This window comes from Scyliorhinus canicula, chromosome 13 (genome assembly GCF_902713615.1).
Source record: "Scyliorhinus canicula chromosome 13, sScyCan1.1, whole genome shotgun sequence".
Classification (NCBI taxonomy): domain Eukaryota; kingdom Metazoa; phylum Chordata; class Chondrichthyes; order Carcharhiniformes; family Scyliorhinidae; genus Scyliorhinus; species Scyliorhinus canicula.
In genome coordinates this window covers 3,149,415-3,216,394 of record NC_052158.1, presented here as the reverse complement: position 1 = coordinate 3,216,394, position 66,980 = coordinate 3,149,415, and the positions used below count along the sequence as shown (strand labels likewise).

General features: G+C 49.3%; 1 protein-coding gene across 1 annotated transcript; it reads right to left on the bottom strand.

The window, feature by feature from the left end:
- Window positions 1–11,993: 11,993 nt before the first annotated feature.
- Window positions 11,994–57,226, bottom strand: LOC119976080 (guanylate-binding protein 1-like). Its single transcript, XM_038816229.1, has 10 exons — window positions 57,131–57,226; window positions 55,114–55,315; window positions 45,626–45,753; window positions 37,047–37,156; window positions 30,021–30,223; window positions 26,070–26,312; window positions 24,296–24,573; window positions 21,247–21,459; window positions 14,837–14,939; window positions 11,994–13,109 (listed from the first exon to the last, which is right to left on the bottom strand). The coding sequence occupies exons 2-10, from the start codon at window positions 55,304–55,306 to the stop codon at window positions 12,721–12,723; spliced, it is 1,860 nt and encodes a 619-aa protein (XP_038672157.1). The 5' UTR covers window positions 55,307–55,315; window positions 57,131–57,226; the 3' UTR covers window positions 11,994–12,720.
- Between the last annotated feature and the right edge of the window lie 9,754 nt (window positions 57,227–66,980).

The following is a 66,980-nucleotide window of genomic DNA, read 5'->3' as shown; positions in this document are numbered from 1 at the left end:
CCACAAGTCCTGAAAGACGTGCTTGTTCGGTGAATTGGACATTCTGAATTCTCCCTCTGTGACCCAAACAGACGCCGGAATGTGGCGACTAGGGGCTTTTCACAGCATCTTCATTGCAGTGTTAATGTAGTCTTTTGCTGGTCGTGGGATAGCACCCCCTCTTTCCCCTCCCCGCGCTCTCCCTGAAATCTTTACCCTCACTGCTCACTACAAAGGGGGTAATGTAGAGACACTACAACTAAATAAACACTAGAGGGAGCACCAGAGACATTATGACACACAGACATTCAACCAATCGGTCAGTAAGATAGGACACGACCAATGGGCAGTCAAGAGATCCCAGAGGTGACACTACCACAAGGGGGCTACCCATGTAAAAGGACAGGGCACACAGGCTCTTTCTCTTTCCAGAGGCAACACTCAGAGAGACAGGGGCAGATCAGGAAGCATCACACCCACCGCATGGCTTAGAGCAGACTGGTTAGTTGCATTGAGTTACTATGGTTAGATTAACAGGAGAGTCGAACTCAAGTAGGAGAATCGTTAGTTGTTCAATAAATGTGTTAAACCTATCTCCAAGTCTGAACCTTCCTTTGTCAGAGTATACATCAAGGAAGTAGCTTATGCTACATGAGGAAATACCAGCACTGGTATAGCCGCGACAGATGGAGCTGCCGGACAATTGGATCAGCCGGCAGTTCCAGAGGGCAAGATGTCCATCCCAGTGAGGGCTCTCCCTCCTTGTTAGTGAGCCTCGCAGTGCATTGTTTCTACAGAACTGTTCAGAGTGGAACACAGCAGCTCCACTCCAACTTGATTTCCAGGTAGGTGTTTGCCATCTGTGCCCCACCCCCATATTATTCCACCCAAGAATTCAATAATGGAACATTCCCAACCCTCTGGGGTAGAACACTCCATTGATTCCCAACTCTCCGAGTGAAGTCACTGCTCCTCGTCTCAGTCCCTAAACAATCAATGTCTCATTGTGCGGCCGCAGACCCGTGTTTTACATTCCCCAGCCAGGGGAAACATTCACAATGACTTCATAATCCAGCAAGATAGTGGTGGAGAAGCTGGGTAAATAGTTCACATCAACTTGCACTTCCTTCAGTACAGAAGACCGAGGTGTTACAAGTGTTTATGGGATTCAATAGGGTAGAGGCAAAAAGAATATTTCCTCTGTAATGAACATAGAACAGTACAGCACAGTACAGGCCCTTCAGCCCACGATGTTGTGCCGACCATTTATCCTAATCTAAGATCAACCTAACCTACACCCCTTCAATTTACTGCTGTCCGTGTGCCTGTCCAAGAGTTGCTTAAATGTCCCTAATGACTCTGACTCCACCACCTCTGCTGGCAGTGCTTTCCACACACCCACCACTCTCTGTGTAAACCTACCTCTGACATCTCCCCTACACCTTCCTCCAATCACCTTAAAATTATGTCCCCTCATGACAGCCATTTCCACCCTGGGGAAAAGTCTCTGGCTGTCCACTCTATCCATGCCTCTCATCACCGTGTACACCTCTATCAAGCCACCTCTCTTCCTTCTTCTCAAGAACTACTAATGAAGGGCAAGTGGACATGATCTTAAATTGTAGCCAAATCGGTCAGGAGTGAAAGCAGGAAATATTGTTACACCCAGAAATGGCAGAAGTTGAAGGTTTTCCTCCCCTGATCGAGGCAAGGTTCAGGTGGAGCTTTCACGACTAGGATTGATAGGTTTTGCTGATGATGATTTCAGGGAAGGTGGAGCAAAGCTGTGTAAATGACTTCAGGTCAGCTGTGACGTAATTGAATGGTGGGGATGGGATGAGGAAACATTCCATGTATAGTTTAAACAGCCCTGAAATAAACAATCCTTTTCATAGATTTATTAATTCAACTATAATACGCATTGTATTCTTTATACACAAGATTCCAGAGAAACTATCTGTGGAGTCAATTTCTGATGAAGGATTTTCAATGTGAAGATTAACTTGTCCTTTCTGCCAGAGATGGTATTTGAATTGTTGAGTATTTTGCAAGAATCCATTCCCAGTAACATGGAGTTACTCAGGGGGATAACCATACTCATTACCGAGTGATCGCCGAAGAATATTTCTGGCATTTACTGTTTTTGTTTCCGATTTCTGAGTTTTTCGTTTAAGGTTTGTCTGTTTGAAAACGACATTTGGCATTTCCATCAGAAACATTTGGAAAGATAATGTTACCGTGACTGTCGTTCACTATCTGGTCCAAAGATCTGCTCAAAGGATCTCCTGGAGAAAGAGATCACTCCCAGAGAATGCCAGTCACCATCAACGTTCATCATATTCCCGGATTCCCCTGAATATCCGAATCCATCTCCTAGTGCCAACCATGAACAAGGCTGGGATCTCCCAATCCATCTCCTCATTCCCACCCTGAACCAGGCTGGGATCTCCAAATCCATCTCCTCATACCCACCCTGAACCAGCCTGGGATCTCCAAATCCATCTCCTCATTCCCACCCTGAACCAGCCTGGGAATTCCGAATCCATCTCCTCATTCCCACCCTGAACCAGCCTGGGATCTCCGACTCCATCTCCTCATACCCACCCTGAACCAGGCTGGGATCTCTGAATCCATCTCCTCATACCCACCCTGAACCAACCTGGGATCTCCTAATCCATCTCCTCATACCCACCCTGAACCAGGCTGGGATCTCCCAATCCATCTCCTAGTGCCAACCCTGAACCAGGCTGGGATCTCCCAATCCATCTCCTCATTCCCACCCTGAACCAGGCTGGGAACTCCAAATCCATCTCCTCATACCCACCCTGAACCAGCCTGGGAATTCCGAATCCATCTCCTCATTCCCACCCTGAACCAAGCTGGGATCTCCCAATCCATCTCCTCATACCCACCCTGAACCAGGCTGGGATCTCCCACTCCATCTCCTCATTCCCACCCTGAACCAGGCTGGGATCTCCCAATCCATCTCCTCATACCCACCCTGAACCAGGCTGGGAATTCCGAATCTATCTCCTGGTGCCAACCCTGAACCAAGCTGGGATCTCCCAACCCATCCCCTCATTCCCACCCTGAACCAGGCTGGGATCTCCAAATCCATCTCCTCATACCCACCCTGAACCAGGCTGGGATCTCCCAATCCATCTCCTGGTGCCAACCCTGAACCAAGCTGGGATCTCCCAACCCATCCCCTCATACCCACCCTGAACCAGGCTGGGATCTCCAAATCCATCTCCTGGTGCCAACCCTGAACCAAGCTGGGATCTCCCAATCCATCTCCTCATACCCACCCTGAACCAGGCTGGGATCTCCCAATCCATCTCCTCATTCCCACCCTGAACCAGGCTGGGATCTCCCAATCCATCTCCTCATTCCCACCCTGAACCAGCCTGGGAATTCCGAATCCATCTCCTCATTCCCACCCTGAACCAGGCTGGGATTTCCCAATCCATCTCCTGGTGACAACCCTGAACCAACCTGGGATCTCCCAATCCATCTCCTCATTCCCACCCTGAACCAGGCTGGGATTTCCCAATCCATCTCCTCATACCCACCCTGAACCAGGCTGGGATCTCCCAATCCATCTCCTGGTGACAACCCTGAACCAACCTGGGATCTCCCAATCCATCTCCTCATTCCCACCCTGAACCAGGCTGGGATTTCCCAATCCATCTCCTCATTCCCACCCTGAACCAGCCAGGGATCTCCCAATCCATCTCCTTATTCCCACCCTGAACCAGGCTAGGATCTCCCAATCCATCTCCTCATTCCAACCCTGAACCAGGCTGGGATCTCCCAATCCATCTCCTCATTCCAACCCTGAACCAGGCTGGGATCTCCCAATCCATCTCCTCATTTCCACCCTGAACCAGCCTGGGAATTCCGAATCCACCTCCTCATTCACACCCTGAACCAGGCTGGGATCTCCAAATCCATCTCCTCATACCCACCCTGAACCAGGCTGGGATCTCCCAATCCATCTCCTCATTCCCACCCTGAACCAGCCTGGGATCTCCCAATCCATCTCCTCATTCCCACCCTGAACCAGCCTGGGAATTCCGAATCCATCCCCTCATTCCCACCCTGCACCAGTCTGGGATGTCTGAATCCATCTCCTCATACCCACCCTGAACCAGCCAGGGATCTCCCAATCCATCTCCTTATTCCCACCCTGAACCAGGCTAGGATCTCCCAATCCATCTCCTCATTCCAACCCTGAACCAGGCTGGGATCTCCCAATCCATCTCCTCATTTCCACCCTGAACCAGCCTGGGAATTCCGAATCCATCTCCTCATTCCCACCCTGAACCAGCCTGGGATCTCTGAATCCATCTCCTCATTCCCACTCTGATCCAGGCTGGGATCTCCCAATCCATCTCCTCATACCCACCCTGAACCAGGCTGGGATTTCCAAATCCATCTCCTGGTGACAACCCTGAACCAACCTGGGATCTCCCAATCCATCTCCTCATACCCACCCTGAACCAGGCTGGGAATTCCCAATCCATCTCCTCATACCCACCCTGAACCAGGATGGGATCTCTGAATCCATCTCCTGGTGCCAACCCTGAACCAGGCTGGGATCTCCCAACCCATCTCCTCATTCCCACCCTGAACCAGGCTGGGATCTCCCAATCCATCTCCTCATTCCCACCCTGAACCAGGCTGGGATCTCCCAATCCATCTCCTCATTCCCACCCTGAACCAGCCTGGGATCTCCCAATCCATCTCCTCATTCCCACCCTGAACCAGCCTGGGATCTCCCAATCCATCTCCTCATACCCACCCTGAACCAGGCGGGATCTCCCAATCCATCTCCTCATTCCCACCCTGAACCAGGCTGGGATCTCCGAATCCATCTCCTCATTCCCACCCTGAACCAGGCTGGGATCTCCCAATCCATCCCCTCATTCCCACCCTGAACCAGGCTGGGATCTCTGAATCCATCTCCTGGTGCCAACCCTGAACCAGACTGGGATCTCCCAATCCATTTCCTCATTCCCACCCTGAACCAGGCTGGGATCCCCCAATCCATCTCCTCATTCCCACCCTGAACCAGGCTGGGATCTCTGAATCCATCTCCTGGTGCCAACCCTGAACCAGGCTGGGATCTCCCAATCCATCTCCTCATTCCCACCCTGAACCAGGCTGGGATTTCCCAATCCATCCCCTCATTCCCACCCTGAACCAGGCTGGGATCTCCGAATCCATCTCCTCATTCCCATCCTAAACCAGGTTGGGATTCTCCAATCCATCTCCTCATTCCCACCCTGAACCAGCCTGGGATCTCCCAATCCATCTCCTGGTACCAATCCTGAACCAGGTTGGGAATTCTGAGATACAGATACAGAGATACAGGCTGGGATCTCTGTATCCATCTCCTCATTCCCACCCTGAACCAGACTGGGAGTTCCGAATCCATCTCCTGGTGCCCACCCTGAACCAGGCTGGGATCTCCCAATCCATCTCCTCATTGCCACCCTGAACCAGCCTGGGAATTCCGAATCCATCTCCTCATTCCCACCCTGAACCAGGCTGTGATCTCCCAATCCATCTCCTCATACCCACCCTGAACCAGGCTGGGATCTCCCAATCCATCTCCTCATACCCACCCTGAACCAGGCTCGGATCTCCCAATCCATCTCCTAGTGCCCACCTCTGTCAGATCACATCTCCCGTTGAAGCCTCCACTTCAATCCTATGACGTTGAGAGGTGAACGTCCTCACTCCAGTCATTCCACCCACACTCCTGCAACAGAGAGGCCCGGGATGTGGGTCCTCAAAACCTCAGCCAGAAGTTCTCTGCTTGCCCAGTGTGTTGTATTCTCTATTCTGCTTTACCTGGATGGGCCAGATGTGTAGTGTTGAATAAAGAACAGGAAGTTTTGTTAATGAACAAAACTATTAAATTATTACACTACTAACTAAGACTCATTCACATTCCTAAAGTAGAAGATTATTATAATAAAACTATGCTATTTCTAACGTACAGAACGCTCAAACATCCAACTACTCGCTATGCCTGATCCTCTTCCAGCTCTCTCCTAACTCTTACCTCCGAATCATTTTCTAATCTAATCCCAGAATCCCCAAATCCATGATGTTTGTGAGACTGTTCTGTGGTTCCGTCTCGTCGTAAGAATCATTATCATTCACTTGTTAACTCTTTACATCCCAGTCAATATACATATCGTTACACAGTCGACTCCTGTACATTGATTCAGAATAAAGCAACTGGAGCTAAAAACAAAATGGACTCCGGTCAGAAACTCCCCCCCTCCTCCCCCCCGCCTCCCCTCACAGCAGACAGATTCACTGGGATCATTTTAGCCCTACCCATCCATCAGTAAACTGACGGGAGAGAACGTGATGCTGCTGGTAGTCTGCGCTCAATTGTAATTTTCATTGGGACAAGTGTAAAATTAACTTTCCCACCAATCCCACAGACTTCCCACCAACGGTGGCGCAGTGGGGTAGCCCCGAGGTCCCAGGTTCGATCCCGGCTCTGGGTTACTGGAGTTAGTGGAGTTTGCACGTTCTCCCCGTGTCTGCGTGGGTTTCGCCCCCACAACCCAAAGATGTGCAGGCTGGGTGGATTGGCCACGCTAAATTGCCCTTTATTTGGAAAAAATTAATTGGTTACTTTAAATTTAAAAAACAACAAGAATTCCCACCAACAGTTTTGGTTATAACCTCCCAAAGTATCAGATCTGATAAATGGGGAAGATGAACAGATGGGAGAAAACACACTGGCAATAATGTTAACCAGTCAGAAATAAAACATAATGTGAAGATGCCGGCGTTGGACTGGGGTGAGCACAGTAAGAAGTCTTCCAACACCAGGTTACAGTCCAACAGGTTTGTTTCAAACACGAGCTTTCGGAGCGCAGCTCCTTCCTCAGGTGAATGGTGAGGTATGATCCAGAAACATTTATATAGACAAAGTCAGAGATGCCAGACAATGCTTGGAATGCGAGCATTTGCAGGTAATCAAATCATTACAGATCCAGAGAGAGGGATAATCACAGGTTAAAGAGGTGTGAATTGTCTCAAGCCAGAACAGTTGGTGGGATTTTGCAAGTCCAGGCCAGATGGTGGGGAGTGGATGTAATGCGACATGAATCCAAGATCCCTGTTGAGGCCGCACTCATGCGTGCGGAACTTAGCTATAAGTTTTTGCTCGGCAATTCTGCGTTGTCGCGTGTCCTGAAGGCTGCCTTGGAGAACGCTTACCCGGAGATCAGAGGCTGAATGCCCTTGACTGCTGAAGTGTTCCCCACTGGAAGGGAACATTCCTGCCTGGTGATTGTCGCACGATGCCCGTTCATTCTTTGTCGCAGTGTCTGCATGGTCTCGCCAATGTACCACGCTTCGGGGCATCCTTTCCTGCAGCGTAGGAGGTAGACTACATTGAGGTAGACACTGCGACAACGAATGAACGGGCATCGTGCGACAATCACCAGGCAGGAATGTTCCCTTCCAGTCGGGGAACACTTCAGCAGTCAAGGGCATTCAGCCTCGGATCTCCGGGAGTTTGCACATTCTCCCCGTGCCTGCGTGGGTTTCACCCCCACAACTCTTGGATGTGCAGGGTAGGTGGATTGGCCACGCTAAATTGCCCCTTAATTAGAAATATAAAAAATTGGGTCTTCTAAATTTAAAAAAAAAGAAAAGACCTTTGACAGAGTTAAATGGAAGGACCTCGTCGAGGTACAGGAGCGGTTTGGGCTGGGGGCAGGATTCACTTTGTGAGTGAAACTCTTGACAATGCAACTGTGCTAACCACTATACCACCATGCTGCAATCGAACCGCTGGCGATCGTACAGCGAGACGTGAAAAGCTGGAAGGGTATACAAGGAGGAGGCAGCGAGCACGGAGTACCGCTGTATACGGATGACCTGCTGCTCTACATCGGACCCACAGAACGGCCTGAAAGCAATCGTGCAACTTCTGAGAGAGTGCGGGGCCTTCTCGGGCTACAAACCCAACGAGAGCCAAACATGGAATGGGTGAGGCTGGAGCAGTCCTCCTGCAAGGGAACAACCCTCCGAGCCCCCGCCACACCCAGCGCTCTCATCCACCCCATCAAAATACACATCCAGCCCAGCGGTAGTCGCCACATTGAAGACGTGGAGCCACATGAGGCAACATTTCGGTCGACCCGAGATGTCCTCCACGGCCCCCAACTGCGGTCACCTCAAATTCCCGCCCCCCCGGGCTTGACGCCATCTTTAAAAAATGGAGACGGGATGGGAGGACGCGAGCGTTCCGGGACCTTTGCACAGGGAACAGACTGGCGAACCTTGGACGAGCTGACGGAGGACTTAGGCCATTGGGACAGGAGCCCAGGCCCCTCCAAATTAAAATCAAAGCAAATTACTGCGGATGCTGGAATCGGAAACCAAAAGAGAAAATGCTGGAAAATCTCAGCAGGTCTGGCAGCATCTGTAGGGAGAGAAAAGAGCTAACGTTTCGAGTCCAGATGACCCTTTGTCAAAGCCAAATGAAAAAAACCTCCAAATTGAACACTTTCTCTGCAAGGAGATGGCAAAGTACCCCAGGACCCTGAGGAACCTCTGTACTAGAGGGACTGATCAACACAGACAGTAAGGAGGGAGGGGGACTGTGGGAACAAATATGGACGGTTGCTGGACAGGACAGGGCAAGACTACCACTGGAAGGAGCCAGACAGGAATGGGAGGACGGATTGGGGACTGAAGTGAGTTGTGGACTCTGGTACGAAGCACTAAGTAGGGCCAACTCCACCTCCTCCTGTGCTAGGCTAAGCTTCGTGCAGTTTAAAGTGGTGCACAGAGCTTACCTAGACCATAAGACATAGGAGCAGAATTAGACCATTCGGCCCATCGAGTCTGCTCCGCCATTCAATCATGGCTGATAATTTTCTCATCCCCATTCTCCTGCCTTCTCCCCATAACCCCTGAGCCCCTTATTAATCAAGAACCTATCTATCTCTGTCCTCAAGACCTGACCAGAACCTGAATGAGCAGGTTCTTCCCCAAGGTGGAGGATAAATGTGAATGGTGCCAGGGAGGCCCGGCCAACCACACCCACAGGTTCTGGGCATGTCCCAGACCTGTAGGGTTTGAGACAGCCTTCTCCGAGGCAATGCCCAAGGTTGTGGGGGGGGGTGAGGGTGGAGCCGTGCCCGAGAGCGGCAGCCTCCTGGGTATCGGAGCAGCCAGCTACATGGGGTAGAGGGCCGATGCCCTCGCTTTCGTCTCCCTAATCGCCCGCCGGAGAATCCTGCTCGGCTGGCGATCGGCAGCACCATCCACAGCTGCTGACCGCCTGGCAGACCCATCGGAATTTCTCTACCTGGAGAAGGTCAGGTTCACCATCCGAGGGTCAGAGGAAGGATTTTCACGAAGCATGGCGGAAACACATCAGCCTGTTCCTGTTATAACCTGCCTGCTGACCACTGGCTGGGGACTAACTCTGGCAGCACGGCAGCATTGTGGATAGCACAATCGCTTCACAGCTCCAGGGTCCCAGGTTCGATTCCGGCTTGGGTCACTGTCTGTGCGGAGTCTGCACATCCTCCCTGTGTGTGCGTGGGTTTCCTCCGGGTGCTCCGGTTTCCTCCCACAGTCCAAAGATGTGCAGGTTAGGTGGATTGGCCATGATAAATTGCCCCTAGTGTCCAAAATTGCCCTTAGTGTTGGGTGGGGTCATTGGGTTATGGGGATAGGGTGGAGGTGTTAACCTTGGGTAGGGTGCTCTTTCCAGGAGCCGGTGCAGACTCGATGGGCCGAATGGCCTCCTTCTACACTGTAAATTCTATGTAATCCCACAATCCTTCGGGAGTATGAGCTTCCCCAATGAGGGGGGGGGGGGGGGGCGGAGAAATTTGGACAGCCACTCCCTGCTGGTAAGGAGAGGAGGGGAAGGGCCACACAACCCCCCCCCCCCCCCCCCCCCCCCGAGCCCAACACCAATCAATAAACACTAAAAGCCCTGAGGGAACCATCAATTCTACGGACACGTGCTTGTAGGATTAGAATAGCGGTGTTAATATACTTACAACAGAGCCAGCCTGTTCGCCGTTGAACTTTCGATGAACTGGCCGGCTGGCTCTGTGGCACGGATCTTTATACAGCAGCTCCAGGGGGGAGGAGTTCTGGGCGGAGCCAAGGGGGGGAGCCCAGTACAAACTCTCGAGTACTCCCAGAGCTACTCCCCCTGGTGGTCAGGTAGTGCAACTGCACTTACAATATCGGTACATATATACAATGGGAACAGAGTGACATTGGTAACTTATAATACCGTGTGAATCTCATTCACCACAAACCCCAACAGAACAGGAGCACAATAGATGGAACCCTGGGGAGACGGCAGCGCTAAGAGGGGAACTAAACTACCAACGTTGGGGGAGAACAGACCTCATGTAAAAATCGCTGTAAATAAGACACAAACTTGTTTGTAACTACCTGATACACTTGAGCTGCCACTCTGTAAAAACTGGCAGTACCAATAAAAATATCTTTTTTTCAAGTGAAATAAAACAGACAAAGATTCAATCTTTTTTTTTTTAATTTTAATACTAATGGAATTCATTCCAGATTAGATGCATCGCGAGCAGAACAGGAGGGGTACAATAAAGCGAGATTCAAAGACAAGCTGCTGCTAAACTTTTACAGAACGTGGGGGAAAGCCAAATATATTGGCAGCAGAGAATCCTGCGACAATTAACAGCCAAACACAGACGTTTCAAAATGGACATTATGGGCTGTGGATTTGCGACACGAAGCCCAGATGTTCTGAGGTTCAATCCCATCACTTTCATGCTTGTCACATTCACCCACCACATCGCGTGCACATGTTCAGTATTCACCATTGCTTCAATTGCCAAGGCATAGCATACAACCTGAAAACTGCACCGACTATTTTCTGCAGTTCATTAAATACTTTGCACCTCATTAATTCCCCCAGTTTTTACCAATTTACAAAACTCTACTGTATTCAGTCAAAGACAAGCCAACAACAAATCTGCATCGAGTCTGCACCGGCTCTTGAAAGAGCACTCTACCCAAGGTCAACACCTCCACCCTATCCCCACAACCCAGTAACCCCACCCAACACTAAGGGCAATTTTGGACACTAAGGGCAATTTATCATGGCCAATCCACCTAACCTGCACATCTTTGGACTGTGGGAGGAAACAGGAGCACCGGGAGAAACCCACACAGACACGGGGAGGATGTGCAGACTCCGCACAGACAGTGACCCAAGCCGGAATCGAACCTGGGACCCTGGAGCTGTGAAGCATTTGTGCTATCCACACTGCTACCGTGCTACCAGATAGTCACGAAGAAATCCAATACGAAATTCAGAATCATAGAATTATAGAACCATAGAATTTACAGTGCAGAAGGAGGCCATTCGGCCCATCGAGTCTGCACTGGCTCTTGGAAAGAGCACCCTACCCAAGCACACACCTCCACCCTATCCCCATAACCCAGTAACCCCACCCAACAATGTTCTATATCTTATGAGGAAAGGCTGAAGGACATGAGGCTGTTTTTGTTAGAGAGAAGAAGGTTAAGAGGTGACTTAATTGAGGCATACAAGATGATCAGAGGATTAGATAGGGTGGACAGTGAGAGCCTTTTTCCTCGGATGGTGATATCCAGCACGAGGGGACATAGCTTTAAATTGAGGGGAGATAGATATAGGACAGATGTCAGAGGTAGGTTCTTTACTCAGAGAGTAATAAGGGCGGGGAATGCCCTGCCTGCAACAGTAGTGGACTCGCCAACACTAAACGCATTCAAATGGTCATTGGGTAGACATATGGACGATAAGGGAATAGTGTTGATGGGCTTTAGAGGGGTTTCACAGGTCGGCGCAACATCGAGGGCCGAAGGGCCTGTACTGTGCTGTAATGTTCTATGTTCTAACACTAAGGGCAATTTTGGACACTAAGGGCAATTTATCATGACCAATCCACCTAACGTGCACATCTTCCCAGAGGAAACCCACACACACACGGGGAGAACGTGCAGACTCCGCACAGACGGTGACCCAAGCCGGGAATCGAACCTGGGACCCTGGAGCTGTGAAGCAATTGTGCTAACCACAATGCTACCGTGCTGCCCAGAGAGTGGAGAGAAGATGGAACCCCGCTACCACAGAGAGTGAAGAATGTAGATGTATTTAAGGGGAATGTAGATGAGGATATGAAGGGAATAGAGGGTTACAATGATAGATTTGGATGGCAAATCTATGATTGCAGCATAAACACTGGGCTGGAGTGATTGAGCCAAATTGTCTGTTGCTGGGCTGTGTATATTTTAAGTAATTGTCAGTAAAATATAGATCATTCCTCAGCCTTTCAATCCTTTCCTCATACCCACGGGTTACTGGCATAACCTTGCAAATCTGTACTGCACCCTCTCCTCTGCCTCGATCTCCTTTCAATAATCAGGTCACCAGAACTTCAGTACTCTTAACCAAGGTTTGACGCAGGTTTAGCAAAACTACCCCTCTACAAATATCGCCAAGTGCTCAGTTTGTTTTCCAATTCCAGCAGAATGAAGATTAAGCGGGTTCTATTAAAGCCTTGTGATTCGGATCACACTCAACACAATGCCCCCCTCCCCACAAGCCAATCAGCAGATAATTACCACCCAGCCTGTGAAAACTAAAACCTACACCAGTAAATCCTGTGAGCATTGTCTGACACGCTGGTGTTCTGTTCTGGATTATTTCCGAGCCAACAACTTCATGGTTCTGTTCGTTGTGTAAGCACCAATCGCAGTTTCCAGGAGATCTTGAGTCACCTTCGCAATCTTTTCCCAATTGCTTGCAGAATCCTGTTGCTTCTTCAGTAACTCGATCTGTTCCTCCATCATCTGAGCTTTATTGGCAAACCCCTTCTCCAGTAATTCCTCCTGCTCTTTCAATTTGCTGTCCAGTGCTAACTTCTGCTCTCTCTGCAAGTCCTCTCTCTCTTCCTCCATCTTCAGCTTTAGGTATTTGACATTTTCTTCGTGGATTATCTTCTCGTCTTCCCTCAGCTTTTCCAAGGACTTCATTGCCTCTTCCTGTGCCTTTGCCTCTTGTTCGGCTTCAGCAGCTCTCTGCCTCTCTGCTGCAAAAGTAGGAACGAAGCTAATTGTCAGTGACATTTGCACATCATTGCAAATATGCACACTCATAGCCACACACAAAGTCGTAGACACGCAGCACACACACACGCCAACGTACACACACACACACATGCTCACACACACCGACACACACACAGACACACACAAACCACAGATATACACACACAGACAGACACACACACACCACCGAAACACACGCACACAGATACACACAGACAGACACATATACACATGCACATGCACACGGACGCACACACATGCATTTACACACACATACGCGCTGTCAAGGTGATGCAAATTGTGACTAAGTAATATCAATCAATAATTTCATCAGCTGACCAAAACACACTGGTCTGTTTAAAAAGAGCACGGTAAGAAGCCTTACAACACCAGGTTAAATTCCAACAGGTTTGTTTCAAACACGAGCTTTCAGAGCACTGCTCCTTCCTCACCTGAATGTGGCGACTAGGGGCTTTTTACAGTAACTTCATCGCAGTGTTAATGTAAGCCTACCTGTGACAATGAAGATTATTATACGATACTTTGCTTTCTGAAGTCAATGACCAGCTCTTTAGTTTTGCTGACATCGAGTGAGAGATCCATTTTCCCTAATCCTGAAACCAGGGCCTACCCAAAATGGCGCCCATTTCAACCCAACAGATGGGACAAAGAAACCCCCCCCCCAGTCAGCGTCAGCAACTACACCCCCTCCTATCCTAGAAACCACCTTACCACTTCCTCTTGAACCAATACCCACCCCTCTGCTCCACCCCCATTCCCCCTCCATTCACACCTTCTAGGATCACCGAAAGCCACCGAAACAGGTTGAGAAAGCCGAAGCCCCTCCCTCCACTTGCGAGTGAGGTAGCCCCCCTACCCCCCACCTCTTCACACAAATTAACATCAAAAGAATGGACCCAATCCACCAAAGCTCAGGAGCTGACACTCCCCTTCCTCCTCCTTCAACCCTGAAACCGCCCATCGCCCCTGTCATGATATGCAGCATGCACATAATGAGATACAGACAGGCAGCGAATGAACACAGAGAACAGGACATAGCCAATCAGCACGCAGAACACTTGGGGGTGGTTTCCGACTATAAAAGGCACGAGGCACTCACACTCCGCCTCCTTCCACTTCTGACATCTACAGTGTGAGTCAGGGTGTACAGATCATTTAACCCCTACAGCACGTGGCTAAGAGCTAGCCTGGTTCAGTCAGACAGAGTAATCGCACGAGGTTAGCAGAGAGTCGAACTCACATAGAACTGTGCTAACTGTGTGACAGGTCCAATAAATCAGATTGAACCAACTTCAATGTCTGGAGTATCTCTCAGGTAAAGCTGCATCCAGTTGCAGCCCGTGTTATCTCAGTGTGCTTAACATGACATCCCCCTCCCACCTCACCCCTCCAAAAACCAAAAGAAAAAAAACGACAGATTTCAATCACTAACAGATATATACAAAATATAAAGGCAGAGAGAGAGAGACATCAGGTCAAACACACAATTCGACAACCACACCCCCTTACAAACAAACCCCTCCCAAACATCAACAAAGTCCCATTCAAACCCCCTCAGTTCAGCCCATGAACTTGAGGCCACAATCAGAGCAGCCATGATCCAATCGAATAGTAGAGTCAGCCGAGGGGCTGAATGGCCTACTACTGTTCCTATTCACCGCCAGCAACATCACTCTGACCTCCTTACCCGCCAGCTTTTTGTCCGTGTCTGTCAGCAGCTTGTCAGCCTGTAGCACAGAATCAGCTTCCGGAGTTTTCTGTTGCATGAACCTGCTCAAGGCCTCCTCGGCCTGCGGGAGGTAGGGATTTAAATGTAGAGGAATGTTAGGATGGGGCAAATTCATTTGTGCAGAACTTCATACTAATTTATCACTAATGTTTACAGCCTGGAAACAGGCCCTTCAGCCCAGCCTGTCCATGCTGCCCAGTTGTTACCACTAAGCTAGTCCCACTTGTCTGCATTTGGCCCATAACCCTCTATACCCAGCATGTATCTGTCTAAATGCTTTTTAAAACACAAAATTGTACCCGCCTCTACTACTGCCTCTGGCAGCTCGTTTCAGACTCTCACCACCCTCTGTGTGAAACAATTGCCCCTCTGGACCCTTATGTATCTCTCCCCTCTCACCTTTAACCTATGCCCTCTAGTTTTAGACTCTCCTTCCTGTGGGAAAAGATGTTGACTCTCTACCTCATCTATAGTCCTCATTATTTTATAGGCCTCGACAAGATCACCCCTAAGCCTCCTACCCTCCAGGGAAAAAGTCCCAGTCTCTCCTTGTAACTCAAACCATCAAGTAGCATCCGAGTAAATCTTTACCGCACTCTTTCGAGTTTAATAACATCCTTTGTATAATAAGGTGACCAGAACTGAACACAGTATTCCAAGTGTGGCTTTACTAATGTCTTGTACAACTTCAGCAAGACGTCCCATCTCCAATGTTCTGACCAATAAAACCCAGCCTGCTGAATGCCTCCTTCACCACCCTGCCCACCTGCCACTCCACCTTCAAAGGGCTATGAACCTGTCCCCCTCGATCTCTTTGTTGTGTAACTCTCCTCAACTCCCTACCATTAACTGAGTAGGTCCTGCCCCAATTTGATCCACTAAAATGCATCACCTCACATTTATCCAAATTTTTTTTTTTATAAATTTAGATTACCCAATTATTTTTTCTATTAAGGGGCAATTTAGCATGGCCAATCCACCTACTCTGCACATTTTTTGGGTTGTGGGGGCGAAACCCACACAGACACGGGGAGAATGTGCAAACTCCACACGGATAGTGACCCAGAGCCGGGATCGAACCTGGGACCTCAGCGCCGTGAGGCGGTTGTGCTAACCACTAGGCCACCGTGCTGCCCCGCATTTATCCAAATTAAACTCCATCTGCCATTCATCGGCCCACTGGCCCAATTGGTCAAGATCCTGTCGCAATCTTTATATAACCTTCTTCACTGTCCACTATGCCACCAATCTTGGTGTCATCTACAAACTTGCTAACCATGCCTCCTACATTCTCATCCAAATCATTAATATATATCACAAATAACAGTGGACCCAGCACCGATCCCTGAGGCACACAGGCCTCCAGTTTGAAAAATAACCCTCCCCATCCACCGTTTGTCTTCTGTCGTCAAGCCAATTTTGTATCCAATTGGCTACCTCTCCCTGGATCCTGTGAGATGTTTTAACATTTTTGTTTTATAAATTTAGAGTACCCAATTATTTTTTCTCCAATTAAGGGGCAATTTAGCGTGGCCAATCCACCTACCCTGCACATCTTTGGGTTGTGGGGGTGAAGCCCACGCGGGGAGAATGTGCAAACTCCACATGGACAGTAAACCAGGGCTGGGATTCGAACCCGGGTCCTCAGCGCTGCAGTCCCAGTGCTAATCACTGCCGCCCTTAAATCCTGTGAGATTTAACCTTATGCAACAATCTACCATGCGGTACCTTGTCAAAGGCCTTGCTAAAGTCCATGTAGACAACGTCAACTATACTGCCCTCGTCTACCTTCTTGGTCACCCCTCAATGAAATTGGTGAGACGTGATTTTCCACTCACAAAGCCATGCTTACTTTCTCTAATCAGTCCTTGCCTCTCTAAATGCCTGTAGATCCTGTCTCTCAGAATACCTTCTAACAACTTACCCACCTCATCCGTGAGGCTCACCCGTCTGTAGTTCCCACACTATTCCCTTAAACAAAGGCACAACATTTGCTACCCTCCAATCTTCAGGCCCCTCTCCTGTTGCTGCCGACGATTCAAATATCTTTGCTATGGGACCCGCAGTTTCCTTCCTAACCTCACACAATGTCCTGGGATACGTTTCAGCAGGGATTTATCTACCTTGATGCGCTTTAAGACTTCCAGCACCTCCTTCTCTGAAATATGTACACTTGTAAAGACATCACTATTTATTTCCCCAATTTCCCCGAAATCCATGCCTATCTCTACAGTAAATACCAATGAGAAATATTCATTTAGGGGCAGCACGGTGGCGCAGTGGGTTAGCCCTGTTGCCTCACGGCGCCGAGGTCCCAGGTTCGAATCCCGTCTCTGGGTCACTGTCTGTGTGGAGTTTGCACATTCTCCCCGTGTCTGCCTGGGTTTCGCCCCCACAACCCAAAGATGTGCAGAGTAGGTGGATTGGCCTCACTAAATTGCCCCTTAATTGGAAAAATGAATTGGGTATTCTAAATTTATTAAAAAAAAAGAAAGAAATATTCATTTAGGATCTCACCCACCCCTTGTGGATCCGCACGTAGACGGCCTTGTAGATCCTGAAGGGGCCTCTCCCTCATTACTCTTTTACCCTTTATGTAAAAGCTCTTTGGATTCTCCTTTGCCTTATCTGTCAAGGCAATCGCATATCCCTTTTTGTCCTCCTGGTTTCTCTGTTACCTCTACTCCGACAAGCCCGATACTCTTCAAGGGATTCGCTTGATCCCAGCTGCCTATGTATGTCATATGCCTCCTTCTTCCTTTTGACCCTGGCCTCAATATCCCGAGTCATCCAGGGTTCCCGACTTCTACCAGCCTTACCCTTCACTCTGAGGAATGTACTCACCCTGGACCCTGGTTAACACACTTTTGAAAGCTCCCCACTTACCAGCTGTCCCCTTGCCTGTAAATAGACACCCCCAATCAACTTTTGAAAGTTCCTGCCTAACACCATCAAAATTGGCCTTGCCCCAATTCGCAGGCCAGGAGAATAGCCAATGTTGTTCCTTTGTTTAAGAAGGGGAGCAAGGATAATCCAGGGAACTACAGGCCGGTGAGCCTTACGTCAGTGGTAGGGAAATTACTGGAGAGAATTCTTCGAGACAGGATCTACTCCCATTTGGAAGCAAATGGACGTATTAGTGAGAGGCAGCACGGTTTTGTGAAGGGGGAGGTCGTGTCTCACTAACTTGATAAGAGTTTTTTGAGGAGGTCACAAAGATGATTGATGCAGGTACGGCAGTGGATGTTGTGCATATGGACTTCAGTAAAGCCTTTGTCAAGGTCCCTCATGGTAGACTGGTACAAAAGGTGAAGTCACACAGGATCAGAGGTGAGTTGGCAAGATGGATACAGAACTGGCTAGGTCATAGAAGGCAGAGAGTAGCAATGGAAGGGTGCTTTTCTAATTGTAGGGCTGTGACTAGTGGTGTTCCGCAGGGATCAGTGCTGGGACCTTTGCTGTTCGTAGTATATATAAATGATTTGGAGGAAAATGTAACTGGTCTGATTAGTAAGTTTGCAGATGACACAAAGGTTGGTGGAATTGCGGATAGCGATGAGGACTGTCAGAGGATACAACAGGATTTAGATCGTTTGGAGACTTGGGCGGAGAGATGGCAGATGGAGTTTAATCCGGACAAATGTGAGGTAATGCATTTTGGAAGGTCTAATGCAGGTCGGCAATATCAAGTGAATGGTCGAACCCTCAAGAGTATTGAAAGTCAGAGAGATCTTGGTGTACAGGTCCACAGGAAGGGGCAACACAGGTGGAGAAGGTAGTCAAGAAGGCATATGGCATACTTGCCTTCATTGGCCGGGGCATTGAGTATAAAAATTGGCAAGTCATGTTGCAGCTGTATAGAACCTTAGTTAGGCCACACTTGGAGTATAGTGTTCAATTCTGGTTGCCACAGTACCGGAAGGATGTGGAAGCTTTAGAGAGGGTGCAGAAGAGATTTACCAGGATGTTGCCTGGTATGGAGGGCATTAGCTATGAGGAGAGGTTGAATAAACTCGGTTTGTTCTCACTGTAATGATGGAGGGTGAGGGGCGACCTGATCTGAGGTCTACAAAATTATGAGGGGCATAGACAGAGTGGATAGTCAGAGGCTTTTCCCCAGGGTAGAGGGGTCAATTACTAGGGGGCATAGGTTTAAGGTGCGAGGGGCAAGGTTTAGAGGAGATGTACGAGGCAAGTTTTTTACACAGAGGGTAGTGGGTGCCTGGAACTCGCTGCCGGAGGAGGTGGTGGAAGCAGGGACGATAGTGACATTTAAGGGGCATCTTGACAAATACACGAATCGGATGGGAATAGAGGGATACGGACCCCGGAAATGTAGAAGATTTTAGTTTAGACGGGCAGCATGGTCGGCACGGACTTGGAGGGCCGAAGGGCCTGTTCCTGTGCTGTACTTTTCTTTGTTCTTTGTTCTTTCATTCTAATTTTTGGGCCAGAACTATCGTTCTCCATAGCTATCTTAAAACTAATGGAATTATGGTCACTGGTCCCAAAGTAATCTCTCACTAACATTTTTGTCACCTGCCCTTCCTTATTTCCCAAGAGGAGGTCAAGTTTTGCCCCCTCTCTGGTCGGGCCATGGACATACTGAATGAGAAATTCCTCCTGAATACACGCAACACATTTCTCTCCATCCAAACCCCTAATGCTATGTCTGTCCCAGTTAATGTTGGGAAAGTTAAAGTCCCCAAATATTACCACCCTATTTTTCCAGCAGCTATCTGTAATGTCCTTACACATTTGCTCCTCAATTTCCCGCTGACTATTTGGTGACCTGCAGTACAATCCTATCAAACTGATCTCTCCCTTCTTATTTTTCAGTTCCTCCCAGATAGACTCAGTGGGCGAACCCTCGGATATATCCCCTCTCAGTACTGCCGTGATATTCTCCCTAATTAAAAACGCAATGCCCCTCCCCCCCCCCTCCTCTCTTACCTCCTGTTCTATCTTTCCTACAGCATCCGTACCCTGGAATATTGAGCTGCCCCTTCCTTCGCCATGTTTCAGTAATAGCTATAAAAGCCCAGTACCATGTAGCCAGCCATGCCCTGAGTTCATCCGCCTTGCCCGTCTGGCCTCTTGCATTGAAATAAATGCAGTTTAATCCAGACTTCCCTTTCTCTCTGCCCTGCTTTCTCAGGCTATCTGGTCATGCTTTGTGCAATCTCCCTGTGTATTGTTCTCTTAGCCGTACTGGACGCATTCACCGAGTTCTCCACAGTCTCTGTACTGTGGCTCTTTTTGATTTTTGTCTTTGGTTTCTCTGCCTTTCACTTTCCCCCTGACTGCCTTTTGTTTCTGTCCCCACTTTACTTCCCTCCGACTTCCTGCATCGGTTCCCATCCCCCTGCCACATTATTTAAACCCTCCCCAACAGCACGAGCAAACATTCCCCTAGAACATCGGTACCAGCCCTGCCCCAGGTGTAACCTGTCCAGTTTGTGCTGGTCCCACCTTCCCCAGAACCGGTTCCAATGCCCCAGGAATTTGAATCCCTCCCTCTTGCATCACCTCTCAAACCACGCCTTCATCTTTTCTATCCTGACATTCCTACTGTGACTAGCTCATGGCACTGGTAGTAATCCCGAGATTACTATCTTTGAGGTCCTACTTTCTAGTTTAACTCCTAACTCCCAAAATTGAGCTTGTCGGACCTCATCTTGTTGTTTACCTATATCGTTGGTGCCTGTTGTGTTATTCTGCTTCGTGTAGCATAAGCTGCTTCCTTGAGGTATGCTTTGACAAAGGAAACCCCAGACTATGAAATGAGTTCAACGTGTTTATTGAACTATTAACACAGTTCTTAAATGAGTTTGACTCTCTGCTAATCTAACTGTAGTAACTCAGCCCATCTTTATCAGCCTGCTCTAAGCCACATGCTGGGTGTGATGCTGCTGATCAACCCTGTATCACTCTATAGATGTCGGTCTGTGGAAAGAGACAGAGCATGTGTGCCCTGTCCTTTTATATGGATTGTGAAGTGCCCCCTTGTGGTAATGCCACCTCTGGGTGTCCTGGTTACCCATTGGTTGTGTCCTGGTGTAATGACCCATTGTCTGTATGTCATGGCTTCTCTGGTGCTCCCTCTAGTGGTTCCTTAGTGGTAGTGTATTTATATTAACCCCTTATGTATTTACAGTGATGCGTATCACCACAGTGCCTATATGCACCATGACCACTAGCTGCTCACCCTCCCCCTCCAGAATCTCCTGTAACCACTCCAAGACATCCTTGACCCTTGTACCGGGGAGGCAACATACCATCCTGGAGTCTCATTTGCATCCACAGTAACCCTTGTCTATTCCCCTTACAATCGAGTCCCCTGTCACTATAACTCTTTTTTTTTTTACCTTATTCCCTTTTCCAGGGGTGGAGTGGAATTGCCGAATCACCTCCTGGCGATCCTGTTTGTACACTTCATAGCCACCGGGCTTGGTGTAAAATCCCTCCCGCAGTTTCTTCCCAATCTCAGTGGACAGGGTCTCCAGCAGCTTTGTGCACATCTCCATGGAAACAGCTTCATTCTTGTCACAAAGTTCCAAATAATGTCGTTGTACTTTGACCTGGCAATGTCAGAAAATCGTGTTACCAGATCTAACAACAACACTGGTGCAAATATCTGACTGGCTGTGAGGTAGCTCGAAAATACTAATCACATTGTTACAAGCTGTGAATGCTGGGAAATACATGGTCAACATCTGCTGGGATCAGATGAAGGCGTGGCTTGAGAGATGATGCAAGAGGGAGGAGTTCAGATTCCTGGGGCATTGGAACCGGTTCTGGGGCAGGTGGGACCAGCACAATCTGGACGGGTTACACAATGGGCAGATCATTACCACAGGTCTCTGAATTACTAATGTGTTATTTCAGACATCAATATTCAAGGTGAGCAAAGGGAGGATACGTTGGCTGTGGGAAAAGAGTGTGGCGGACCCGCAGGGTAGAACGTGCAGACTCCGCACAGACAGTGACCCAAGCCGGGAATCGAACCTGGGACCCTGGAGCTGTGAAGCCACAGTGCTACCCACTGTGCCACCTTGCCGCCCGGGTGCTGTCACCAGTTTGGCTAAGATTGAAAATACAGCCGCTCTCACAGAGGGCATTCATTGCCAATCACTGAGGGGCAGTTAAGAGTTAACCACATTGCTGTGGGTCTGGAGTCACATGTAGGCCAGACCAGGCAGCTCTTCGCTGCCTCCCTGCTAGCCCCCAGCAAAGTCGGTGGCCATTTGGAGCCGGTTTTCCTGTCGTTCCCACGCCAACGTGAGGACATAGTCTCCAAATTGGAGAATCCAGCCCCAGAATTCTCTCATTGAGCAAATTCTTTATTTTTTATAAATATTTTCATTGGGTTTTTGAATAAAGTATATTTACCGTTATGTACACAAAATAGAATACATATATATATAAAAATATATAGAAGAGAAGGGAACACACACAAACAAACAAACAAACAACAACAACAACAACAAAAAGTTAGAATGAAATAACTGGTAGGATATTATGTGCGACCTCAGCAACAGTTATTTTGTTTTTGTTTTCTTTTGTAAATTTAGAGTACCCAATTCAATTTTTCCAATTAAGGGGCAATTTAACGTGTTCAATCCACCTACCCTGCACATCTTTGGGTTGTGGGGGCGAAACCCACGCAGACACGGGGAGAATGTGCAAACTCCACACGGACAGTGACCCAGAGCCGGGATCGAACCTGGGACCTCGGCGCCGTGAGACTGCAGTGCTAACCACTGCGCCACCGTGCTGCCCTCAACAACAGTTATTGAGCAAATTTTAATTCCCCATCAGCCGTAATGTGCCTTGAATTTAACTCTCCAGATCACAGGCCTCTGGATTACTAATCCAGTAACATAGGCTGGGATTTTCCAGGTCCCTCCAGCGGGGGGCAGTAGAGGCGCTTCGCCATTGACCGTCAGATGGATCGACCAGTCCTGTCGAAGTCAGTGGCCATTCGCGTTGCTCGCCCGTCGCGCCGCGGGGAATTCCGCCTCAGGGATTACCTACAACGGGATCAGGAGATCCTACCACCAGGAAGGATCATGGGATAAATCCATTGGCTTTTGATGGGACAATAAGATGCAGCGGGGTACAGAGGTGGAAAGTCTCAGCCATAATCAGGACGTGGCTGTGCAATTTAGGTGTCCTGATCTGAGGAAGGATGTTCTGGCTCTGGAGGGAGAGCAGCAAAGGTTTACCAGGCTGATTCCTGTGATGACGGGGCTGTCACTAGAGGAAGGACTAAATCGTTTGGATTATATTCATTGGAGTTCAGAAGAGTGAGAGGGAATCTCATAGAAACTTATAAAATTCTAACAGGATTAGACAGGTTAGATTCAGAAAGAATGTTAACATAGAACATAGAACAGTACAGCACAGAACAGGCCCTTCGGCCCTCAATGTTGTGCCAAGCCATGATCACCCTACTCAAACCCACGTATCCACCCTATACCCGTAACCCAACAACCCCCCCCTTAACCTTACTTTTATTAGGACATTATGGGCAATTTAGCATGGCCAATCCACCTAACCCGCACATCTTTGGACTGTGGGAGGAAACTGGAGCACCCGGAGGAAACCCACGCACACAGGGGGAGGACGTGCAGACTCCACACAGACAGTGACCCAGCCGGGAATCGAACCTGGGACCCTGGAGCTGTGAAGCATTTATGCTAACCACCATGCTACCCTGCTGCCCCCATGCTACCCTGCTGCCCCAATGTTCCCGATGGTGGGAGAGTCCAGAACTAAGGGGGGGGTCATAGTTTGAGGATAAGGGATAAACATTTGAGGACTGAGGTGAGGAGAAATTTCTTCACCCAGAGAGAGTGGCGAATCTGTGAGGAATTCACTACCACAGAAAGTAGCTGAGACCAAAACGTTGTGTCATTTCAAGAAGGAATTGGATACAGCTCTCAGGGATAAAGGGATCGAAGGATTGGGGGGGAAGTCGGGATCAGGGTATTGAATTTGATGATCAGCCATGATCATGATGAATGGCGGAGCAGGCTCGATGGGCCGAATGGCCTCCTCCTGCTTCTGTTTTCCATGTATGTGTCAATGACTGCATTCAAACATCGAGGGTAGACAATTGTAGGTGTGTGTGTGTGTGTATGTGGGGTTGCTGTTGAGTGGGGGGATAGACAGTGCATGAGTCAAGGGTGGGGTGTCAGTAGAAGTATGGGTTGACTAGAAAAGCAACAAGTCAGGCCTGAAGAGTGCAAGATGTAAGAATGAATGAATATTCGATCATCTTTAGGGAGCCAGGTAGTGTTTTCCTCATCAGATGAAATGGGCAAGGCATGAGGCCATGCTGAAGTCATCATCTCAGTTCTAGGCTTTTTTAATGTCCTCATTTTATTGTCTAAATGTGGTCGAAACTCTCACCAACAGTTGATTGTAATAAGCCTGATCCTGGTCATTGAAGGAATTCTTCATGAAGAATTCAATGGCCTCTTTCCAACACAGTGTGTTCATCTTTGCCAGCTCTTCAGTTTCAGTCGGCATCTTCACCCTCAGCTCCATCTGTTGTTGATAGTGAGCGAGGCCCCCTTCGACGGCGGCTGTATTTTCAATCTTAGCCATACTGGTAACAGTATCCTCAATGCAAGGTACCATCCCGCTGGCAATGGTTTCAACGTAGCTTTGAGCTAAGATCGCCAACTCTGCAAGAAATGACAGAACAAAGAGTTCATTCCAGAACATTTGTAAAGGCGGACGGTTAAATCCTCTGAGCGAGGATATCACGGTTAGCGCAGTGGGTTAGCACCGTTGCCAGGGTCCCAGGTTCGATTCCCGGCTTGGATCGCTGTCTGTGCGGAGTCTGCACGTGTCTGCGTGGGTTTCCTCCGGGTGCTCCAGTTTCCTCCTACAAGTCCCGAAAACTATCGGAATAAATTCTGAGGGACAGAATTAATCTCCACGTGGAGAGGCAAGAGTTAATCAAGGAGAGTCAACATGGTTTTGTCAAAAGGAGATGATGTCTAACAAATTTGATTGAACATTTCAAGGAGGTGACTGGGTAGATTAAGGCAGTGCAGTTGATGTAGTCTACATGGACTTCAGTCAGCTTCGGACAAGGTGTTGCCTGGGAGACTGGTCAAGAGGGAAGATCCTATGGGACCCAGGGGCAATTTGGCAAATTGGACAGTTCCCGGCTTGGGTCACTGTCTGTGTGGAGTCTGCACGTTCTCCCCATGTCTGAGTGGGTTTCCTCCGGGTGCTCCGGTTTCCTCCCACACGTCCCAAAAGACATGCTGTTAGGCGAATTGAACATTCTGAATTCTCCCTCTGTGACCCGAACAGGCACTGGAATGTGGCGACTAGGGGCTTTTCACAGTAACTTCATTGCAGTGTTAATGTAAGCCTACTTGTGACAATAAAGATTATTATTATAACACTGTTATATTACGTGTAGTAATATCTTCTCACTCATCTGCTCCCTGCCAGAATGGCCGTATGCTTGATGTTCAGTAACACTCGAAGTCTTCAAATAAAGCAAATACTGTTTATTGAGTAACAATCATAAATGACCTATGAGTTTGTTCACTCTTCTATAACTATAACTGTAGATTAGATAAGTAAGATACATATTGGTTGAATAAACAGAGACAGGTTCCCGGCTGTGAACACCTATGACAAATATTTGTTTTTAAGGAAATTATTTCGGAGTTGATTTATTTTTTGGCTCCCACTTCAATTTCAGTACATATAATGTTTAACTACACCTGCTCGCTAATCTGTACCTCCAACTCTCTAACTAATCAATCCTGGGGCTGGAAATCGTTGGCTTTTAAAGCAGCACGGTTCGATTCCCGTACCAGTCTCCCCGAATGTGGCGACTAGGGGCTTTTCACAGTAACTTCATTGAAGCCTACTCGTGACAATAAGCGATTTTCATTTTCATACGAAAAGACGGGAACCCTCTCTGAGTGTCGCTTATATACATATATCTGGTGCTGCCATCTAGTGGTCATCTAGCACCTACTTGCAGGTGTTAACCCCTTACATACCTGCAGATGTACAGATCACTACAAAGCGCAACTTCCAATCCAGCACTGACTGGCCATTAAATTGTGAGTGTCTACAACAATGTCGAATATATAACAACATCACTTCAGTGAGCGAACACACAAAACTTGTCCAATTCTGGGTCACTCACTTCGACCATTGATTCTGTGGCCACCTTTGATTTGCTTGGGCTGCGATTCAAGGTAGATGTACTGGCAGAACGCACGGCACACGTCAACAAATTGGGGGTCAAGCTGACTTTCCGCGAGCTTCTCCACCTGGTTTAGGTTGGAACTGGCCGTCGGCTGAACGAATACAAAACACTTGCGAGACCTGAAGTAGTTCCTGATGCACTCACGGGGCTGGTTATATTCCATCACCTTTTTCGAGACACCTGCGTTCGGGGGAAAGAGAAAATTAGACCGCGTCCCCTTTGGCTGCCGGTACGAGAGTTTGGAATAACATGAAATAAAAGCACCTTAAATCCATTTCCGTCTCTTTGTTCTTGATCCAATTTTAGCCCTCAGCCAACTATAATGTTGTGGTGGTGCTGTCATTGGACCAGAGACCTGGGTTCAAATCCCGCTGCGGCAGATGGTGAAAGTTGAATTGAATAAAAGTCCGGAATTACAACCATTCTTGTACATCTGAGTCCTGAATCCCCTCTCGTGAAGTAAATCTGCCGTCCTTACTTGGTCTGGCCGACATAAGGCCCCAGATGCTGACTAACACGATTGACTCCGACCTCCCGCTGAAATGGCCTTGCAAACTACTCAGTTCAAAGCAATAAATGATGACTGGCGGCACTGCGGTTAGCACTGCTGCCTCACAGCGCCAGGGATCCAGGTTCAACTCCAGCCTCGGGTCACTGTCTGTGTGGAGTTTGCACCTTCTCTCCGTGTCTGCGTGGGTTTCCTCCGGGTGCTCCGGTTCCCCCCCCCCCCACAGTCGGGAGATGCGCAGGTTAGGTGGATTGGCCGAGCTAAATTGCCCCTTGGTGTCCGAAGGTTGGGTGGCGTCATGGGAATAGGGTGACTGGGCCTCCGTAGGGTGCTGTTTCGATGGGCCGGTTCAGACCTGATGGGCCGAATGGCCTCCTTCTGCACTGGAGGGATTATGTGATGTACTCGATGACAAATGCTTGGCCACATCCCCCAAAAAATCCAAGCATCTCAATCTTGGAACATTTTACTCATAATTCCCACCTTTATTGAGAAGATTAAGAAGTCTGACACCAGGTAAATGTCCAACAGGTTTGTTTCCAATCACGAGCTTTCAGAGCGCATCTCCTCCATCATGTGAGTCACTCAGAACCTCCTCTCTGTCTACGTTAATCACTTTCATCTTATCAAAGGGCTCGATTCAACTAAATGGGAATAAAGTCCCATAGTTAACGCGTTTAGCCACGTGTTTCCTGCGGCTCGCAGCGCGTGAAACACACGGCTATTCAACGTGCGACTGCCGTTGTGTGAGGGGCTACACCGAGGAATGTGTGGTCACGGCTGCACATACCCCCGTTTTGTACACTGGCCGGCTCCCCTCGCCCAAACCCCCCCCCCCCCCCCCCCATTGCTGCGAGAGGGCAGGACGCCATTTTGACGCGCTGGCTTAAAAAGCTCTCCTGGCCGCATTTTGAGAATTCAGCGCTAAACCTTCCGCGCTATGGCGACCTCAGTTAATGTTGGGGGAAGTTGAAATCGGCCGCCGTCACTACTCTGTAATAAAGTGAGAAGAAAGGTTCCACTGGCAAGAGTGGAATATTTATGGGAATCTGCAACATAACCGGAGGGGGGGGGGGGGGGGATGAGGAGGACATTTTTGACATTTCTGATTTGCAATGCAGCGTGTGAAAGGGCGAGGGAAGCACATTCCATCGGAACGGTCCAAAGGGAGTGGGAGGACTATTTGAAGGGGAGATATTTTCTGGGGTATGGGAATAGGGAAGAGGAAATGGGTCAAATTGGAGAGTTCTGTCACAGAACCAGCATCGGCACGATGGGCTGAATGGTCTCCTGAGCTTTACTATTCTGGAGATGTACCGGCCCAGAATGGAAAATAGTAGTGATAACAGGCTGGGGGGAAATCTAACAGAGTCTAACACAGCCTAACACAGTCTATCACAGTCTAACGCAGTCTAAAGCAGTCTAACACAGTGTAACTCAGTCAAAAACAGTATATCACAGTGTAACACAGTCTATCACAGTCTATCACAGTCTATCACAGTCTATCACAGTCTATCACAGTCTATCACAGTGTAACACAGTCTATCACAGTCTATCACAGTCTATCACAGTGTAACACAGTCTATCACAGTCTATCACAGTCTATCACAGTGTAACACAGTATATCACAGTGTAACACAGTCTATCACAGTCTATCACAGTCTATCACAGTGTAACACAGTCTATCACAGTGTAACACAGTATATCACAGTGTAACACAGTCTATCACAGTCTATCACAGTCTATCACAGTGTAACACAGTCTATCACAGTCTATCACAGTCTATCACAGTGTAACACAGTCTATCACAGTCTATCACAGTCTATCACAGTGTAACACAGTCTATCACAGTCTAACACTAATACAGTCTATCACCATCTATCACCATCTAACACAGTCTAACACAATCTATCGCAATCTAGCACAGCCTAACGCAGTCTAACACAGTGTAACTCAGTCAAAAACAGTATATCACAGTGTAACACAGTCTATCACAGTCTAACACTAATACAGTCTATCACCATCTATCACCATCTAACACAGTCTAACACAATCTATCGCAGTCTAACGCAGTCTAACACAGCCTAACGCAGTCTAACACAGTCTAATGTAGTCTAAAGCAGTCTAACACAGTGTAACTCAGTCAAAAACAGTCTATCACAGTGTAACACAGTCTATCACAGTCTATCACAGTGTAACACAGTCTATCACAGTCTATCACAGTCTATCACAGTGTAACACAGTCTATCACAGTCTAACACTAATACAGTCTATCACCATCTATCACCATCTAACACAGTCTAACACAATCTATCGCAATCTAGCACAGCCTAACGCAGTCTAACACAGTCTAATGTAGTCTAAAGCAGTCTAACGCAGTCTAAAGCAGTCTAACACAGTGTAACACAGTCTAGCACAGTGTAACACAATCTAACGCAGTGTAACACAGTCCACAACAATGTAACACTGTTGAACACTGTCTGACACAGTCTAACACGGTCTAATACAGTGTAATACAGTCTAACACAGTCTAACGGTCTAACACAGTGCAATACAGTCTAACACAGTCTAACACGGTCTAACACAGTGCAATACAGTCTAACACGGTCTAACACAGTGCAATACAGTCTAACACAGTCTAACACGGTCTAACACAGTGCAATACAGTCTAACACGGTCTAACACAGTGCAATACAGTCTAACACAGTCTAACACGGTCTAACACAGTGCAATACAGTCTAACACAGTCTAACACGGTCTAACACAGTGCAATACAGTCTAACACAGTCTAATACAGTTTAATAGTCTAACACAGTGTAATATATATTAACAATGTAATACAGATTAACAGTCTAACAAAGTGTGACACAGTCTAACACAGTCCAACACAATGTAATTCAGTCCAACACAGTGTAACACAGTCTAACACAATCTAACACACACTCTAACACTCAAACACATTCTAACTCAGTCTAACACAGTATCGCAGTCTAACACAGTCTAAACAGTGTAACAGTCTAACGCAGTCTAACGCAGTGTAACACAGTCTAACGCAGTCTAATGCAGTTTAACGCAGTCTAATGCAGTCTAACACAGCCTAACGCAGTCTAACGCAGTGTAACACAGTGTAACACAGTCTACGCAGTCTAACGCAGTCTAATGAAGTCTAACGCAGCCTAACGCAGTCTAACGCAGTTTAACGCAGTCTAACACAGCCTAACGCAGTCTAACGCAGTGTAACACAGTCTACGCAGTCTAACACAGTCTAACACAGCCTAACGCAGTCTAACACAGCCTAACGCAGTCTAACGCAGTCTAACACAGTCTAACACACTCCCTCATGGGTGAAAGATATTGGACATTTGTAGTTGTGCAACTACCTTTTTTGAGTTGAAGGCCATGGTTTAAATAGTCATCTGCTGTGACATCCTGCCCATTGATTTTCAGTTCCAGGGTGAAATCCCGCACTGCCCAAACAAAGGCCGGAGAGATCTTCAATAACTCCAGCTCTTCATCATCGTCATCATCATCATCTCCCTCATTGGACTTCACTTTGATGAGCTCCGTCAGATTGGAGATAAAGCTGGATCCTGTTAAGGAAATGACTGGCTACAGAGTTTTACACCAGCCAATGACTTTAAAACACTGTAGGTGCTGGCTGCCCACAAACTGGTCGTTGTTTAAATAACAAGTCAGCTCAGAGATCAGGGAACTGTCATTGGAAGGCAGCAAACGGCAGAAAGTGGAAGGAATCTGATGGGGAGCAGCTTGTTGGAGGATCAGCCAGTGGAGGGGCTGCAGCTGTGAAAGGGAAGGTTCAGCTGGACTGAGAGAAGAGGAGGTGGAAGCAGCACAGCAGCTGAGAGACAGAGGTGATCAGTTTCAGCAGGGACGGAGGAGAAACTGAGCAGACACAGGGGCGGAGTTAACGGGAGGAAGAGTCGAGATACAGTCAAACCTTCCAAATACTGAAACATTCACCCAGCGAGTGGTTAGGGTCTGGAATGCACTGTCTGACAGTGTGGTGGAGGCAGGTTCACACAGCGAGTGGTTAGGATCTGGAATGTACTGTCTGACAGTGTGGTGGAGGCAGGTTCACACAGCGCGTGGTTAGGGTGTGGAATGTACTGTCTGACAGTGTGGTGGAGGCAGGTTCACACAGCGAGTGGTTAGGGTCTGGAATGCACTGTCTGACAGCGCGGTGGAGGCAGGGTACACAGCGAGTGGTTAGGATCTGGAATGCACTGTCTGACAGCGCGGTGGAGGCAGGATACACAGCGAGTGGTTAGGATCTGGAATGCACTGTCTGACAGCGCGGTGGAGGCAGGTTCACACAGCGAGTGGTTAGGGTCTGGAATGTACTGTCTGACAGCGCGGTGGAGGCAGGTTCACACAGCGAGTGGTTAGGGTCTGGAATGCACTGTCTGACAGTGTGGTGGAGGCCGGTTCACACAGCGAGTGGCTCGGGTCTGGAATGCACTGTCTGACAGCGCGGTGGAGTCAAGTTCTATCAGAACTTTCAAAAGGCAATTGGACAGTTATCTGAACAGGAAGGATGTACAGGGTTATGGTGGGAAGACAGGGAAGTGGAACCCTGTCTGCTCCCTCAGAGAGCTGGAGCAGAAACAATGGGCTGAATGGCCTCCTTCTGGCCTGCAGCAATTGTGTGATGAAGCACAATCTCAGTCACAAATCCAATTTCGGACTGTTACATGAATAAACTGATGGGATTAAGGGCAGATAAGTCTCCACGACCTGATGGCCTGCACCCCAGGGTATTAAGGGAGTTGGCAGCGGAGATAGCGGTTGCGTTGGTTATGATATTTCAGAATTCCCTGGATTTTGGAAGGGTCCCGGTGGATTGGGAACACACTAATATAACTCCCCTGTTCAAAATGGTAGAGAGGGAAAAAGTCGTAAACCATAGACCGGGTTGGCTTGACCTCTGTGGTGGGGAGGTTGCTGGAATCAATCATTAAGGAGGGGATGGCTGAATATCTGGAAAGACAAAGCCCAATCCATCATTGTCAGCGTGGTTTTATGAAGCATAAGTCCTGCTTGACAAACTTGCTTGAGTTCTTTAAGGACGTTACCAGCAAGGTGGATAATGGGGAACCTGTGGATGTGGTGTATCTAGACTTCCAGAAGGTGTTTGACATAAAAGATTGAATCCAGAAGGTAAGATCACAGCGGGGGGCGGGGGGTGGGGGGGGGGAGATAGGGTCAAAATTTGGCCGAAAAAATTGAAAGGCAAATTATTATCGAAATGGAGAGCAGTAGAGAAGTGTTGCTGCAATTGTATAGGGTGTTGGTGGGACCTCATCTGGAGTATTGTGTCCAGTTCTGGTCTCCTTATTTGAGGAAGGATGTGGAGGCAGTTCAGAGGTTGTTCACCAGATCGATTCCGGGGATGATATGAAAAATGAAAATCGCTTATTGTGACAAGTAGGCTTCAAATGAATGTACCGTGAAAAGCCCCTAGTCGCCACATTCCGGCGCCTGTTTGGGGACGCTGGTACGGGAATTGAACCCGCGTTGCTGGCCTTGGCCTGCTTTACGAGCCAGCTATTTAGCCCACTGTGCTAAAGCAGCCCCTGATCTACACGGATGTATAAGACAGAGCCTCCTGATCTATACTAAGGGTTGACATATGAGGAGAGATTGAACAGTTTGGGTTTCTAATCGCTGGAGTTCAGAAGGATGAGAGGAGATCTGATCGAGGTGTATAAAATACTAACAAGGGTTGATAAAGTAAATGTAGACCAAATGTACCCCTTGTGGGGCAATGTAGAACGAGAGGTCACGGATAAAGGTTGGGAGGCGGTAGATTTAAAACTGAGATGAGAAGGAACTACTTCTCACAGAGGGTGGGGAATTTGTGGAACTCGCTGCTCCGTAGTGTAGAGGAATCTGAATCATTAAGTGGTTTTAAGAAGGATAGATTTCTGATTTTAAAACGGGTTAAAAGGACATGGGGAACAAGTAGGGAGGTGGATTTGAGACCAGGAAGAGATCAGCCATGATCTGATTGGATGGCAGAACAGGCTCGAGGGGCTGAATTGCAGACTTCTGCTCCGAATCCCGATGTTCCGATGATGAGGAGGATATTATTTACACCGTATCTCCCAGCCGATCTCTATTTCTGATCCAGTGTCTAAAATGTGAGGGAAGCAGATTCAATGCAACCATCAAAGGGGAGTTGGATATCGGTTTGAAATGGGGATATTTTCAGGGGGACGGAAATAGGGAAGTCTATCTCCCAACACCATCACGGGGAACAAAATGTTACTGACATGGGTTGGTATTCCCTGGCCGTCCGCTGAGTGGGTGGGATTCTCTGGCCCCAGAGGCAGTGCATCCCCGCCTGCTGAGCCTCCCGGCAGCGTGGGGCGGTTTAAATGGAAAATCCCATCGGGAGCAGCGGGAGCAGAGAATCTCGTCCCCAGCGGGCGGTCTGCTGCACACACACACCCTCCCCCCCAACCACCCCCCATTCCACCCAGTGGGATTTTCTGCACGGATCGCCCATCCCATCACCTGCCTTCAGCACCAGCGGAAGATCCGACGGGATGGGCCGGAAAATCCCGCCCTGAGCATTTCCTTCACAAAGTAGAAAGGCAGAGCGTGATTTGTACATTGGGAATTCCTTTAAGACGGCGACGATCTCATCTGGGAACTGCCAATAAGCAGGCCCCAGAAATATCCCGACCTTTATGGTACGTGAGGACGATCTGGCTAATTGTTCTGAACTGTTTAAAAGCTCAGGAGATGTGAGAAGGTGATTCAAACAGAGGTTTATTTGCATCCAAAAGAAAAGGCCGCAATAAATGGGATTATAAAGTCATCTCAGTTCTAAATCTACCGCCTCTCAACCTAGATCCATGACCTCTCATTCCAGATTTCGCCACAAGGGGGAACAATTGGCCTTTGTTTACTTTATAATCCCATTTCCTATGTGGCCAGTCATGCTATAGTTGGATAGAACCTTGTGTTCTTGAAAATACAGAAAAATGTGTCATTTGAAACATGGAAGTCTGGCAATATCTGGTTTGAGAGGGTACAGGGAAAGATCCCACAAAAGTTTCATAGCAGCTTCAAAGAGCAGGGTTGTAAAATGCAGATTGCTGCTCACAAGCAGGCTAATCAAACACACCAGTCTCATGTGGTAAACTAAAACAATGGCTCACACCTTCATGGAATGTAACTATCTCAGGAAGCATCTGAAAAAGCATGGATGAGAGTTTCAATTGCATTAAGTGACGAATGTTTAAAACAGGCAAGTCTTTCAAGTCATAACCAAGTTAAATTTTAGCATACAGCTAAAAGCAAAATTTCACACCTTAATTGAAATAAACTCTCTTAGTAAACAGCTGGAAAGGATGGAAGATACTCAGTCAAATTTGGTGTCAATTTTAAAGTGTAAAATTCTATGAACATCAGGACAATTAAAAGAAAATTGGAGACGACCTGTCTACGAGAAACATCATGTAAGTCAAAATCAAAGGCAAAGTTATGAGCTGGGGACAATTGGAAAATTAAACGATTCGAAATTACAGAAATAAAAGTTAACTATTGAAACCAAAGCATTTTTTAATCAGATCTGAGAGGAGACGATATGCCCAAAATGAATAATTAGTTGTAGTAAGATGTTTACATCAAAGATAATTTTAAACTATCAAAGTGAAACAAGCCCATTTACAATAAAGTCGTTAAAACTTAATAACTCTTCGAAAGAGAATATAAACCACCGGAAGAAAGGGTAGAGCAGAGCCAGCTCTCACAGCTCGGTGCATGGGAAGAACAGGACACAGCAACCGAGTTCACCAGCGAATACAACTCAAGAAGACCAGATTTTAAGAAGATCGATTGCCAAGGTGGGCCTGAAGCAGCCAGAAGCAAGATCTTTTTTCCTTTCTGTAAAGAAAGTGTTTGCAGCTTTTAAAAGAAAAAATATAATAATAAAAATAACTTAACCTGAAAAAGTGGTTATTAGCTTACTTCACTTCCTTAATAACGCAGGACCCAGGACATCAATGCTATTAAGGGGTAAGTAGGTAAAATTCTTCAGTGAAGGTATGGGTTATACCGGGGGATAACTTGAAAAGATAGTTTGACCTGAATAGCATCCACAGAAGCCTGCACTGGAGTCAGGGAGTGAGAATCCCTGTTCACCATTTAGAATATCAACCTTTTTTTGGTATAGGGGGAATTCTAAGAATAGTGGTGAGTTTTAACTTCACTTGGTAAGGCTGCACTTGGAATATTGCGCACAATTCTGGTCGCCACACTACCAGAAGGATGTGGAGGCTTTGGAGAGGGTGCAGAGGAGGTTTGCCAGGATGTTGCCTGGTATGGAGGGTGTTAGCTTTGCGGAGAGGCTGAATAAACTCGGACTGTTTTCATTAGAAAGACAGAGGTTGAGGGGCAACCTGATAGAGGGCTACAAGATTATGAGGGGCATGGGTAGAGTGGATGGGCAGGCACTCTTTCCCAGGGTGGAGGGGTCAGTCACCAAGGGGCATAGGTTGAAGGTCCGTGGGGCAAAGTTTAGAGGAGATGTGTGAGGCAGGTATTTTACACAGCGGGTGGTGAGTGCCTGGAACGTGTTGCCAGGGGAGGCTGTGGAAGCAGATACAGTAACGGCGTTCAAAAGGCATCTTGACAAACACATGGATAGGATGGGTATAGAGGGATACGGCACAAGGAAGTGCTGAGGGTTTTGGCCAAGGTTGGTATCATGACCAGTACAGGTTTGGAGGGCCGAAGTGCCTGTTCCTGTGCTGTATCGTTCTTTGTTGCGTACAGCACACAGGTGACAACCGAACCTATCCGATCATGTCAATCAAAATCTAAGCTGGCTTTTAACGTCCATCAGCGGGAGAACACGTATACCTCGAGCCCCACTGGGAGATCAATCTGGTTCTCCCTGTAGGTCACGTCAGGGTTATTACAAACTGCAGTGTGGTGAATGTAACATGATAATTCACACTATATCTTTGTAAGCGCAGTAGCGTTATCCGACCACTAGGGGAGTAGCTCTGGGAATGCTCAGGAGTTTGTACAGGGCTCCACCCTTGGCTCCGCCCATGACTCCTCCCCCTAGTCCTGCTGTATAAATACCCTTGTCCAGAGTCAGCCTGCAGTTCACTGAGAGTTCATCAACGGGTAACAGGCTGGCTCTGTAGTAAGTCGATTAAAGCCTATATTCATATCGGAAACACGTGTCTGGTGAATTGATGGTTCCATCATGCAGTCACTGTCATTGATGAGAGGGGGAGAACTGAAAATGCTGCCTGCTGCAAGTCACATGAGAAAAATGTGAAGTTGTGATTCAGTCTTGTTGCGTTGCCAGAGAGCCCCCAGGCTGGTCTGCATTTATACATGCAAAGCTGAGAATTCGCAGGAGAACACCAGGACCAACACGTCTTCAGGCATGGAACTCCAGATCAACATCGTCAAGACCCTGTGAACTTTATCCTTTAGTTTACAAAGCCCGTCCTCTAAAGCCCAGCTCTGCAGAGAAACTCTCTCTGTTTGTCCTTTGTGTGTGTGTGTGTGTGTGTGTGTCGAGGGAAATCTTTGGGAAGAAATAGAAAGTTATGCATTCCGATTAGAATTCTGCGTTCACCAACACGTGCAACTTGTTAAAAGAAGCTTTGTTTCTAATAAACAATCATTCCTAGAAAAAATCCTGGTTAAAGACTCTTCATTTCGGGGACCAGGAGAGAAGGAAAATAATTGGCCATAGTGGTGAGTCAACTGGACTTTTAAATTGTTCACACGACCTGCGGAGTTGTGGGGCTGGATAATAGGCGCCCTCCCCCCATTCCATTCGAGAAATGATCCACAGGGAATCTATCAGTCAGATAGTCAGGCAGTAGGCCACACGGTCACGGTTCCCTCCCACACTGTGGAATCTATATCTTCCTCGTGTTCTTAGGGCAGCACGGTAGCATTGTGGATAGCATAATTGCTTCACAGCTCCAGGGTCCCAGGTTCGATTCCCGGCTTGGGTCACTGTCTGTGCGGAGTCTGTACATCCTCCCCGTGTGTGCGTGGGTTTCCTCCGGGTGCTCCGGTTTCCTCCCACAGTCCAAAGATGTGCAGGTTAGGTGGATTGGCCATGATAAATTGCCCTTAGTGTGTCCAAAATTGCCCTTAGCGTTGGGTGGGGCTACTGGGTTATGGGGATGGGGTGGAGGTGTTGACCTTGGGTAGGGTGCTCTTTCCAAGAGCCGGTGCAGACTCGATGGGCCGAATGGCCTCCTTCTGCACTGTAAATTCTATGAATCTATGATTATCTAGTCTCTTCCCTCTACTGCTTCGCATCTTAGTAAATTCCTCATTCTCACCACTTCCTGAGTGAAGATATTTGTCCTGACATTGAGAAGCAGACAAAAAGATACTGGAGTTTGTCCATCGCGTAATGGTCAATGGTGCCCACGCTGTTGTACACAAACGTACTGCTCAGGAGCACGGCCAGGGAGAAGATCCAGCTGTCGTTCTTCTGATCGCCCTGGTAGGACGTGGACACAATGAGAAACACGTCAGTCACCTCACTGTCATCAACATGAAGAACTGGACAATCAGCAATGAAATTCATTCATTTCCACAGCACCTTGCACAGACTCAGGATTTCCCACACATTTCACAGTCAACCAAGTCCTTTGTGAAATGGAGTCACTTTTGTTAATATGGGCAACACAACAGCCAAATTGTGCGCAGCAGAAATATCGCAAACTGAGCTGTGACAGATGGACAGATAATCTGTGTTATTGATGTAGGTTGAGGGATAGATTTTGGCCCAGTTAATAGAAGCCACGGGATCTTTACATCTACCTCAGCGGGCTGGTGCAGCCTCAATTTAATATCTCATCTGGAAGATTATTATGTTCGACAGGGCAGCACACCCTCAGCACTGACCCTCTGACAGTGCAGCACTCCCTCAGTACTGACCCTCTGACAGTGCAGCACTCCCTCAGTACTGACCCTCTGACAGTGCAGCACTCCCTCAGTACTGACCCTCTGACAGTGCAGCACACCCTCAGTACTGACCCTCTGACAGGGCAGCACTCCCTCAGTACTGACCCTCTGACAGTGCGGCACTCCCTCAGTACTGACCCTCTGACAGTGTGGCTCTCCCTCAGTACTGACCCTCTGACAGTGCAGCACTCCCTCAGTACTGACCCTCTGACAGTGCAGCACTCCCTCAGTACTGACCCTCTGACAGTGCAGCACACCCTCAATACTGACCCTCTGACAGTGCGGCACTACCTCAGTACTGACCCTCTGACAGTGCGGCACTCCCTCAGTACTGACCCTCTGACAGTGCAGCACACCCTCAGTACTGACCCTTTGACAGTGTGGCACTCCCTCAGTACTGACCCTCTGACAGTGCAGCACTCCCTCAGTACTGACCCTCTGACAGGGCAGCACTCCCTCAGTACTGACCCTCTGACAGTGCAGCACTCCCTCAGTACTGACCCTCTGACAGTGCAGCACACCCTCAATACTGACCCTCTGACAGTGCGGCACTCCCTCAGTACTGACACTCTGACAGTGCAGCACTCCCTCAGTACTGACCCTCTGACAGTGCGGCACTCCCTCAGTACTGACCCTCTGACAGTGCGGCACTCCCTCAGTACTGACCCTCTGACAGTGCAGCACTCCCTCAGTACTAACCCTCTGACAGTGCGGCACTCCCTCAATACTGACCCTCTGACAGTGCAGCACTCCCTCAGTACTGACTCTCTGACAGTGCAGCACTCCCTCAGTACTGACCCTCTGACAGTGCAGCCCTCCCTCAGTACTGACCCTCTGACAGTGCAGCCCTCCCTCAGTACTGACCCTCTGACAGTGCAGCACTCCCTCAGTACTGACCCTCTGACAGTGCGGCACTCCCTCAGTACTGACACTCTGACAGTGCAGCACTCCCTCAGTACTGACCCTCTGACAGTGCGGCACTCCCTCAGTACTGACCCTCTGACAGTGCGGCACTCCCTCAGTACTGACCCTCTGACAGTGCAGCACTCCCTCAGTACTAACCCTCTGACAGTGCGGCACTCCCTCAATACTGACCCTCTGACAGTGCAGCACTCCCTCAGTACTGACTCTCTGACAGTGCAGCACTCCCTCAGTACTGACCCTCTGACAGTGCAGCCCTCCCTCAGTACCGACCCTCTGACAGTGCAGCACTCCCTCAGTACTGACTCTCTGACAGTGCGGCACTGCCTCAGTACTGACCCTCTGACAGTGCGGCACTCCCTCAGTACTGACCCTCTGACAGTGCGGCACTCCCTCAGTACTGACCCTCTGACAGTGCGGCACTCCCTCAGTACTGACCCTCTGACAGTGCGGCACTCCCTCAGTACTGACCCTCTGACAGTGCGGCACTCCCTCAGTACTGACCCCCTGACAGTACGGCACTCCCTCAGTACTGACCCTCTGACAGTGCGGCACTCCCTCAGTACTGACTCTCTGACAGTGCAGCACTCCCTCAGTACTGACCCTCTGACAGTGTGGCACTCCCTCAGTACTGACCCTCTGACAGTGCAGCACTCCCTCAGTACTAACCCTCTGACAGTGCGGCACTCCCTCAGTACTGACCCTCTGACAGTGCAGCACTCCCTCAGTACTGACCCTCTGACAGTGTGGCACTCCCTCAGTACTGACCCTCTGACAGTGCGGCACTCCCTCAGTACTGACCCTCTGACAGTGCGGCACTCCCTCAGTACTGACCCTCTGACAGAGCGGCACTCCCTCAGTACTGACCCTCTGACAGTGCAGCGCTCCCTCAGTACTGACCCTCTGACAGTGCGGCACTCCCTCAGTACTGACCCTCTGACAGTGCAGCACTCCCTCAGTACTGATCCTCTGACAGAGCGGCACTCCCTCAGTACTGACCCTCTGACAGTGCAGCGCTCCCTCAGTACTGACCCTCTGACAGTGCGGCACTCCCTCAGTACTGACCCTCTGACAGTGCAGCACTCCCTCAGTACTGACCCTCTGACAGAGCGGCACTCCCTCAGTACTGACCCTCTGACAGTGCAGCGCTCCCTCAGTACTGACCCTCTGACAGTGCGGCACTCCCTCAGTACTGACCCTCTGACAGTGCAGCACTCCCTCAGTACTGACCCTCTGACAGTGCGGCACTCCCTCAGTACTGACCCTCTGACAGTGCAGCACTCCCTCAGTACTGACCCTCTGACAGTGCAGCACTCCCTCAGTACTGACCCTCTGACAGTGCGGCACTCCCTCAGTACTGACCCTCTGACAGTGCGGCACTCCCTCAGTACTGACCCTCTGACAGTGCAGCACACCCTCAGTACTGACCCTCTGACAGTGCGGCACTCCCTCAGTACTGACCCTCTGACAGTGCGGCATTCCCTCAGTACTGACTCTCTGACAGTGCGACACTCCCTCAGTACTGACCCTCTGACAGTGCGGCACTCCCTCAGTACTGACCCTCTGACAGTGCGGCACTCCCTCAGTACTGACCCTCTGACAGTGCAGCGCTCCCTCAGTACTGACCCTCTGACAGTGCGGCACTCCCTCAGTACTGACCCTCTGACAGTGCAGCACTCCCTCAGTACTGACCCTCTGACAGTGCAGCACTCCCTCAGCACTGACCCTCTGACAGTGCGGCGCTCCCTCAGTACTGACCCTCTGACAGTGCGGCACTCCCTCAGTACTGACCCTCTGACAGTGCAGCACTCCCTCAGTACTAACCCTCTGACAGTGCGGCACTCCCTCAATACTAACCCTCTGACAGTGCAGCACTCCCTCAGTACTGACCCTCTGACAGTGCAGCACTCCCTCAGCACTGACCCACTGACAGTGCGGCACTCCCTCAGTACTGACCCTCTGACAGTGCGGCACTCCCTCAGTACTGACCCTCTGACAGTGCGGCACTCCCTCAGTACTGACCCTCTGACAGTGCAGCACTCCCTCAGTACTGACCCTCTGACAGTGTGGCACTCCCTCAGTACTGACCCTCTGACAGTGCGGCACTCCCTCAGTACTGACCCTCTGACAGTGCAGCACTCCCTCAGTACCGACCCTCTGACAGTGCAGCACTCCCTCAGTACTGACCCTCTGACAGTGCAGCACTCCCTCAGTACTGACCCTCTGACAGTGCAGCACTCCCTCAGTACTGACCCTCTGACAGTGCAGCACTCCCTCAGTACTGACCCTCTGACAGTGCAGCACTCCCTCAGTACTGACCCTCTGACAGTGCAGCACTCCCTCAGTACTGACCCTCTGACAGTGCGGCGCTCCCTCAGTACTGACCCTCTGACAGTGCGGCACTCCCTCAGTACTGACCCTCTGACAGTGCGGCTCTCCCTCAGTACTGACCCTCTGACAGTGCGGCACTCCCTCAGTACTGACCCTCTGACAGTGCAGCACTCCCTCAGTACTGACCCTCTGACAGTGCGGCACTCCCTCAGTACTGACCCTCTGACAGTGCGGCACTCCCTCAGTACTGACCCTCTGACAGTGCAGCACTCCCTCAGTACTGACCCTCTGACAGTGCGGCACTCCCTCAGTACTGACCCTCTGACAGTGCGGCACTCCCTCAGTACTGACCCTCTGACAGTGGGTTAGGTACGTATTGGCGCAGCCATTTGGGCGCGCCCGTTTTGGCGCCGGCCGTTTTGGCGCCAAAATAACATTTCTTTATTTGTGAATTAGGTGCGTTGGCTGCTGGTGCGGGTGCGTTGAGTTGGGTGCTGGTGCATTCTATCACCATCTTTTTATATATTTTTTAACTAAACCAATTCGCATACCCATATGATGGCTGAGGCAGTATCAACGAAACGTGGTATAGAAAAATTTGTTCATAACGGATTCCTTTACGTCTTTGACAAAACAAGCAAAGGTGACAGCGAAGTGAAATTTTGGCGTTGTGAGCAAAAGAACCGGTGCAAAGCACGGCTCCATACTAAAGCTGCAAACGTGGTGAGGCAGCTGAACAGCCATTCGCATGATGCTTCTGCTGCACAAGTAGAGGTTGCACTCGTGAAAACTAAAATAAAAAAGAGAGCACAGGAAGCCCTTGAGGCACCGACTGTAGTTGTTAATGAATGTTTGACAGACATATCCCAAGCTAGTCTACCAGCCATTCCTAATATATCTGCTTTGAGGAGAATGATAAGCAGAAAGCGTAATAATGTGAAATGAAATGAAATGAAATGAAATGAAAATCGCTTATTGTCACGAGTAGGCTTCAATGAAGTTACTGTGAAAAGCCCCTAGTCGCCACATTCCGGCGCCTGTCCGGGGAGGCTGGTACGGGAATCGAACCGTGCTGCTGGCCTGCTTGGTCTGCTTTAAAAGCCAGCGATTTAGCCTTGTGAGCTAAACCAGCCCCTTCATGTATTGAACGCCCCCACCAATCCAAGTGATTTACAACAATTGATTGTGCCAGAATGCTACAGGATATATGTCCCTCAACCAGGAGTGGAAGAAAATTTTTTACTTTGTGATAGCGGACCAGGTCACGACCGGATATTAATCTTCGGAAGACAGAGCTGGCTACAGCACTTATTGACATCTGATATGTGGTTTGCAGATGGCACATTCAGTATTGCTCCCAGCCTCTTTTCTCAGATATATGTAATTATGGTTAAAAAAAACACGGAGGAGTTACTCCTACGGTTTATGCTCTTTATGCTCAAAATATGCTAAAACATCTAGCTAGTATGGGGTTCCGTAGTTTGTATAACACTGATCCAGATTTCGCGTTAAAAGCTAAAATGATTATTGCCATTGCCTTTGTACCTTTGAACAAAATCGATGAATATCTGGATGCTTTAGCGACCCAACTGCCGCAAGAACTTCAAGATTTACTCAACTGGTTTGAAGATACATATGTTGGTCGCCTGAACAGACGAGGAAATGGTAGACGAACACCTTTATTTCGCCCTGAGATTTGGAACTTTTATCAGAGAACATTAAACGGGGAAGACCGCACAAACAATAATGCGGAAGCAGCCCACCGTCGATTGAAATATGAACTTGGCATGCATCATCCCACCATATGGAAACTAATTGATGGCCTGCGTAAAGTACAGAAAGGTAGAGATGCATATTATGAAAGGTTACTAGCCGGCCATGAACCGCCACAAAAAGTAAAAAAGTATAGAGATGCAGATAAAAGAATACATGAAACTGTTCTTAAATTTGAAAACATGGATGCTATCGAGTACTTGAGGAGCCTTGCACATAATTACCAAATGAACTAAACTAAAGGTTTTTTAACTTTAGTTTTTAACTAAATGAACTAATTTAAGGTTTTTAACTAAATGAACTAATTTAAGGTTTTTAATTTACAATAAAGATAAAAGAATACATGAAAGTGTTCTTAAATTTGAAAATTTGAGTACTTGAGGAGCCTTGCTCATAATCACCAAATGAACTAAACTAAATGAACTAATTTAAGGTTTTTAAATTTACTTGCAACAATTTGCAACAAGTTACTAGCCACAAAAACTAAAAGAATTTCTGTCGTCTGCGCCCAAACGGCCACGCCAAATTGGCTGTGCCCAATTGTCCCATGGCGCCAAAACGGCCGCGCCCAATTGTCCCATCCCCCTGACAGTACAGCACCCCCTCAGTACTGACCCTCTGACAGTGCGGCACTCCCTCAGTACTGACCCTCTGACAGTGCAGCACTCCCTCAGTACTGACCCTCTGACAGTGCGGCTCTCCCTCAGTACTGACCCTCTGACAGTGCAGCGCTCCCTCAGTACTGACCCTCTGACAGTGCGGCTCTCCCTCAGTACTGATCCTCTGACAGTGCAGCGCTCCCTCAGTACTGACCCTCTGACAGTGCGGCACTCCCTCAGTACTGATCCTCTGACAGTGCAGCGCTCCCTCAGTACTGACCCTCTGACAGTGTGGCTCTCCCTCAGTACTGATCCTCTGACAGTGCGGCACTCCCTCAGTACTGACCCTCTGGCAGTGCGGCACTCCCTCAGTACTGACCCTCTGACAGTGCGGCACTCCCTCAGTACTGACCCTCTGACAGTGCGGCACTCCCTCAGTACTGACCCTCTGACAGTGCAGCACTCCCTCAGTACTGACCCTCTGACAGTGCAGCACTCCCTCAGTACTGACCCTCTGACAGTGCAGCACTCCCTCAGTACTGACCCTCTGACAGTGCAGCACTCCCTCAGTACTGACCCTCTGACAGTGCAGTGCTCCCTCAGTACTGACCCTCTGACTGTGCAGCACACCCTCAGTACTGACCCTCTGACAGTGCAGCATTCCCTCAGTACTGACCCTCTGACAGTGCAGTGCTCCCTCAGTACTGACCCTCTGACAGTGCGGCACTCCCTCAGAACTGACCCTCTAACAGTGCAGCACTCCCTCAGTACTGACCCACTGACAGTGCAGCGCTCCCTCAGTACTGACCCTCTGACAGTGCAGCACTCCCTCAGTACTGACCCTCTGACAGTGCAGCACTCCCTCAGTGCTGACCCTCTGACAGTGCAGCACTCCCTCAGTACTGACCCTCTGACAATGCGGCACTCCCTCAGTACTGACCCTCTGACAGTGCGGCACTCCCTCAGTACTGACCCTCTGACAGTGCGGCACTCCCTCAGTACTGACCCTCTGACAGTGCAGCACTCCCTCAGTACTGACCCTCTAACAGTGCAGCACTCCCTCAGTACTGACCCACTGACAGTGCAGCGCTCCCTCAGTACTGACCCTCTGACAGTGCAGCACTCCCTCAGTACTGACCCTCTGACAGTGCAGCACTCCCTCAGTGCTGACCCTCTGACAGTGCAGCACTCCCTCAGTACTGACCCTCTGACAGTGCAGCATTCCCTCAGTACTGACCCTCTGACAGTGCAGTGCTCCCTCAGTACTGACCCTCTGACTGTGCAGCACACCCTCAGTACTGACCCTCTGACAGTGCAGCATTCCCTCAGTACTGACCCTCTGACAGTGCAGTGCTCCCTCAGTACTGACCCTCTGACAGTGCGGCACTCCCTCAGAACTGACCCTCTAACAGTGCAGCACTCCCTCAGTACTGACCCACTGACAGTGCGGCACTCCCTCAGTACTGACCCCCTGACAGTGCAGTGCTCCCTCAGTACTGACCCTCTGACTGTGCAGCACACCCTCAGTACTGACCCTCTGACAGTGCAGCATTCCCTCAGTACTGACCCTCTGACAGTGCAGTGCTCCCTCAGTACTGACCCTCTGACAGTGCGGCACTCCCTCAGAACTGACCCTCTAACAGTGCAGCACTCCCTCAGTACTGACCCACTGACAGTGCAGCGCTCCCTCAGTACTGACCCTCTGACAGTGCAGCACTCCCTCAGTACTGACCCTCTGACAGTGCAGCACTCCCTCAGTGCTGACCCTCTGACAGTGCAGCACTCCCTCAGTACTGACCCTCTGACAGTGCAGCATTCCCTCAGTACTGACCCTCTGACAGTGCAGTGCTCCCTCAGTACTGACCCTCTGACTGTGCAGCACACCCTCAGTACTGACCCTCTGACAGTGCAGCATTCCCTCAGTACTGACCCTCTGACAGTGCGGCACTCCCTCAGAACTGACCCTCTAACAGTGCAGCACTCCCTCAGTACTGACCCACTGACAGTGCGGCACTCCCTCAGTACTGACCCTCTGACAGTGCAGCACTCCCTCAGTACTGACCCTCTGACAGTGCGGCACTCCCTCAGTACTGACCCTCTGACAGTGCGGCACTCCCTCAGTACTGACCCTCTGACAGTGCGGCACTCCCTCAGTACTGACCCACTGACAGTGCGGCACTCCCTCAGTACTGCAGTCTCAGCCTTGATTCTGTCCAGAAGGTTCTGGAACACGTGACTTTGTGATTCAATGTCTGGAGTGTTCCCCACGGAGCCGAGACTGACCCCTGTTTCGGGTGGATGTGTTTCCATAGTTACTGATCACATCGCTTTCTTTACCAGTTAATAGGTTTTAAATGGAAATGTTGAAATCTGCTTACTTTCTCGATGTCCCCCAGCCCCTCTGTGTCCAGGAGCACCAGGCAATGATCATTCTTCTTTGGGTGTGGCCTACACCACATCCAGATTCCCTTGGTGTGGGATTGGACAGTGGATCCCAGCGAGAAACCTGGAGAAGCACAGTTACAATCATAAAGATTCATGAACCGGTTGTGGAAACGCTCGACCATTTGGAGTCAATGACCCTGTACATCCAGGAACAACATCCTTACCTGCTGAAGACCAGACACACATCTCACTGCGCGGCAAAGTTGCTGTTCTCCACACCTGCACATTCAATAAATATTGTTGCACCACATTCAGGCCCCTCATCCATCCAGTATTTATTTATTATCACAGCATCACGGAAGGGGTTGGGGGAGAAAGAAGGTGGGTGGTGGTTGAGGTGGGGGGGGATAGTGTTAAAGTGACCATGGTGTCCGTGAATAAGAGATATTCGTGAAGCGGATTTGCAAACAGACTGAGGTGAATTGTACCATTGTCTGAAGAGAATGGTTCTGAAACGGTGACATGAAATGAAATGAAAATGAAAATCGCTTATTGTCACGAGTAGGCTTCAATGAAGTTACTGTGAAAAGCCCCTAGTCGCCACATTCCGGCGCCTGTCCGGGGGGGGGGCTGGTACGGGAATCGAACCGTGCTGCTGGCCTGCTTGGTCTGCTTTAAAAGCCAGCGATTTAGCCCAGTGAGCTAAACCGGCCCATATCTGAGCGATTGAGGAAGATAGATGATATGAGCTATTGATTGGAGATGACCTGTGAGAGAGCAGCGGGACTGAGCAGCGGAAGGGAGCAGCGAGACTGCGCAGAGCACTCCCGACACACTCGGTGGGTAGTAGGTAAACTGTTTTCTCTACCCCAAAGCTACATTAAGGTAAGAGTTCTAGCTTTGTCAAAAAAAAACATAAATACGTTTCTACTGGGCATGAATTTAAGGTAAGAGTCTTTTAATAAAGTTATGGTGGGAGCTCAGTCCTGTGTGTTGCACCACCTGCAGCATGTGGGAACCCATAAACACTTCGGGCAGTCAGGATGACCACGTGTGCGGGAAGTGCCACCGGTTTGACCAACTTGAGCTGCGGGTTTCGGAGCTTGAGCATCGATTGGAGGCTCTGAGGTACATCCGTGAGGCTGGGAGTTACATGGAAATCACGTTTTTAGACGTGGCAGATTAAGAAGTGCAGTCAGAGAGGGAATGGGTGACCACCAGAGAGAAGAAGGGAGGCAAGCAGGTCGTCAGAAAAGCCTCAGAGCGCATCTCACCCAAGATCTGTTTTCCTGTGTTGGAAAACGAACCATTCGTCTGAGAGTCCCGTCAGGTCCAAGTTCACGGCACTGTGGGTGGTTCAGCTGCGTAAGGCGGGGGGGGGGGGGCAGAAAGAGTGAAGGAGCAATAGTGGCAGGAGACTCGATAGTGAGGGGTGCAGACAGATGTTTCTGCGGCCGCAGACGGACCCGGGTTTCCTCCGGGTGCTCCGGTTTCCTCCCACAGTCCAAAGGTGTGCGGGTTAGGTGGATTGGCCACGATAAATTGCCCCTTAGTGTCCAAAAAGTTGGGGTTGGGTTACAGGGATAGGGTGGAAGTGTGGGGATAGGGTGCAGGTGTGGGCTTGGGTAGGGTGCTCTTTCCAAGGGCCAAATGGCCTCCTTCTGCACTGTAAATTCTATGATATGATTCCGTGGCTCCAGGATGGTGCGTTGCCTCCCTGATGCCGGAATCGGGGATGTCACCGAACGGTTGACGGGTAGAGGAAACCCACGCAGGCACGGGGAGAACGTGCAGACTCCGCACAGACGGTGACCCAAGCCGGGAATCGAACCCAGATCACTGGCGCTGTGAAGCAACAGTGCTAACCACTGCGCTGCCGCCCAGGAATGAGGAGGGCCCATTCGGGACCAACGTGGAGCCAGAAGACGTCTGTAAGGTTTTAACTTGGTACTTTGAATATGCATTCACTATGGAGAAAGACGATTTAGGTATGGAAATCAGGGAAGGGGGCTGTGATGTATTTGAACAAATTAATATAGAGAGGGAGGAGGTATTAATGTTTTTAGCGTGCTTAAAAGTGGATAAATCCCCAGGCCCAGAAGACATGTATCTCAGGTTGCTGTGGGAAGCAAGGAGGGGATTGTAGAGGCTCTGACAATTATTTTCAAATCTTCTCTGGCCATTGCAGACGTGCCAGAGGACTGGAGGACAGCTAATGTGGTATTCAAAAAGGGAAGTAGCGAAAATCCACATAACGTCAAACCAGAGCATCTAACCTTAGCGTTAGGGAAACTATCGGAACAAATTCTGAGGGACAGAATTAATCTCCACTTGGAGAGGCAAGGGTTAATCAAGGAGAGTCAGCATGGTTTTGTCAAAGGGAGATCATGTCGAACAAATTTGATTGAACTTTTCAAGGAGGTGACTGGGTAGATTAAGGCAGTGCAGTTGATGTTGTCTACATGGACGTCAGTCAGGCTTCGGACAAGGTGTTGCCTGGGAGACTGGTCAAGAGGGAAGATCCTATGGGACCCAGGGGCAATTTGGCAAATTGGACAGTTCCCGGCTTGGGTCACTGTCTGTGTGGAGTCTGCACGTTCTCCCCGTGTCTGCGTGGATTTCCTCCGGGTGCTCCGGTTTCCTCCCACAAGTCCCGAAAGACGTGCTTGTTAGACGAATTGGACATTCTGAATTCTCCCTCTGTGACCCGAACAGGCGCCGGAATGTGGCGACTAGGGGCTTTTTTCACAGTAACTTCATTGCAGTGTTAATGTCAGCCTACTTGTGACAATAACGATTATTATTATGATGGTTGAAGGTAACTGTAAGCCTGTGTCTAGTGGTGTTCTGTAGTGATCGGAGCTGGATCCTTTGCTGTGTGTAGTGTACAGTAATGATCTGGACGGGAATGTAGGGGGTATGAGTTGCAGATGACACAAAAATTGCTGGTGTGGTAAATAGTGAGGCGGATTACAGCACGATATAGACGATATAGGCCAGATGGGCAGAACAATGGAAAATGGGATTTAACAGTGAAAAGTGTGAGGTAAGGCATTTTGGGAGCACTAACAAGGTACGGGACTTTACAATGAACGATAGGACCCTAGAAAGCATAGAGGGCCAGAGGGGCTTGGGGTTCATGCCCATAGATCCTTGAAGGCAGCAGGATAGGTAGATAAGGTGGCTCAGAAGGCAAATGGGATACTTGCCTTTATTAGCCGAGGTATAGAATATAAGAGCAGGAAGGTTATGATGCTGTACAAAACACTGGTTAGGCCACAGCTAGAGTACTGTGTTCAGTCCTCGTCGCCACACTATAGGAAGGATGTGATTGGACTGGAGAGGGTGCGGAGGAGATTCCCCAGGATGGTGCCCTGGGCTGGAGCGTTCCAGCTGTGAAGAGAGGCTGGTTAGGCCGGGGTTGTTTTCCTTGGAGCAGAGAAGGCTGAGGGGGGACCTGATTGAGGTGGACAAAAATGAGGAACATCGATAGAGTGGATAGGGAGGAACTTTTCCCCTTAGCCCAGGAGTCAATAACCAGGGGGGCATTGATTTAAGGTCAGGGGCAGGAGATTTAGAGGGGATTAGTAGAAAAATGTTTCCACCCAGAGGGTGGCGGGAATCTGGAACTCACTGCCTAAAAGGGTGGTAGAGGTAGTGTCATGTGAGAGTACCTTTAAGAAATGGATGTTTTTATAGAATAGCTGCAGTGGGTGTACCTTTAAGAAATGGTTGTTTTTATAGAATAGCTGCAGTGGGTGTACCTTTAAGAAATGGGTGTTTATTACTGCAGTGATGTCAGAGTGTGGGTGGAGCTGGGCTGTCTGTCAGCTTTTTACTTTCGCTTTGGGCTGTCTGCTACAGGGTGTGTTTTAGTTTAGTTGTTAAGAGCTGGATAGCTACAGGCAAAGCAAGGAGCTGTAAGGATCTCTCTCTACAGGCAACAGATTAACTGCAGCTCATGTGGGGATGTCTCAGTAGAGAAGTTAAACCTGATGTCTTTCTGCAAAAGATTTCCTTTTTTTTGTCTTGTGGATGTTGCAAGGAAAGATTAAGAGTTACTTACAGAGTACTGTATTCTTTGGGGGATTTATTGGTGTTGATAGTCGTTAAGATGTTTACTGTGGGTTTATAAAGTGTTAACTGGTTTCATAAATAAACATTGTTTTAATTTAAAAGTACTTTAACTCTTTACATCACACCTGTAAAGTAGACCCGTGTGCTCCCCATACCACAATCTATTAAAAGTTGTGGGTCAGGTGAGCTCCATGATACACTTTGGGGCTCTCTAATCCTGGCCCATTATAGCAGGAACCCTCACATTTCAGGAGCATGTAGATAAGCATTTGAAGAGCAGACAAGGCTACGGACAAAGTGCTGGAAAGCGGGATTAGAGTAAATAGGTGCTTGATGGTCATCACAGACGCAATGGGCTGAAGGGCCTCATTCTGTGCTGTTAAAATTCTATTCTGGCACACGGGACTCCAAGGGTGAGACGGGTGTTCTTGAAGCGGGGCAGGGATGTGGGGGGGGCTGGCGTTGCCCAATCTCTGTGGGCATTATTGGGCTGCCAACGCAGCGATGGTGCGTAAGTGGGTAATGGACGGGGAGGGGGCAGCATGGAAGAGGATGGAGATGGCATCCTGTGTGGGCACGAGCCTGGAGGCGCTGGTATCGGCGCCGCTGCCGCTCCCTCCAACGAGGTATACCACGAGCCCGGTGGTGGCAGCTACCCTCAAGACTTGGGGGCAATGGAGGCGGCACAGGGGGGAGGTGGGGGCCTCGATGGGGTCCCCGATACGGGGGAACCACCGGTTTGTTCTGGGGAGAATTGATGGCGGGTTCCTGAGTTGGCACAGGGCAGGTGTCAGGAGGCTGAGGGACCTGTTTGTTGACGGGAAGTTTGCGAGCCTGGGTGAGCTGGAAGGGAAGTTCAGGCTCCCCCCCGGGGAACACCTTTAGGTACATGCAAGTAAGGGCGTTTGTTAGGCGGCAGGTGGCGGGGTTCCCCCTGCTGCCGCCGCATGGGGTTCAGGACAGGGTGCTCTTGGGGGTATGGGTTGGAGAGGGGAGGATCTCGGAAGTGTACCAGGTGATGCAGGAGGTAGACGAGGCCTCGGTGGAGGAGCTGAAAGGTAAATGGGAGGAGGAGCTGGGTGAGGAGATTGAGGAGGGGACGTGGGAGGATGCCCTAGAAAGGGTGAACTCCTCCTCTTCTTGTGCGAGGCTTAGCCTCATACAGTTTAAGGTGCTGCATAGGGCTCATATGACCGGGACGAGGATGAGCCGGTTTTTTGGGACCGAGGACAGGTGTATTAGGTGCTCAGGGAGCCCAGCAAACCATGTCCACATGTTCTGGGCATGCCCGGCGCTGGGGGAATTTTGGAAGGGGGTGGCAAGGACGGTATCGAGGGTGGTAGGATCCAGGGTCAATCCAGGCTGGAGACTCGCAATATTTGGGGTTGCAGTAGAGCCGGGAGTGCAGAAGGTGAAAGAGGCCGGTATTCTGGCCTTTGCGTCCCTGGTAGCCCGGCGGAGGATTCTTCTTCAGTGGAAGGATGCGAGGCCCCCAAGCGTGGAGGCCTGGGTCGACGATATGGCGGGGTTTATTAAATTGGAGAGGGTGAAATTTGCCCTAAGGGGGTCAATGCAGGCGTTTTTCAGGAGATGGCAACCATTCCTCGATCTCCTGGCAGAACGGCAAAAACAAAAGGTCAGTAGCAGCAGCAACCGGGGGGGGGGGGGGGGGGGGGGGGGGGGTAGAATTCCTGTATACATTACAAGAATCACATGGCTATCTGCTAGAGTATAATTCCTTTGTACATGAACGGTAATGAATTGGTTAATGTGTTAGTATTTAACCTTTTAGTACAGTGTGGGGAAAATCAGATGAGGTGTCTCTTTACACGACAGGTTCATTGTTTGGGTGAATGTTCTGTTCCCGGGTGAGTTAATGATTTTATTTTATTCATTTATTGGGTGTGTGTGTTGCTCGTCAGGCCAATATTTATTGCTCAACCCTAACCTCCCTTGGGAAGCTGGTGGTGAGGCACCAGTGCAGCCCACGTGCTTTTTATTTCAAATATCTCAGCAAAAGAAAGGAGGCTTTAATCTGAGTGGCTTTCGTAATTCGCCAAGCACAACATCCCCCGTTTGCACTTAAGATAGCAAAGCATCCCGACGCTCTTAAAACGGGGAGAAAGACGTCATGAGCTCGGCCGTTAGTCTGGGTTGTAGTTTATGTGGAGGAGAAGAGGAGAGAAGACAGGGTGAGTTGAGATTGGAGGTTGGAACCATCGAGGGTGAAAGGTCACTGAGTGCAGCGGCTGAGGGGGGGGGGGGGGGGGGGGGGGGGGGGAAGCAGTAATGATGATCCCAGTGAGACTCTCGAGACTGGAGTCGACAGTAGAGAAGCAGGGGAACGAGAGGCTGGAGGGGGGAAGCAGCTGCCCAGTAACAGAGGATGCGAGAGGAGCAAGTGAAGGAACCACGGAGACCGGTCACCATGGGGATGTGGGCACCGCTGGTCACCTGGCTGGGCCACTTCGGAGATTATTTAAGAAGGAGCTACATTGGCGAGTGGCTGGAGTCACATAGAGGTCTGTTTTCTTTCCATTCTCTTGTGGGATGTGGACATCGCTGGCAAGGCCTGCATTTGATGTCCATCCCTAACTGCCCTTTGTGAAAACCCACAAGAGACCTACAGGGACAGACCAATTATCCTCCCCTTGATCCCCGTAGAATACAAGCTCCCCCGCTGTGGCGGGGTCCCATCCTCCGAGCAAATGGGGTCGAGCATCAAAACCGGCCCAGATGGGTAGGCCAGGCTGGGATCTGGAATGTGCTGTGTGTGTAGATTACTTCGCAATCAGATACATTTCTTTACGCCTCTTGTTTTGGATGCCTCTGTGGCCACTAAGCCCTTGAACTAAGAGTCCCACTCAGCCATTTCAGCAGTTAAGAGTGAACTAGATTGCTGTGGGTCTGAAGCAGGCCAGACAGGGTGAGGGCGGCAGATTTCCTTCCCTATAGGACATTAGCGAACCTGTTCTGACCTTGCCACATTGCAAAACAGAACTTTATAAAAATCTTACCTCCATGTCCCTCGCGCCTATGCTTCTTGACTACTCTCTGAAGTGGCCTAGCCAACCACTGAGCTACAACCGATGCCAGACCTGCCAGTAATGCTTGCATCCCCATAATGAATCATCTCTGTGGTTATTACAGCAGCGATCATGGTTTCATGGTCACCCTTACTGAATTCCATATTCTATTAACTGAGCTCCTGCAGTGGGATTTGAACCCGTGCCCCTTGACCACTAGCATGACCAATCCAGTTAGGGTTACCAATCCAGCGACATTACCACCAGGCCACATCATTGGGTGGATCAAGCTTTGCATCGTTATGGGCCGGGGTTTAGAGAACCCCAAAGTGTATCATGGAGTTCACCTGACCCACAACTTTTACTAGATTGTGGTATGGGGAGCACACGGCCCACTCTACAAGTGTGGGTACAGCAGAAATGGAAAAGTATTTTTTTAAAGCAAAACAATGTTTATTCTATGAACTCAAGTTAACCTTTTTAAAACATGCAGTGAACATCTTAGCAACCATTAATTCAAATACAACCCCCAAAGAATGCAACACTAAGTAATCCTTAAGCTGTCCTTTAAACAGCCATAAGACTTTTTTTTTAAAACTTTTTACAGAAGTACATCAGGTTAAAGTCACTACTGAGAGCTGTTATTAATTTTAAATCACCAAAGGATCGAGTTACAGTCTTTAGATTACTGAGAGAGATTCATACCCCTTCTGGCTGTGACTGCAGCTATCCAGCTCTGAAAACAAAACTAAAACACACCCTGCAGCAAACAGCCTAAAACGAAAGTAAAAAGCGGACAGACAGACCAGCTCCACCCACACTCTGACATCACTGATAAACACCCAATTTCTTAAAGGTACATTTCTTAAATACCCATTTCTTAAAGGTACTCTCACCTGACAACATTGTGAAAAGATGCTCCAAAATTAACACAATTCATCTCAAACTGTTGCAGTGATCTCTGTATATGTTAATACGTGATTAGTTAATGTGCAGTCAGTACAGTGAGACGATTACTAGGTGGCAACGCTAACAGGATCTATACAAGGAGTTTCCCGCTCTTTCTTAGTGTCAGTGTGTGTGTGCAGAGGATAGAAGTGGCCAGCTCAGAGTCTAGTGTATTATATTAATTGTTAATTTAATCTAATCGTAGTTCATTCTATTACTAGTCAAAGTATTAAAGTGAAAGAGCTCACAAGTATATTGTTTTGTTACTCAATAAATAATTTGTCATCAAATGGAAGACTTTGACTGTTTATCATCAAGTTAAATACAACTCGGCAAGGCAAATGAATAATGCATATATTACATTCCTGTAATATAACAACTGTCAGTGGACCAGATTCCCCAGTAATGCTGCAAACGTCTCTCCCACCAAAATGACAGGAATCCCAGCAAAGCCGAAACGTCGGACTGTTACAATTCTGCTGCTACAATAGGAGCTGATCAATTTCAGACGCTGTAACTAAACCTGATTGGTCAACGGCCTGACCATGTCCCTGTGGGATCATTTTGCCCATCAAGACTGAATATCCAAGGTTAATGATGTCGCCATCTAAAATGGCCACCTGCAAAGGACCATGGGAATTGTGGTCAGCTTGGCCACAGACAGGTACACAGCCTCTGTGTATTGAGCAAAGAAGCCAGACCTGACTGAAACTTGTCTCCATTAAGAGTCAATCACCATTTTCCCCCAGGACAATAGAGTTTGAATCAAGGAGTTACAACAGTAGCAGACTAACCGGCGCCCCTTTCCCTTATTTGGAACAGCCTACGTGCCTGGGACAATGGTAGCTAGGACCCGCCCAGCCACTGAGGTAAAGCCACCCCCTAATTGGTCAGGATCAATGAGGGTGATCGAAACCCTATCGATCTATTGGATCTGGAGATATGACCGCCCTGCACACTAGGGATCGACCTCTTTTGGACCAGCCTGTGTGTGACCAACTGGAGCATATCAATGAGCCAAGTTCAAGGACCCGCGATGGCTACCTGAAGGACGATCCCAGCTGAGACGAACCTGAAGACTTCCAACCGACCTACCTGGACACAGATAAAGGCCTTATCTACCCGCACAGAGCCGGTCACCCCGAAGTTAAGTAAAGACCATCTTAGTTATTAGGACCAGTTTAGTGTGTAGTCGCGTGTATTATTGCATATAGTAATAAGTCTTGTGTTATTAATAAACTGTCTTTGAACTAATACACCAGTTGTGTGGTCAGTCGATCAATAGAAGAAACAGCTGGTGGTTCACATCAAAATATAGAAGTCAACAATATAGTTCGCTAGTTCGCTAGCTCACTGCGGAGTCTCCCTCACATCAGTCGTCCCTCAGATCGTCACCAGAAGCTCATTAAGTAACAGCTCATGAATCTCACCTTGAGTCTTCCCTGCCAATCGGTTCAGCAGGTAAGATTTCCCCGTCCTGTAAAATCCCACGACAGATACAACCACCACCGTCTCCTTAATATTGGAGAGAAGTCGCAACGCTTCCTCATTGATCACCAGTTTGCCGTGCTGCGTGTTCTCAATCAGGCACATGGGACTCGGCATGTAGGTATCAGCATTCATTTTAACAGCCTGAAATCATTAAAAATGCAGCAGTTAACTGGCATCACGCACTGTCCACATCGACCGAGAAAGGTATTTATAAACAGCTGCCTGCGTGGGTTTCCTCCGGGTGCTCCGGTTTCCTCCCAAAGATACGCAGGTTAGATGATAAATTGCCCTTCATGTCCAAAGAAATAAGTTAGGTGGGGTTACTGGGCTACGGGTAAAGGGTGGAGACGTGGGCTTAAGTAGGGTGCTCTTTCCAAGGGCCGGTGCAGACTCAATGGGTTGAATGGCCTCCTAGGATTGGATTGGATTTGTTTATGGTAACGTGTACCGAGGTACAGTGAAAAGTATTTTTCTGCGAGCAGCTCAACAGATCATTAGGTATATGGGAAGAAAAGGGAATAAAAGAAAATACATAATAGGGCAACACAAGATATACAATGTAACTACATAAGCATTGGCATCAGATGAAGCATACAGGGTGTAGTGTTAATGAGGTCAGTCCATAAGAGGGTCATTTAGGAGTCTGGTGACAGCAGGGAAGAAGCTGTTTTTGAGTCTGTTTGTGCGTGTTCTCAGACTTCTGTATCTCCTGCCCAATGGAAGAAGTTGGAAGAGTGAGTAAGCCGGGTGGGAGGGATCCTTGATTATGCTGCCCGCTTTCCCCCGCAGCGGGAGGTGTCGATGGAGTCAATGGATGGGAGGCAGGTTCGTGTGATGGACTGGGCGGTGTTCACGACTCTCTGAAGTTCCTTGCGGTCCTGGGCCGAGCAGTTGCCATACCAGGCTGTGATGCAGCCCGATAGGATGCTTTCTATAGTGCATCTGTAAAAGTTGGTGAGAGTTAATGTGGACATGCCGAATTTCCTTAGTTTCCTGAGGAAGTAGAGGCGCTGTTGTGCTTTCTTGGTGGTAGCGTCGACGTGGGTGGACCAGGACAGATTTTGGGTGATGTGCACCCCTAGGATTTTGAAACTGCTCACCATCTCCACCTCGGCCCCGTTGAGGCAGACAGGGGTGTGTACAGTACTTTGCTTCCTGAAGTCAATGACCAGCTCTTTAATTTTGCTGGCATTGAGGGAGAGATTGTTGTCGTTACACCACCCCACTAGGTTCTCTATCTCCCTCCTGTATTCGGACTCGTCGTGATTCGAGATCCGGCCCACTATGGTCGTATCGTCAGCAGACCTGAGCACTGTAAATTCTATGAGACAGTGCAAGGCAGAGAAATCAGAACAGAAAGGTCCCAGTGTCAATCTCCACTCAGTATGGAGCCAACTAATCTCAGCCAAACCAGGAAAGCCTTATTCTCCAGGGTATGTTTCAATGGATCAATCCCCAATTAACAGAATCATAGGACCCTCTGCTCTCAGCTTCAAAGATCAAATCCTTACCAATGCTAAATATTTCCCTCTCACTTGTCCATCTCCATCATTATCCCACGCCACTGTCACCAAGATATTTATCAAACCCCCACACCTTCAATTGCTGCTTTCTCAAACTCTACCCACTGTAATCTGCATCTTGTCTGAAGCGAAGCATTCTGCATTGTCCCCACAAAGTCTCAGTCCCAGACAGTAATCAGTCTTTCACGGCACGGTCCTCCTTGCCCCCCCCCCCCCCCCCGGGGGGCGGTGGGGGGAGAATAGGGGGCAAGGAGCGGCCTCCAACGCCATCGGGCCTTGCGGAGAATTCCGCCCGATGTCTGAAGCAGTAATATATTCTCCAGTAAGTGGAACTAATTTCCATTGTCCCAGTTAATATCCTGTCTTTATGCATGGCGATAAACATCACTAACAGCCTGAACAGATCATCCCCCTTATTAAATCCATACACTACCTCACTGCTACAGTTGGAGAAAGGAGCTCTCAATCCGATTGTCAGCAGGCAACTGACTGCTTCCCACTGTTTGAGGAAGCAGGAAGTCGTGAAATGTATTCAGAACGTAACTGAAAGGAGATTTGCCGGCAGCCTGTCAGTCTGTGCAAAGTAAAAAAGAAATGCCAGTTTTGCAAGTCACCAGCAGAGTGCAATCCAGTTGTAGCAGCTGGGGTCAGTTCCCAGAGGGAAATAACAGACTAACTTGGAATTGGCAGCGACTATACCGAACAAAACAGTGGTCAGACCTCAGCGGGAACACTGGGCGCGATTCTCCGCTCCCCACGCCGGGTGGGAGAATCGTGGGAGGGCCGGGCGACTCACGACACGCCGCCCTGCCCCCCCGTGATTTTCTCCCCCCCCCCCCCCCTCCAAAAGGGCCCTCCAAGTCTGTACCGGTCATGATACCAACCTTGGCCAAAACCCTCAGCACTTCCTTGTGCCGTATCCCTCTATACCCATCCTATCCATGTGTTTATCAAGATGCCTTTTGAACGCCGTTAATGTATCTGCTTCCACAGCCTCCCCTGGCAACGTGCTCCAGGCACTCACCACCCTCTGTGTAAAAACCCTGCCTCACACATCTCCTCTAAACTTTGCCCACGGACCTTAAGCCTATGCCCCCTGGTGACTGACCCCTCCACCCTGGGGTAGAGTGTCTGCCCATCCACTCTATCCGTGCCCCTCATAATCCTGTAGACCTTGATCAGGTCACCCCTCAACCTCCGTCTTTCTAATGAAAACAGTCCGAGTCTATTCAGCCTCTCCGCAAAGCTAACACCCTCCATACCAGGCAACATCCTGGCAAACCTCCTCTGCACCCTCTCCAAAGCCTCCACATCCTTCTAGTAGTGTGGCAACCAGAATTGTGCGCGATATTCCAAGTGCGGCCTTATTAAGGTTCTATACAACTGTAGCATGACTTGCCAGTTTCTATACTCGATGCCCCGTCCAATGAAGGCAAGCATTCCGTCTACCTCCTCCCTTTCAATGCCAACGTGACCCAGACTGTCCACACACCCTACCCAACAATCATCTTCCACAAAGTCCTTATCTTTAGTGAACACTGACGCAAAGTACTCATTTAGTACCTCGCCCATTTCCTCTGGCTCAATACGTAGATTCCCCCCCCCCCCCCCCCCTGTCCTTAAGTGGTCCGATCAAACCTGGGTAAAATTATAAAATGAGAACACATTTGTATTGTGTATCAAGCGTCTCGTGTCTGCAGAGTGCCGCCAAAATAGATTTTATTCTGGGCGCTGATGGAAGCCAATGAAAGCAAAATCCTGCAGATTCTGAAATACAACAAAAACCTCTTCAAGATCATCTCATGCACCTAATGTCTGAGTCATGTCTGTGACAATAAGCTACGCCTGGAGATAAACAGTGCCCCACCATTCGATCATGGCCGATACATCTCTCAGCCCCATTCACCTGCCTCCTCCCCATAACCCCTGACCCCCCTTATTGATCCAAACTATTCAAATGTCTCCAAATATTTTACAAAGCGGTTTGCTTTCTCCTCAATAACATTGGGCTTTTAAAAACTGTCATTCCTTTTAACAGAACCATTATCTTAACTCAATTCGCAGAACTATAAAACATCGAAAGGTGTGGGTGAATGAACCCATCTTCTACATTGGGTAACGCAGGTTGTCAAAGTACAGAATGTGGGTTTAACATGGGGTGGCGTAGTGATTAGCACTGCTGCCTCACAGCGCCAGGGACCCGGGTGACTGTCGGTGTGGTGTTTGCACTTCTTCTCCGCGTCTGCGTGGGTTTCCTCCGGGTGCTCCGGTTTCCTCCCACAGTCCAAAGATGTGCCGGTTAGGTGAATTGGCCGTGATCAATTGCCTATTAGTGACCAGGGTATGGTGAATGTAATATATGAATGTATATATACTAATTCGCACTGTTATTGTAAGCGCAGTAGCGCCTTCCTACCACTAGGGGGTGTAGCGCTGGGAGCACTTAGGAACTTGTGTCGGGCTCCACCCTTGGTTCCGCCCACAACTCCTCCCCCTAGTGCAGCTGTATAAGTATCCGTGTCCAGAGTCAGCCTGGGTCACTTCGAGTTCATCAACGGGTAACAGGCTGGCTCTGAAGTAAGTCGATTAAAGCCTAGATTCACATCGGAAACACGTGTCTGGTGAATTGATGGTTCCATCACAGGGGTGCGTTGGAGGAATGGGGTGGGTAGTGGGACTCGGGTGGGCGCTCTTTCAGAGGGTCGGTGGAGACCCGATGGGCCGAATGGCCTCCGTCTGCACTGTGAGAAGTCATTAGCTCTAACGTTAACCCAGGCCTCGTGCTGTCACCATACTTTGGACTGTGGGAGGAAACCCACACAGACACGGGGCGAACGTGTAGACTCCGCACAGTGACCCAAGCCGGGAATCGAACCCGGGACCCTGGAGCTGTGAAGCAACAGTGCTAACCACTGTGCTGCCGTGCCGCCCGAGGGCGGATTGCCTGGCCCACATCAGAAGTTATGGGTCCATAAGCCAGTGAGAAGCCGAGGTCTGGATGGTGCTCCGGACTTTGTACAGGCCCCAAAGAAAAGCAGGAGAATATATTTCTCACAAACAAACTGGAGCCTCATCAAAAGCCAGTAAATTTAAAATTTCCATTCGATTCATGACGGGAATTATTCATTTTCATTTCATTTCACTCAGAATTACTGGAAGAGGCCAAGGAACCAGTTTCGACTTTCATCATTGTTATCAGCTAAAACGTCGGCCAGATAACGTGGGGGGGTCAAAGTTCGAAACTTGTGCTGATTCCCAGAACTGTCCCATAAATTGGAGAATTGTATGTGTCATTCCGGTTTTGAAAAGAAGGTGCGGAAGGAAAAAGAAACAACGAATTATAGACTAGAACGTAGAACACAGAAAAATACAGCACAGAACAGGCCCTTCAGCCCACGATGTTGTGCCGAACTTTTGTCCTAGATTAAGAACAAATTAATCTACACCCCCATCATTCTACTGTAATCCATGTACCTATCTAATAGCCGCTTGAAGGTCCCGAATGTTTCCGACTCAACTACTTCCACAGGCAGTGCATTCCATGCCCCCACTACTCTCTGGGTAAAGAGCCTACCTCTGACATCCCCCCCCTATATCTTCCACCATTCATCTTAAATTTATGTCCCCTTGTAATGGTGTGTTCCACCCGGGGAAAAAGCCTCTGACTGTCTACTCTATCTATTCCCCTGATCATCTTATAAACCCCTATCAAGTCGCCCCTCATCCTTCTCCGTTCTAATGAGAAAAGGCCTAGCACCCTCAACCTTTCCTCGTAAGACCTACTGTCCATTCCAGGCAACATCCTGGTAAATCTCCTTTGCGCCTTTTCCAAAGCTTCCACATCCTTCTTAAAATGAGGCGACCAGAACTGCACACAGTACTCCAAATGTGGCCTGGCCAAGGTTTTGTACAGCTGCATCATCACCTCACGGCTTTGAGTTCCTAACGTCAATTATTAAGGATAGGGTGACTGAACTACCAATGTGACCAATCGTCACAGTGTGTCAACCTGGATTTCTCAATATATGGCCTGCCTGATTGCGGTGAATGTAATATGATAATTCACACTATGTCTTTGTTAACGCAGTAGCGTTATCCGACCACTAGGGGGAGTAGCTCTGGGAATGCTCAGGAGCTTGTACAGGGCTCCACCCTTGGCTCCGCCCACGACTCCTCCCCCTGGTGCTGCTGTATAAATACCCTTGTCCAGAGTCAGCCTGCAGTTCACTGAGAGTTCATCAACGGGTAACAGGCTGGCTCTGTAGTAAGTCGAATAAAGCCTATATTCATATCGGAAACACGTGTCTGGTGAATTGATGGTTCCATCACTGACTGAATTTTTTGAGGAGGTGACGCAAGTAGTGGAGTGGGGATTGTGATTGATGATGGGAGAAGGTACTTGATCAAGGTCCTCATAATACATTGGCAGCTGAAGTTGAATCTGCGGGAATTGAATTCAAGTATTGACTTGACTGGGAAATTAGAGCTGAGCAAAGGAGGCAGAGTGTCGGGAGAATGGATAATGGGCAAGCTGTGACCATCTTCCTTCTCCAGTTATATTGGGGCCTTAGCTGTTTGCTGCGTTAGCCGACGGCCCACATAGTTAAATATCCAGAGGCCGGCAGCTTCGTAAACAGTGCCGCTGGAGGTTTGAGGTAATAATGGTATTGGCAGATGAAGTGAAGGAACCAAACTGTGGCAAGTGGGTTTCAACAATGGCAGACATTATTTTTAAAATAAATTTAGAGTACTCAATTGCACACATCAGTGGTGACGAAGTGGGCATAAATGGCTCAGCTGCCAAACTTAAGGAATGTTAATACATTAGTTGCCCAACGATCTGATAGGCTCATTGATGGCATGCTATTAGAGGGAACATGAACTCACAGGCTCCACCCCCTACTCTCACCTATTTTAGTGGATCCTTCAGGCCTTGCCAACTGGACAGCCACCCGACCCACCAGCCCAGGCTTCCCTGCCCTGTTTCAGGGCCCTTCAAGAAGGCAGAGCCCCACCAGAGGAAGATTTCAACCTCAGGGTGGGCAAGCTTCAAAAGTGGCTTCATTCCCTTCTTGGCAATCAGTCAGAAACCAGACCTTTCCACCCCCCCCCCCCCGCCCCCCAGCCACCGCCGTTCCCTCTGACCTTTCACGGGCCCTCTCTCCCTGGTGGTCATCGATGACCCCCGCCAAACCGCGCAATCTACCTCAGAAGTGAGCTTGCCAGTTGCCCGTTTTTAAAAAGCTGGAAGATTGGGAAACTTTCAAACAGAAACAAAGGGACGCTAAAAAACAAAAAAGTAATGAGAGGGGCTGAGGTAAATTACGAAAAAGAAGCTCGCACAGAATAGCAAAAGAAAAAGCTTCTACAGGTACGTAAAAGGGAAGAGAGTCGCTGAGGTGAATGTCGGCCCGCTTGGGAGGTGAAACTGGTGAGTTAATCGTGGGGAAGACAGACATGGATTATCCTTACTTCCCTCCTTTTTTTTTATAAATGTTTTTTATTGGGTTTTTTAAAAGAGTATATTTACCGTTATGTACACAGGATAAGAAACATATATATATATACATATATAGAAGAGAAGGGCACACCCAAACATACCAAAGAAAAGAAAATAATAAATAATTTTAAAAATACAATAAAAAATAAAATAGAATAACTGGTAGGGTGTTGTGCACCAGCTCAACAGCAGCAACTCTGTACACCTGGCAAAATTATTTACAACACATAAGTAGGCGGCTGTTTGTGGGGGGGGAGGGGGGTGTGGGGGACTGGGGAGGTAAATATACATTCGGGTGCCGGAGACACAATTACAGAGGGCAATACTGGAATGGGTTTGGTGTTGGTGTTGTCGCCTGCTTCTCCCGGACGGATCTCGCTGCTGTCTCGCGCTCGCCTCCGCTCCAGCCGTTCCTCCCGTCTTCCGTCTTTATTCTCCTCGTTCCCTACTCCTGGAGATGCCATGTTCGTTACTGTATCCCGTGCCTTCCTTCCGGCTCTCATTTCCCTGCCCCCCCCCCCCCCCCCCCCCCACCTCCCTGGTTCTCCTCTCTTGTTCCCTGTCTCTTCCCACCCCCCCCCCCCCCCCCCACCCCCCACACAGTGGTTTGCCTTTCTTTCTTCTTAGGTTTAGCTGTCCCCCCCAATACGCCGAATTTTCCATGGTGAAACGCCACCGTTTTCATGCCGGCGTGGAACGGAGAATCCAGCCCCCTCTGAATGCTTCCTTTTTCTCTTTGACTAGTCTCACAAATTCCCCTGTCATTCTCGGCTCCCTAATCCTGCCATTTCAGGCCTTCATTTTCACAGTGACATGCCCGTCCTGCACTCCAACCAAATGGTCTATAAAAGCCTGCCACATATCACATGTGGATTTACCCTCAAACAGCCGCTCCCAATCCACATTCTCCAGCGCTTGCCGAATGCCGTTGCCGTTAGCTTTGCCCCAATTTCACACCCCCACTCGGGGACCACTCTTGTCCTCAGCGTATTCGAAAACACTTCAGGGCCTCCTCTCTCTCAGACACACAAAGTGGGAATTGGGACGCCCCACAGCTCTGTCACTCGATTTTCTGCCTATTAAAATGATTGGTGATCGATGAAAGTATTTCTGGAAGCACTGGATCACAACAACGCTCAAGGCCTCAAAACGGTGGGGGCAGGATTCTCAGACCCCGGGTCGTGTCGGAGAATCGGCACCCATCCTACGGCCTGGTGGGGGGAGGGTGGATCCGACCCACCGGGGGGGCGGCCTGGTGGGGGGAGGGCGGATCCGACCCACCGGGGGGGGCAGCCTGGTGGGGGGAGGGCGGATCCGGCCCACCGGGGGGGGCGGCCTGGTGGGGGGAGGGCGGATCCGACCCACCGGGGGGGCAGCCTGGTGGGGGGAGGGCGGATCCGACCCACCGGGGGGCGGCCTGGTGGGGAGGGGGCGGATCCGACCCACCGGGGGGGCGGCCTGGTGGGGAGGGGGCCTCCACCGTGGCCTGGCCCGCAATCGGGGCCTCCCGATCGGCGGGCCGGCTTCTCCTGTTGGGGGTCTCTTTTACTCCGCGCCGGGCCCCTGTAGCTCTACGCCATGTCGCATCGGGGCCGGCGCGGGGAAGGCAACTCGCGAGCACGTGCGAGTTCGCGCCGATCGCAGCGCACATGCGCAGACCCGCGGCGCCCATTTAACGCCGGTATCGGCAGCTGGAGCTGCGTGAGTTGCTCGGGTGCCATGATGGCCCCCTGTGAGGCACAGGATCGCTGCTCCTGGGGGCCTATTGATGGCACGTAAAACGCGACGGCGTTTACAACGGCATTAACACTTAGCCTCTGATGGAACCATCAATTCACCAGACACGTGTTTCCGATATGAATCTAGGCTTTAATCGACTTACTTCAGAGCCAGCCTGTTACCCATTGATGAACTCTTAGTGAACTCAGGCTGACTCTGGACAAGGGTATTTATACAGCTGCACTAGGGGGAGGAGTCATGTGCGGAGCCAAGGGTGGAGCCCAGTACAAGTTCCTGAGTACTCCCAGAGCTACTCCCCCTAGTGGTAGGATAGCGCTACTGCGCTTACAAAGACAGTGTGAATTATCATATATACATCTACATATTACATTCACCACAGCCTCAGGATCAGAGAATCCCGCCCTAACTCTGTTTCTTGCTGCACCTGCCGAGTTTATCCGCCATTTTTCGCCTCATTTCCAATTTCCGGCGTCTGCAATATTTGCTTTCACTAAAGGACAGCATCCCAGGTTCAGGCCAACAGCTCTGGCTGATCAGCTTGTGTAGAAATAGAAAAATATTTACATGTTGCCAATGCGAATGTTTAAACTTTGGTGCAAATACTCACATGTGAACAACATTCGTCAATACCTGGGTGTAGGATTCTAACAATTATGCAAACAACTAGATTTGCTGGTTGTGTTTGAATGAAACTTTGTGGATGAGTCACCGATTATCAATGGTGGAGCCGCCACACCCAGTTCAATCTGATTGGCTGCGTTTAAGATTGTTTGGAAAGGTGTAGGAACCTGAGCTCGTTTCAAAGAGGCAAGCAAGGGCTCCCAAGATCATCAGATGAAACCTTTGCAGGTTACAAAGGGTCTTCGTTTGTCTCCCGGCGCAGTGCTTACTGTGACGAAGCTGTCAAACGCCACGTTCAATTTAAGAAGTTCGATGTGAAAGAGGAAGATAAGATTAGCTTTCAAACTAAGCGAGGGACGGAGTTAAGGGATTAGTGATCAATGCAAATAGATGTTTACGGAACAAATTGAGAGATGGGGGCAAAATACCATGCTCCCAAATTGGGAACATTCCCTGTATCCGTAGATGTATAATAATAATAATCTTTATTGTCACAAGTAGGCTTACTTTAACACTGCAATGAAGTTACTGTGAAAGGCCCCTAGTCGCCACATTCCGGCACCTGTTCGGGTCACAGAGGGAGAATTCAGAATGTCCAATTCACCGAACAGCACGTCTTTGGGACTGTGGGAGGAAACCGGAGCACCCGGAGGAAACCCACGCAGACACGGGGAGAACGTGCAGACTCCACACAGACAGTGACCCAAGCCGGGAATCGAACCTGGGATCCTGGAGCTGTGAAACTACAGTGCTAACCACTGTGCTACCGCTCTGCACTATTATCAGGCGTGACGGAGCTGGGAGGTGTTCCTGATGTGAATAAAATCCCGTGGGTTAGAGGCATTTCCTCAGATGCTGGGAGCAGTGTTCAGCGCTGGAGTCTGTCCCTACCACTCTACCACTGGATCAAAGTTTGAAATGCACAGTGATGTTATAGAAGACAGCCTTGTGCTTTTTGACCCGTACTACCTTTAGATTCCCACCCGGCCTCACTCCCCTCCTGCATTCACGAGCTAGTCCTCCAGCACACAGGCACAAGAATGCACGCACTGAGGCCTCACTCTCCCTGGTCGCCATCATTAGGCTCTTGAACCTTCAATGGCATTGGGACCATTATCCTCCTCGGCCACCACCTCCCACACCGCACGTGTCTCCCTCAGCTTCCTCCTCTTAGCAGGGGGGGGGGGGGGCATCAGGTGGAGGCTGCAGGCAAGAGGACCCTGAGGGAACCCTCACTGAATCGAGGGGCTGGCTTGGCCCTTCGGCCCATCCTCACTCCAATGGCACAGACCTTTCTGTCGGGAAATATAGCCAATACTAGATGATGGAACCATCAATTCACCAGACACGTGTTTCCGACATGAATATAGGCTTTAATCAACTTACTACAGAGCCAGCCTGTTACCCGTTGATGAACTCTCAGTGAACTGCAGGCTGACTCTGGACAGGGGTATTTATACAGCAGGACTAGGGGGAGGAGTCATGGGCGGAGCCAAGGTTGGAGCCCTGTACAATCTCCTGAGCATTCCCAGGGCTACTCCCCCTAGTGTCGGATAATGCTACTGCGCTTACAAAGACATAGTGTGAATTATCATATTACATTCACCACACTAGACAACTCCGCCATGCCGATATGAGGTGAGCTTGTTCTGGTTTAAAAGGAATGCAACCTCCGATCGTGCCAAGATTTGGAGACAGCAGAACTCAAGATTAAACGCACTCATCCCAGAAGCCTAGCAAACTGCTCAATGGCAAATTATTCAGAGATGTTTTATGAGATCCTGGGTCCAGGACACTATCCTGTGCCGGGGGGGGGGGGGGGGGGGAGGGGGGGGGAGGCCTTTAGTGACCCCGGGGGGGCGGGCATCTTCAAACCCTCCTGTTAATTGACAAACCACCAACTGATGTTTTATCAGCTGCGGTTCGGGGGGGGGTGGGGTTGGGTGGGGGAGGGGGGGTTGTGGAGTTGGGGGAGGGGGGACCTCCATCAGCAACCTCTGTGTCACATCAAGTGTTCCCTTCCCACCAACAAGATGTCTGACCCGTGCACGGGGCCCCTCCCCCCCCCCCCGCCGGCTTCACAACCAACAACGCACCCCCCTCCCCCCTCCCCTCTCAATGGGCAGGTTGTTGGAGGAGGAAAGTTTGTACAAACGAGGAGGTTTCCTCTTGTGGGGGAGTCCAGAACTCGGGGGCACGGTTTTAAAATTGGAGGTCACCGTGAGCTGAGGAAAAAAAAAATTTCTCTCGGAGGGTTGGCGGCTTTGGAACTCAGAGGGTGGTGGAGACGGGGTCACTGGATGTTTTTAAGGCGGAGGGTAGAAATATTCTTGTCAGGCAACAGTTGCAGCTCGCCAATCTGTTGCGGCTAACTCCTACGAGCGAACGATTGACAGGAGACTCGGGTCAGGTTTTCGATCAT

Coding starts and splice junctions, on each gene's coding strand:
- LOC119976080 (XM_038816229.1), bottom strand. CDS start 55,306: ATGAATGCTGATACCTACATGCCGAGTCCCATGTGCCTGATTGAGAAC. Junction 37,157..45,625: donor GGCTGGGGGACATCGAGAAA/GTAAGCAGATTT, acceptor ACGTCCTACCAG/GGCGATCAGAAGAACGACAG. Junction 30,224..37,046: donor TACGCGATGGACAAACTCCA/GTATCTTTTTGT, acceptor AACAGGATCCAG/CTTTATCTCCAATCTGACGG.